At 42.6% G+C, this 72,089-nt stretch overlaps 3 protein-coding genes across 4 annotated transcripts; all 3 read right to left on the bottom strand.

The window, feature by feature from the left end:
* Positions 1-42,344: 42,344 nt before the first annotated feature.
* Positions 42,345-50,673, bottom strand: LOC148120794 (uncharacterized). Of its 2 annotated transcripts, XM_087909526.1 has the most exons (2): positions 50,539-50,645; positions 42,345-43,124 (listed from the first exon to the last, which is right to left on the bottom strand). In XM_087909526.1, the coding sequence occupies exons 1-2, from the start codon at positions 50,643-50,645 to the stop codon at positions 42,599-42,601; spliced, it is 633 nt and encodes a 210-aa protein (XP_087765652.1). In that variant the 3' UTR covers positions 42,345-42,598. The 2 variants fall into 2 exon arrangements, with proteins under 2 accessions (XP_087765652.1, XP_087765651.1); XM_087909525.1 differs by lacking the exon at positions 42,345-43,124 and having other exon boundaries at positions 49,715-50,673.
* Positions 50,674-54,975: 4,302 nt separating this feature from the next.
* Positions 54,976-55,993, bottom strand: LOC148120793 (uncharacterized). The gene has a single exon (XM_087910004.1). It carries the CDS (start codon positions 55,963-55,965, stop codon positions 55,348-55,350), a length of 618 nt encoding a protein of 205 aa, XP_087766130.1. The 5' UTR covers positions 55,966-55,993; the 3' UTR covers positions 54,976-55,347.
* Positions 55,994-66,124: 10,131 nt separating this feature from the next.
* On the bottom strand, positions 66,125-66,888 carry LOC148120792 (uncharacterized). Its single transcript, XM_087910003.1, has one exon. It carries the CDS (start codon positions 66,886-66,888, stop codon positions 66,241-66,243), a length of 648 nt encoding a protein of 215 aa, XP_087766129.1. The 3' UTR covers positions 66,125-66,240.
* Between the last annotated feature and the right edge of the window lie 5,201 nt (positions 66,889-72,089).

The following is a 72,089-nucleotide window of genomic DNA, read 5'->3' as shown; positions in this document are numbered from 1 at the left end:
CAGAGAAGTGAAGCAGAATGTGGGGTAGCACACTTGTTGAAGAAAAGCAGCTTCAGTTGAAAGAGACAGACAGACTTTTTGAGGGTCGACCTGGGTGTCGGTGTGCGGACAGTTGCTCAACAGGAGAAGCACTTGAGGCTGTAAGAGAGAAGAGCAGGGCAGTGTTGGATCCCAGGCTTTTCCTGGCTCCTTGAGGCGCTATGCAGGACTGTGTACCCAAACAGTCTAGCTTCCTGTCATCTCCTCTGCTCTCTCCACCGGCTAGGGGAATTAGCATAAGAGAGCTTTGTCTCGCATGTAGATCTTTCCATTTGGGCTCCACAGACCTGAGGGGACCTGAGGGGACCGTGGATTCTTCCACCCAAGGATCTGAAGTTGAGACGAAATCTGGAAGTCCTGCAGACGCTGTCATGTGTGCCATGGAGATGGTGGATTCCTGAGAAAAGATCCAGCGCCTTATTTTACCCTTTTCCCAGCTTCCTACCCTTGCTCTGCCTTGGTCTGTCTGTCATAGCCGTGCCTGCTAGAAGCGGCTGCTTCCCCTGTTCAGCTGGCAGCCCCTGCTGCGTGCTGCGGGAACCTTGCCGAGGCAGGCAGGAATGCCACGGCCATTCAAATTGAGCTAAATTAACAATTGAGTACTGCAGTTTATCTTTATGGACTGGGTACGGGATTTTGACCTCTGCGGGTCAAAGCATAGGCTTTTTGCTGTCTTCCTGGACCCTGGTATACAAGATTCGCTAATTGGCATTTTATTAATCTAATTTAATTTACCAGGGGCCTTTTTTCCCCGGTACTGGCCTGTGCTTAAGGGGCTCCGTCTCTGAGCAGGTTTTTGAGGATTGTGCTGTACACGTTCTCCTTTTGGAGTGCTTGTGTGTACTGGTGCATCTTCCCTTGGTACAGAGCCAGTGGCTTTTCAGGTCCACCAGGCGGCTAGTCCTACTAGGCATTTGCCTCAGAGTATCTTTCAGCTTAAATCCGGCTGAACATACTGATGCATGACTAAAGCCAAAGATGGGTTTAGTTTGCATGGGCAGGCATTTCCAACCTAAGACAGCAATGCGTCTGGACCTGGGCGTTGATTCTGCAGACGGGTCAGGGATTAGCCTGGCTTCCATAAATGCCTAAGACAGGCTTTTGTCATCATAATTTATATTTTATAGGGGAGACCTGTTGGATCCCAGGCTTTTCCCGGCTCCTTGAGGTGCTATGCAGGACTGTGTACCCAAGCAGTCTAGCTTCCTGTCATCTCCTCTGCTCGCTCCATCGGCTAGGGAAATTAGCATAAGAGAGTTTTGTCCTCTATTGACATGGCAATTCCACCTGCAAGCAAAGGTTCTTGCAGCGGCGCCAGCCACGTCTGACACTGCAGCTGCTAGGCATCCCCTGCCCGGAGCCTTCTGTCACTGGCGCCGGGCGCCCAACATCCCGATATCACTCCCAGGTGGGAGGGGGTTCTCCTCATTTAGACCCTAAGTATTTAAACCTGGAATTTTGCTGAATAAAGTTGGCATTTACCTTTTGGGTAAATGATCCGGATCTCTCTGTATCTGTGTGTTTAACTCCTAGGACATTGTTCCAAGCTCGCCGTTCGATACAGGAGGCGTGCACCCGTATCTGGGAGTAGGGATACGCGGATTCAGGTGGGACAGGGCTGGATGCCCAAGAGCATGAAGCACGAGGGCATCTTCTCCAGGATCAGGAGTCCTTGGGTAGCTGTTCCTCCAGTAGGTGGTCTAGTAGCAGTTGGACCCACAACAGCAGGGTTGGCAGCAGCAGGGTTGGCAGCAGGTGGTCCTGCAGCAGCATGGCTGGCAGCAGCATGGGCCACAACAACACTGCATCATGTCAGAGGCTGGAGGTTCTGTGTGGGTTTGCAAGAAGGTGGGTAGAAATGTGGTTTGGAAGCCAACTTGCCCAGGTCTGCTTTTTTACCCTGCGGAGGGGCCTCGGTCCCATGATTTTCTTCTAAACAAACCATTAAAGAAGGCAAGACAATCTGTGTGAGTCAAAATAAAGTTGGAACGTAATCACACCTTCATACTTGGGATGTGTTAGGCATCACTGGCAATTGATGGCTTTGAAGCACAAAGGGAAGTGCTTTTGGTTTCTCTGGCTTCCAAGGGAACAGTCACCTGGCATTCTCCTGCCCTCCACCCTGGGATTCAGAATTGGTTTTGTGGGGCTTCCTGCCTCCCTTGGAGTGTCACATCTCATTACGCTGATGGCTCACACATAATGGTCAGTTGTCTGCAGAGAGCGTGAGTGTGGAAGGACATTGGCATGAGCACACAGAGGTCTGCAGGGCCTGGCCCTGTCCTAGATGGTTGCGGTGGATAAACATGATGTGCAATGGAGCTCTGCTGGGATAATGCTAATGACAAGACAGTAGAGAAAACGAGTCCATGTGATTCCTCTCAATGAAGGGAACTCATCTCACACAAAGGCAGACGATGGTGACAGGCTAGGTCCTATGACTACCAAGGCTAATTTCTCCAACCACATGAATGACAGTCTGGTCTCAGAACTTGTTTTCAGACAGTTGTGTGAAGTGTGGGAAATGTAAGCAAATAGAGGAGCCCTTCAGGTCCCTGAGCAATGAGTGTTGGAGGCATACATACAGTATATCCCTATTGCAGAGTCACAAAGAGCATGGATACTCTTGGGGCAGTCTCAGATGACCTCCAGCATCTCTAGGTTGCCGCGCCAGCATGGCAACTGTCGTTCTTCTGAGCGAGGGACGTCGGGATTAACACGCAACACAACTTCAGGTTCTGCAGACAAACCTATATTCTACTTTCTCACACAATATATATAGCCCTCAGAGGGGGAGGCCAAGACAGCAAAGCAGGAAGCTCATCACCGTAACTCAATGGCTTAGGGGTAAACATCCTTAGAAACATTGCTGAAAACAACAGATTGTTCCTGTTTTTGCTCCTGTTTTCAACCAACTGCAAGAGTGCAAGACGGTTCAAGTGGGGGTGCGAAGGCCTGTCTTCTAGGGACCCAACATAGGTGAACTGTGGTTCTTCAGGGCTCTAACCTCTAGAGCCTAAGGAGCTTTTCACTAAGGAAATCATCCTTAGCAGAGGTTATGTCCCATTGGTTATGTCAAAATAGAAATTCTAGACACTTCTATGTGATGCATCAATTGAGGATGAGAGTGTATGTAACCCAAGAACAGAATCTAGGCACCGCCCCATCTCTGTTATGTTAAATAATTCATGCTAAGTAACTCAGGGAACTCTCTGCAACTGTAGCATCTGCAAACAGTTACAACACTGGAAGTTAAAGGAATTGTCCTTCCTCAAGAGCACTGGGCAGATTCTTTCTGTTTTAGTATATGACATTGTGTCTGTCTGTGGAAGGATTGCCCACTGAGCTCTGGAGTCTGCTGGTCAGCATCACCAGGACAGGAGCTCTCTAGAGTGATATCACAGCTTCAGAGAGATCTCAGCACAGACAAGATGCAAACCATGGAAAATCTGGAATGCCGCGACATTTGATGTACATCCTCACATTCCAAACAAGGACAATCCAAAGACTTGTGGGGTAATCTTGGTCCCCTACCAATGGGACTGTTGGTCAGGACAACTTTAGGTGTTTTAGAGTCAGTTTATTCAAGTAAAATTGATGCTAGATGTTCATAACATCCAGGTTGTTCACACAGGTACTGAAATGAATCTGCAACTCGCACTCAGGCTTTTTAGACCTTACATTGGACAATGTGTGGATCAAAGCACATGTGTGTATGGATTAGGACACATAGGCACACACATACCACATACACACACATACACAAACATACACATACAGAGGAATATCCCTTTTTAAGGAACAAGATATCTCTACATGAAGGCAGGACTATGTGAAGGGATCAGCAGACAATCTAATGGACTCAGCACTGAACTGACCTCTTCCACAATTTCTTTACAGTAGGAGTGGAAAGGAAGGGAACCAACCATCAGGCAAAACACTGAGCTCCTGCCCCTTAACCATTTGTGTGACTTTTGCTCCTCCATGTAACTCCAGGCTCTGTAGACACAGTGGCCTTGTCATCTATGTGAGGAGTGTCAGCTGGCCTTCTGTATGTTCCAATGAGCTGATGATTTTCATGCAATCCCCTCACTAGGTTTTGGATGACCAAAAGGGACAGTGATTAATGTGGGTGGATATGTTCATCAGGATTCCACTGCTGTATGATTTAGTGATAGCAAAATGACCTGTTCTGTCCTGTCAATATTCAGAGCACTGTTACTTCTAACTGAAAAGTACAAGAAGGTGAACACAAGTTGTAGAAATAACTTTGTGCACATTTGGAAGATACAAGTTGCCAAAGAGTCAGAGCCATGTGTGCTGGCAAACCCGGAAATTTCTGTTTTTTTTTTATTTATTATGTATATAGTGTTCTGGGCACCAGATCTCATTATAGATGGGTGTGAGCCATCATGTGGTTGCTGGGAATTGAACTCAGGACCTCTGGAGCAGCAGTCAGTTCTCTTAACCTCTGAGCCATCTCTCCAGCCTGGAAATTTCTGTTTTTAAAGAATTGTAAGAGTTTATTGCTCCTCTCTTAAGGGAACCTCAGTGCTCCTCCTTGCCACAAGCCCACCTGAAAAACAATTGAAGCTGAATATTTTTCTTCTGAAGCTTGAATTATTTTTACAAGGTCTTGCTGATGATGGAGTGATAGGATGCTTAATAAAAAGGGAATTCCACACTTGCTCAGAACTGAGAAATAAACCAATGTTTATTAAATGTAAAGCTTACAAAGACAGGATTTTCTGCTTTAACAATGGTTAAAGATCAGATCCAAAGCAAACTGAACAGGAAACAGGACCCAGGTGGAATTTTAGAGGAAGGGGTCAGAAGCACTTCTTCACCCAGGTAAATAGTCTATGAGGCTAGGCCACAGTAGGCAGCTAATTGCTAGCTATACACCTTCCTGTTGCACCTTCACCTTTTGTTTAAATAAGAGATTTTTAAACCTACTACAAAATTATCATGCAATAAGATGAAATATCCCATTTTACCTATCTTAAGTCTTGTACAATAAATAACTTGGTCAAGTTTTGAGAGAAAAGTAACTACATTTATCTAGTCTTTAACCCTCTTGAAGATCTGAGAAGGGAAATAATGTTACCTGAATAATTAGGAAGTGCAATCAAACAACTTCCAAAACATGCAACAAATCATAGAGACAACTGACTACCTGGGCAATCACCCAAAGTCACATTTACAATGTTGAAGCAACCAACTTTGGCTAAGGCTAGAACAACTGACAGATTATTTTTGAAAACAAGTAATTTTTTTAAAACCGTCTTATCCTGTCTTGCCAAGATTTGACAGTCCTGCTTATCCATTTCTGGATACTATGTGTTTTGTCAGTGGTTTAGGCATTGGCAGTTCCTTGACCAAAGGTCAATTTAGCCAAGAAGAAAACAACCTCCCAGTGGAGTGTCTTTGGTGCTCAACATTCTCTCAGAAATAGATCAGTATTTCCAGGAGCAATTGTGTCTCCCAACCACAGAACTCTAAGTTAAATTAAATGCCATTTTCTACAGCTCTTTGAAGAGGTTGAAGATTATCTAAACTGAATATAATCTCTATGTATCTAAAGAACCTGATTATTCTTACTATAAATATGACAAACATAGATGATTATGGAACTATAATTATTAATACCTATCTAACTTAAAAGCTAAGACAATAAATACCTATGCAATAAAGAAGGACAATAACCTTCAAATGTAAACAATGTATAAGTATCTTGATCAAATGCTTTTGTAGTATGATAGGGCATCTCTTGGGCATATTCCCAAGAGTGGAAATGCTGGGTCCTGAGGGAGGTTGACTCCCAGTTTCCTGAGAAACTGCCACACTGATTTCCAAAGTGGCTTCACAAGTTTGCATTCCCACCAACAATGGATGAGTGTTCCCCTTACTCCACATCCTCTCCAGCATAGGCTCTCATTGGTGTTTTTGATTTTAGCTATTCTGACAGGTGTAAGATGGTATCTTGATGGAGGAGGGTTATCTGTCTATGTGTTACTTTCATTGGTTAATAAAGAAACTGCCTTGGCCCTTTGATTGGAGAAAATTAGGTAGGCGGAGTAAACAGAACAGAATGCTGGGAGAAAGAAAGCAGAGGCAAGTCAGACATGATGACTCTCCTCTCCAAGACAGCTGCAGGTTAGAATACTCCTGGTAAGCCACCACCTCATGGTGCTACACAGATTATTAGAAATGGGTTAGATCAATATGTAAAAGTTAGCCAATAAGAGGCTACAGATAATGGGCCAAGCAGTGTTTAAATGAATACAGTTTCTGTGTAATTATTTCAGGGGTAAGCTAGCCGGGATCCGGGCTGGAATACAGCCCGTCGTTCCATATTACTACAGTATCTCAAAGTTGTTTTGATTTACATTTCCCTGATCACTAAGAAGGTTGAGCAAGACCTTAAGTGTCTTTTGGCCATTCGAAGTTCATCTGTTGAGAATTCTCTGTTCAGTTCAGTACACCATTTTTTAAATTGGGTTAATTAGAGTTTTAGTGTCTAGTTTCTTGAGTTCTTTGTATATTTTGGAGATCAGACCTTTGTCTGATGAAGGGTTAGTGAAGATCTTCTCCCAGTCAGAAGGTAGCCGTTTTGTCTTAATGCTAGTGTCGTTTGCTTTACAGAAGCTTGTTAGTTTCAGGAGCTCCCATTTATTCATTGTTTCTCTTATTGACTTTGCTACTAGGGTTCTACCTAGGAAGTGGTCTCCTGTGCCCATGTCTTGTAGACTACTTCCCACTTTCTCTTCTATCAGGTTCAATGTGGTCAGATTAATATTGAGGTCTTTAATCCATTTGGACTTGAGTTTTGTGCATGGTGATAGATATGGATCTACTTTCATTTTTCTACAGGTTGACATCCAGTTGTGCCAGCACCATTTGTTAAAGATGTTTTCTTTCATCCATTGTATACTTTTAGCTCCCTTGTCGAAAATCAGGTGTTCATTGGTTTGTGGGTTAATATCCAGGTCTTCTATTCTATTCCATAGGTTGAATTCTCTGTTTTTATGCCAATACCAAGCTGTTTTCAATACTGTAGCTCTGTAATAGAGTTTGAAGTCAGGGATGGTTATGCCTCCAGAAGTTACTTTATTGTATAAGATTGTTTTGGCTACCCTGGGTTTTTTGCTTTTCCATATAAAGTTGATTATTGTTCTCTCAAGGTCCTTGAAGAATTTTAATGGGGATTGCATTGAATCTATAGATTGCTTTTGGTAGAATTGCCATTTTTACTATGTTGATCCTCCCAATACAAGAGCAAGGGTGATCCTTCCATTTTCTGGTATCCTCTTCAATTTCTTTCCTCAAAGACTTAAAGACTTTGAGCCTATAATTCGTGATCCTAGAGAAGCTAAATAAGAAGGTCAACCTAAAGAAAATCATATAGTTATCCTCCTGGATATTGGAAGTAGACAAGATTTCCAGGTAAAACTTGGGTGTATGGGGAGTGGGGGTGGATGTAAGAGGAGATGGGTAGAGAGAGGGGAGAAGGGGAGGATTGGGGAGAGCTTGGGGGAATGGGATGGGTGTGATGGAGGAAGGGTGGATATGGGAGCAGGGAAGTAAATATCTTAATTAAGGGAGCCATTTTAGGGTTTGCAAGAGACTTAATTCTAGAGGGGTTCCGAGGTCCAAGGAGAGGTCCCCAGATTGTTCCTTGGGCAGGAGAGGTGAGGGTACCTGAACTGGCCTTGTCCCATACCCACACTGATGAATATCTTGCATATCACCATAGAGCCTTCATCTGACGATGGATGGAGATAGAGACAGAGACCCACATTGGAGCACTGGACTTAGCTCCCAAGGTCCAAATGAGGAGCAGAAGGAGGGAAAACATGAGTATGGAAGTCAGGACCACGAGGGGTGCGTTCACCCACTGAGACACTGGGACTGATCTAATGGGAGCTCTGGACACTCTGAATGTGGCTGGCAATGAAGGCTGACTGAGAAGACAAGGACAATGGCACTGGGTTTCGATTCTACTGCATGGATTGACTTTGTGGGAACCTGGTTTGTTTAGATGCTTACCTTTATAGACCTGGATGGAGGGTGGAAGACCTTGGACTTCCCACGGGGCATGGAAACGTGACTGCTCTTAGGACTAGAGAGGGAGGGGGAGGTAGGGAGAGGGAGGGAAAAAAGGAGGTGGAGAGGAGATAGAAATTTTTAATAAATGAATAAATAAATTAAAAAAGTATCCTGATCAGACATAGAAATGTACACTGCAATATGGTAAATATATTTTAATATATAAACAATGTATAAATATCTTAATCAGAGGTGGAAGTATACATTGCAATATGGTAAATATATATATATCAATACATAAAAGTGTTTTAAACAGAGGAAGAAGCATACATGCATACAATATTTAATATAATTTAACTTTTATCGATATACAAGAATCTATACCAATGTAATTATCTATAGACAATAACTCACAAATACCAATCTATTATCACATCATCAAACTTTCCCTGTATTTTTTATAAAAGATCCCTGAGCTTATAAAATTCCTCCCACAACCCTCAAGCATATACCAATTATAGTCATCCCCTAAATGATGTCCCTAAGTGCTAGGACAAGCTTCGCTCAGATATGGGATATCCATCTCACAGCTTTTATGTGGATTTACGTGGAATACATTGGCACGCCAATTTATTGTCAGAAGTTGCTTGTTCTTTCCTGGCTGCCCAAATTCAAAACAACAACACAGAAACTATATTAATTGCAATACTGTTTTGCCAATAGCTTATGCATATTTCTGGATACCTCTTATAGTAAAGTAACTTATTTCCATCATTTTATATTTCACCACGAGGCTTGTTCATGATTTACCAGCAAAATCAGTGCATCTGTCTCCCTTCGAGGGTACTCTGCCTTCTTTCCCCCAGCATTCAGTTTAGTACTCCCACCTGACTCTATCCTGCCCTCTCACAGGCAAAAGTAGCTTCTTTATTCATTAACCAATAAAAGAAACACGTTTAAAGAAGGACTTCCTATACCAATGTGGATTATTTCACTGTTGGAAGGAGGGTTGACTTTAAGTTCATTGTAGTGTTGGAAGGGGCAATGACTTTGGATGGGATAAGAGCATGTAAAGAAGGGCTGGAAGGCAATAAGATACCAGCTTAGAGCCAAACACCATAAAGATCACACCAGAGTGGAGTAGCAAGTGGCCAAAGGAATTTGCAACTTGTAGGACAGTACTGGGGAAAGCAATGCATCCAGGTGGAAGGGAAGATGAGTCGGGGATCCTTCTTCAATTCTTACAACTTAAATTCCACGACCTAATGATTTTAACTGCCCTCCCACTATGTCTTCCTTAGTGTTCAAAGAATGGCATTGATGCATGATACTCTCCATGGTCCTCATGAAATGTATTTCTCACATAAGAAAGAAAGACAGACAAAGAGCAGCTGAGGACTCAAGTACTTTGTATTGCTGAATTGAGACCTCACTGCCAAAGACCCAAATAGAAGAATGGGTTCATTGAGAGTAAGGATGGCAAAGGACTGGAAGATATGTACCTCATGGTGCTGAGAATTCTTGGCAGAGAACGGCGACACACAACCCATACACCTGCAGCCACCACAACGATACATCAAGACAAACACGAATATCCTGGGCCTCTGAAATCTAAAGTGATTCCCATAGATACAGTCCTGGAGCAAGACTCCAAATCATAATCCTTAACTAAGAATTCTACCATGGGATATGGAGACTTTCAATATACCTCTCTTTTGGGGGCAGTATTCATTCAAAACAGCAGGTGTTGATGTTGGCCAGACTACTGTGGTCTGTGTATTCACGAAGAGGAAAGATGTATTTCCCCAAACAGGGTAGTCAACATGAATGAGAAATGAAGACCCTTGAGATTTGGATTGTGTTCTTGCATAGCTTCACATTTATTCAAGAAGTTTAAAATCTCCAGTTATTAAGACCATGGCAAATGTCATAAACACTGGAAATTAAAAGACATGCATTTTTCAAGTGGATAGAAGCAGTCGGGGATGTGTTTCTTTCAGAGAAGTGAATCAGGATGCTGGGAAGCATACTTGTTAATCAAAATCTGCTTAGTTGGAAGAGACAGATAGGCTTTTCAAAGGATATATCTGGGTGTGGGAAAAGTTTCTATATTAGGAGCATTTGACGCATTGGAGCAGGGCAGGATGCCCAGAGCATGGAATATGAGGGCATCTCTTCCAGGATCAGGAGCCCTTGGGTAGCCTTTCCTCCAGCAGGTGGTCTAGCAGCAGTTGGACCCACAACAGCAGGGTTGGCAGCAGCAGGGGCGGCAGCAGCAAGAGTGGCAACAGGTGGTCCTGCAGCAGGTGGTCTGGCAGGAGCATGGCTGGCAGCAGCATGGGCCACAGCAACACTGCATTGTGTCAGAAGCTGGAGGGTCTGTGTGGGTTTGCAAGAAGATGGGTTGGACAGTGGTTTGGAAGCCTCCTTGCCCAGGTCTGCTTTTATACCCTGCTGAGGGGCCTCCATCCTGTGATTGACTGGTAAACAAATCATAAAACGAGGCAAGACATTTTGTATGAGTCAAGATAAAGGTGGACCCTAATCACACCTTCATACCTGTAATGTGTTAGGCATCACTGGCAACATATGGCCCCTGAGTCCAATGAAAATTGCATTTGGGTTTCTTTGGCTTCCAAGGGAACAGTCACCTGACATTCTCCGGCCCTACACTCTGTGCTTCAGAGTTGGTTTTGTGGGACATCCTGCCTCCCTTGGAGTGTCACATCTCATTACTCTGATGGCTCACCCATAATGGGTCAGGTGTCTACAGAGAACGTGAGTGTGGAAGGACATTGGCATGAGAACACAGAGGTCTGCAGGGCCTGACTCTGTCCTGAATGGATGCCTTAGATGTAAAAGCTGTAGAATGTCACCCTCCTGGGATAATGCTAATGACAAGACAGTAGAGAAACCAAATCCATGTGATTCCTCTCAATGAATGGAAGGCATCCCAAGCAAAGCCAGAGATGGTGACGGGCTTGATGTCATGACTACTGAGGTTAATTTCTCTACCCATGCCAATGACATACTGAATGGCCTATATCCATGGGTTCAGTCTGTTGTGTACAGTGTGGGAAATGAAAGAAAATAGAGGAGCCTTTCCAGTCCTTGAGCAATGAGTGTTGGAGGCATTCATAGAGTACATCCCTATTGCAAATCTTAAACTGTGTGGGTCCTCTTAGGGCACTCCCAGATGATCTTCAGCTTCTCTAGGTAAACTGTGGTCTTTAGGACTCTAAAATCTAGAGCCTAAGAACCCTTTAACTAAGAAATCACACTTAGCACAGGTCTTGTCGTCCACATGAGGCATTTTTGGTAGTATTCTGCATGTGGCCCGTGACTGGAGGATTTTCTTGTAATCCCTTCACTTGGCATTGGATATCCAAAAAAAGTGATCAAAATGTGTGGGTAGTACACCAGAACTTCCATTGGCATATGATCTCGTGATAGTGAAATGACCTGCTCTCTCCTATCAATATTCACAGAAGCATTACTTCTAATTAAAATGATCACGGAGGTGAACACAGGTTGAACAAATAACACTGTGCACATTTGGAAGATAGAAGCCAGCCAGCGATCTTTCCTCATGTGGGTGAAGAGAAAAACTGAAAAGATGACAGCTCCATATGGGACTCTCCGAATGTTATTTATGTGATTAATGGAAGCACACCTAAGTTAAGGAGCATGGAATCACATATTGTTTCATTGTTGGAAGTTCACACAGAGGTAGGAGGGTTGACCTTAAGTCACTTGTGTTGTTGGGGGGGATGATTTTGCATTGGCTAAGAGCAGATAAAGAAGGACTGGAAGGCAAGAGGGTAGTCCAGCTTAGAGCTGAACACCAAGCAGGTAAAACCCAGGCTGTGAAGAGAGTGGCCAAAGAAATTTGCATCTTGGAGGACAGCAATGCCTTCAAGTGAAAGGGAAGATGGGTTTGTGGTCCTTCTTCAATTCTCACTGTTTTGAGTTCCACGATCTAATGAATTGAACTACCTTCACAGTATATCTTCCTCGGTGTTCAAAAAATGGCACTGAAGCATGATTCTGGTCATGGTCCTCATGAAATCTATGCCTAATATGAGAACAATTAAAAAAAAACAGTATCTAGAGTCAAGTACTTTTGGCTCTTGTTCAGTTGAGACCTTACTGCCAAGGGCTCAAATAGAAGAATGAGTTCATCGTGAATAAGGATGCCAAAGAACTGGAAGATATAAACATCATGGTGGTAAGAATTCTTGCAGGAACTAAGGAAGTCTCTGAAGTAATGCCGTGGCCTGAACAGCAGGAGCCACCACAACGAGGAAGAAAGGCAAGTAAGAAAGCCCTGTGCCTATGAAACCTCCAGCAAATCCCCACTGATCCAGCTCAGGAGTCAGACCCCAATTCCTAATCCTTCCCAGAGAAATCTACCATAGAAGATGGAGGATTTCAATATACCTCTCTTCTGGGAGCAATGTTCATTCAAAACAACTGGGTGGTGATGGTGAATAGACACTACTGTGGTCAGTGTATTCATGGTAGAGGGACAATGTGTATCCCTAAATCATGGTACTTGACATGAATGAGAAATGAAAACCCCTCGTGATCCTGACTTCCTTGCTCATGTTCTCCCTCTTTCTCTTCTTCATCTGAGCCTTGGGAGCTCAGTCCAGTGCTCCAATGTGGGTCTCTGTCTCTATCTCCATCCATCACCAGATAAATGTTCTATGGTGATATGCAAGATATTTATCAGTGTGGCTCTCCTCTGCTGCCCATGGACCTAGCTGGGTAAATCCCTTTGGACACCTGGGAACTCCCCTAGAGCCAAGTTTCTTGCCAACCCTAAAGTGGCTCCCTTAGTTAAGATATCTTCTTCCCTGCTCCCATATCTACCCTTCCTCCATCTCAACCATCCCATTCCCCCAAGCTCTCCCCAATCCTCCCCTTCTCCCTTCTCTCTCCCCATCTTCCTTTCCCCCCAACCCAACCCACCCCCTATTCCCAACTTTTGCTTGGTGATCTTGTCTACTTTCAATGTCCAGGAGGATAAATAAATGTTTTGTAAAAGGAGCTGTGGGTTGCTTTTGGTCCCGCCTGGCTACTGGCCACCTGGCTAGCTTTACCCAAAATAATTACATGGAAACTGTATTCATTTAAACACTGCCTGGCCCATTAGTTCTAGCCTCTTATTGGCTAATTCTCGCATCTTGATAAACTCATTTCTAAAAAACTGTGTAGCACCATGAGGTGGTGGCTTACCAGGAAAGATTCAGCATGTCTGACATGGCCACTGGTTCCATGGCATCTGCCTGACTCTACTTTTTTCTCCAGCATCCTGTTCTGTCTAGTCCACCTATCAACGCTGCTGTCCTATCAAAGGCCTAGGCAATTTCTTTTTTAACCAATGAAAGTAACACATAGACAGATGACCCTCCTAGATCATGTTTTTCTTTGTCTTCACCTTCTTATTTAGCTTCTCTAGTGTCATGAACTATAGGCTGAATGGCCTTTGTTTATGGCTAAAATCCACTTATGCTTGAGTACATGCCATATTCCTCTGTTTGGGTCTGGGTTATCTCACTTAGAAAAGTAAATTTCCATTTTCCATTTGCATGCAAAATTCAAGATGTCCCAGAGACCGTGGGACTGATCTAATTGTAGCTCACAAGGTCAGCTGGACTGGGACTGAATGAGCATGTAATCAAATCAGACTCTCAGAATGTGGCTGAAAATGAGGGCAGACTGAGAAACCAATGATAATGACACAGGATTTTGATTCTACTAACCTTCATCTGGTGATGGATGGAGATAGAGACAGGGACACACACTGGAGACTGGACTGAGTTCCCAAGGTCCAAATGAAGAGCAGAAGGAGGGAGAACGTGAGCAAGGAAGTCAGGACTGTGAAGGGTGCATCCACCCATGGAGATGGTGGGACTAATCTAATGGGAACTCACCAAGGCCAGCTGGACTGGGATTGAACACACAGGTAATCAAACCAGATTCTCTGAATGTGGCTGACAATGAGGGCTGACTGAGAAGCCAAGGACAATGGCACCGGGATTTGATTCTACTTCATGGACTGGTTTTGTGGGAGCCTAGTCTGTTTGGATGCTCACTTTCCTAAACCTCGATGGGCAAAAGGAAGTCCTTGGACTTCCCACAGAGCAGGGCACCCTGACTGCTCTTAGAACTGAAAAGGGAGAGAGAGGAGAAGAGGAGGGAGTTGGAAGGAAATGGGAGGAGGTAGAAATTTTTAATAAATAAATAAATAAATAAGAAAAAAAAAGAAATGAAAACCTTTGAGACTTAGATTTGGGTGTTTGTATAGCATCACGTTTATTCAAGGAAGGGAAGATTGCCAGGTGTCAAAACCATGGCAAATGTCGTACAAGTAGACAGGTAAAATACATGAGTTTCCCGAGTGGAGAGAAGGATTTGGAGATATGTTCCATTAAGAGAGGTGAAGCAGGATGTGAGGTAGCATACTTGTTGAAGAAAAGCAGCTTCAGTTGGAGGGGACAGACTGACTTTTTGAAGGGTCGACCTGGGTGTGGGTGTGTGGACAGTTGCTCTACAGGAGCAGGACTTGAAGATGTAAGAGAGAAGAGCAGGGCAGGATGCCCAACAGCACGAAGCACGAGGGCATCTCTTCCTGGATCAGGAGTCCTTGAGAAGTTGTTCCTCCAGCAGGTGGTCTAGCATCAGTTGGACCCACAACAGCAGGGTTGGCAGCAGCAGGGTCTGCAGCAGGTGGTACTGCAGCAGGTGGTCTGGCAGCAGCATGGCTGGCAGCAGCATGGCTGGCAGCAGCATGGGCCACAACAACAGTGCATTGTGTCAGAGGTTGGAGGGTCTGTAGCGTTTGCTAGAAGGTGGGTAGAACTGTGGTTTGGAAGCTTCCTTGCACAGTTCTGCTTTTATACCCTGCTGAGTGTCCTAGATCCCAGAATTTGCTCATAAACAACACATCAAAGAAGGCAAGACTCTCTGGGTGAGTCAAAATAAAGTTGGAACGTAATCACACCTTCATACTTGGGATGTGATAGGCCTCACCAGCAACTGATGGCCTCTGAGCCAAATAAGAAGGGCTTTTTGGTTTCTCTGGCTTTCAAAGGAACAGTCACCTGACATTCTCCTGCTCTGTGTTTCTGAGTTGGTTTTGTGAGGCTTCCTGCCTCCCTTGGAGTGTCACGTCTCATTAGTCTGATGGCTCACACATAATGGGTCAGATGGCTATAGAGAGTGTGAGTGTGGAAGGAGAACACAGAAGTCTGCAGGTCATGTCTCTATCCTGATGAATGTGGTGTAAAACATGATGTGCAATGGAGCTCTGCTGGGATAATGCTAATGACAAGACAGTAGAGAGACCGAACCCATGGGATTCCTCTCAATGAGCGGAATTTATCTCACACAAAGCAGAGGATGATGACAAGCTAGGTCTTGTGACTACCAAGATTAATTTCTCCAACCACGTGAATGACAGACAGTGTGGTCTCAAAACTTGTAATCAATCAGTTGTTTGTAGTGTGGGAAATGAAAACAAATAGAGGAGCCTTTCAGGTCCTTGAGCCATGAGTTTTGGAGGCATTCATACAGCACAGCCCTATTGCATAGCCAGGCATAGAGCGCATGGGTCCTCTCTGGGTGGTTCCAGGTGACCTCCAGCATGTCTAGTTGAACTGTGGTTCTTCAAGTCTTTAACCTCAACAGCCGAAGGAGCCTTTCACGAAAGAATCATCCTAAGCAAAGCTGTCCATTAGATCTATCAAAAGAGAAGCTCTAGACAGCCCAGTGAGATTCATCAGATGAGGACAAGAGTGTATGTAACCCGAGAAGAGAATCTGGGCACTGCCCCAGCTCTGGTCTGTGAAAGAGTCCATCGTAAGGAAACCAGGGCATTCTCTGCAGACTTCAGCATCTGCAAACAGTTGCAGACACTGGAAGTCGAAGGAATTGCCCTTTCTCAAGAGCACTGGAAAGAATCTTGATGTTTCATCATTTTTTTCCATTTCATTATATTTAATGAGAATTAATGGGATGTTGAAGTTTCTTTTTTTTTATTTGCAAAGCAAAGTATTTTATTTTTATTTATTATTCCATTCAAAATTATCACTTCTCCTCCTCCCATTTCCCTCTCGTTTCCCTACTCACCCTCCTCCCTCCCCTCACATTCTTAAGAGAGGGCAGGGTAGTCTGCCCTGTGGGAATTTCAAGGCCCTCTCCCCTCCATTCATGCCTAGGAAAGTGTGCATCCAAACAGACAGGGGTCCCAAAATGCCAGTACATGCAGTAGAAACAAATCCCAAGGCTATCATCAATGGCTTCTCAGACAGCCCCCATTGTTATCCATATTCAGAAAGTCCAGTTTGATCACATTCTCGTTAGGTCCCAGTCAGGAGGTGACATTGTGTCTGTCCGTGAAAGGATCTGTCCTCTGAGCTCTGGAGTCTGAAGTCAGCATCACCAGGAGAGGATCTCTCCAGAAAGAGATTACAGCTTTGGAGAGACCACAGCAAAAACTAAATACAAGTCATGGGTAATCTGGAAAACCATGGCATTGGATGGACTGCCTCACATCATACATTCCACATGAGGACGATTCCAAATTCATCCCTTGAACTCTTGGAACCCTACCAATGGGACTGTTGGTCAGGATATCTTTATGTGCTGTAGAGCAAGCTGATTCCTGTAGAATTGATGCTCATTGCTCACAGCTCCCATCTCGTCCTCACAGAATGCATGCCTGGTACTGAAATGTCCCTGCAGCTCGCCCTCATCCTTTTTAAGCCTTACATCTGGACTCTATGGGAGTCAAGGCAGAGGAGTGTACATGCATTCACATGCATATATCTGTTTTTAAGGATCAAGTTATGTCTGCATAAGTGGCAGGATGAATTGAAGGGATCATCAGGCAATTTAATACACTAAGCCCCATAGAGAACTGCTCTGCCATAATTTCTTTACACTAAGAGTGGAAAGGGAAGGGACCAACCATGAGGCAAAACACTGAACTGCTGCCCTGCTGATCCCTTTGTGTGATGATGTATGCTCCTCTGGAAATCAAGCTTCTGTAGGCACAGTGGTCTTGAGGCCACATGAGGCATCTCTGGTGGTAAACTGCATGTGTCCCATGAGTGGAAGATTTTCTTGCAATTCCCTCACTTGGCACTGGATATCCAAAAGGACAGTTATCAATACGTGTGGGTAATACACCAAAACTTCCATTGGCATATGATCTCGTGATAGTGAAATTACCTGCTCTGTTCTATAAATATTCATAACAGCATTACTTCTAATTAAATGAACACGAAGGTGAACCCAGGTTGCAGAAATAACACTGTGCACATTTGAAAGATACAAGCCAGCCAGCAATCTTTCATCCTGTGGGTGAAGGGAAAAATTAAAAAGATGGCAGCTCCATATGGGACTCCCAAAATGTTATTTATGTGATTAATGGGAGCACTACTAAGTTAAGGAGCTTGGCATCATATATTGTTTCATTGTTGGAAGTTCACACAGAGGTAGGAGGGCTGACCTTAAGTCACTTGTGCTGTTGGGACGGGAAATGGCTTTGCATTGGCTAAGAGCAGATAAAGAAGGAGTGGAAGGCAAGAGGGTAGTCCAGCTTAGAGCCAAACACCAAGCAGGCTAAAAATATGGGCTGTGCAGAGAGTGGCCAAAGTAATTTACATCTTGGAGGACAGCAATGCCTTCAAGTTGAAGGAAAGATGAGTTGGTGCTTCTCCAATTCTCAATGTTTTGAATTCCACGACCTAATGAACTGAACTGCCTTCACACTATGTCTTCCTTGGTGTTCACAGAATGGCACTGAATCATGATTCTGTTCATGGTCCTCATGAAATCCATTCCTAATATGAGAACAATAAAAAAATCAGTATCCGGAGAGTCAAGTACTTTTGGCTATTGCTCAGTTGAGACCTCACTGCCAAGGACCAAAAGAAGAATGGGTTCATCGTGAATAAGGATGGAAAAGGACTGGGAGATATGTACTTCATGTGGTTAGAATTTTTTCAGGGATTAAGTTAGTCTCTGGAATAATGCCAGGGCCCACACAACTGGAGCCACTACAATGAAGAAGCAAGACAAGTAAGAAAGCTAGGCACCTATGAAACCTTCAGCTAATCCTCACCGATCCACTCCAGGAATCAGACTCCAATTCCTAGTCCTTCCCAGAGAATTCTACCATGGTAGATGGAGGCTTTCAATATAACTCTCTTCTGGGAGCAGTGTTTGTTCAAAACAACTGGGTGGTGAAGGTGTACAGACTACTGTGGTCAGTGTATTCATGGTAGAGTGACGATGTTTTCCCCCAAATGAGGGTACTTGACAGGAATGAAAAATGAAAACCCTGGAGACTTAGAGTTGGGAGTTTGTATAGCATCACACTTATTCAAGGAAGGGAAGACTTTCAGGTGTCAAGACCATGGCAAATGTCGTACAAGTTGATAGGTAAAAGACATGAGTTTCTTGAGTGGAGAGAAGCATTTGGAGACATGTTCCATTCAGAGAAGTGAAGCAGGATATGGGGTAGCACACTTGTTGAAGAAAAGCAGCTTCAGTTGGAAGAGAAAGACTGTCTTGTTGAAGGATCTGCCTGGCTGTGGGTTTGGGGACAGTTGCTCTACATGAGCAGTACTTGAGGCCGTATAAGAGAAGAGCAGGGCAAGATGCCCAAGAGCATGAAGCACAAGGGCAACTTTGCAAGGATCAGGAGTCCCTAGGGTGGCTGTTCCTCCTGCAGGTGGTCTAGCAGCAGCTTGACCCACAACAGAAGGGTTGGCAGCAGCAGGTGGTCCTGCAGCAGGTGGTCTGGCAGCAGCATGGTTGGCAGCAGCATGGGCCACATCAACACTGCATCGTGTCAGAGGCTCGAGGGTCTGTGTGGGTTTGCAAGAAGGTGGGTAGAACTGTGGTTGGAAGCCTCCTTGCACAGGTCTGCTTTTATACTCTGCTGAGGGACCTCCATCCCATCACTTTCCCGTAAACAAATCATCAAAGGAGACGATACCCTGTGTATCAAGATTAAATTGGAACCTAATCACACCTTGATACCTGTGATGTGTTTGACATAACCGGAAAATGATGGAGTCAGAGAACAATGGGAAGTGCTTTTGGGTTTCTGTTGCTTCCCAGGGAACAAACAGCTGACAGTCTTCGGAGTTGGTTTTGTGGGACATCCTGCCTCCCTTGGAGTGTCATGTCTCATTACTCTGATGGCTCACACATAATGGGTCAGGTGGCTACAGACGGCGTTAGGGTGGAAGGACATTGGCATGAGCACATAGGGATCTGCAGGGCCTGGCCCTGTCCTAGATAGATGCAGTGGATAAACATGATGTGCAATGGAGCTCAGCTGGGATAATGCTAATGAGAAGACAGTAGAGAAAACGAGTCCATGTGATTCCTGTCATTGAAGAGAACTCAAGTCACACAAAGGCAGATGATAGTGACAGCCTGGGTCCCATGACTACCGAGGTTAATTTCTCCAACCACGTGAATGACAGACAGTCTGGTCTCAGACCTTGTTTTCAGTCAGTTGTCTGAAGTATGGAAAATGAAAGCAAATAGAGAAGCCTTTCAGGTTCGTGAGCAATGAGTGTTGGAGGCATACATAGAACACATCCCTACTGCAGAGTCATAAAGTGTGTGGATCCTCTTGGAGTGGTCCCTGATGACCTCCAGCTTCTCTAGGTGAACTGCAGTTTTCAGGACTCTGACCTCAACAGCCTAAGGAGCCTTTGACTAAGGAATCACCCTTAGCACAGGTGTCCATTAGTTTCAATCAAAAGAGAAGCTCTAGACACCGCTGTGAGATGCATCAGATGAGGATGAGAGGGTGTTTAACCTGAGAAGAGAATCTGGGCACTGCCTTATCTCTGTTATGTAAAAGAGTCCATCATAAGGAAACCGGGGTGTTCTGCACAGACTGCAACATCTGCAAACAGTTACCAACACTGGAAGTCAAAGGAATTGCACTTTCTCAAGAGCAATGGGCAGACTCTTTCTGTTTCAGGACATGACATTGTGTCTGTCTGTGGAAGGATTGCCCACTGAGCTCTGGAGTCTGCTGGTCACCATCACCGGGACAGGAGCTCTCTAGAGTGAGATCACAGCTTCAGAGAGACCTCAGCATGGACAAGATGCAAGTCATGGAAAATCTGGAAAGCCATGGCATTTGATGTACATCCTCATATTCCAAACAGAGACAATCCAAAGACTTGAGGGGAAGTCCTGCTTCAGTACCAGAGGAACTGTTGGTCAGGACAACTTTAGGTGCTTTAGAGTCAATGGATTTAAGTAGAGTTGATTCTCAATGCTCATAGCACCCAAGTCGTTCTAACAGAATACCTGCCTGGTACTGAAATGAACCTGCAATTCTCCCTCAGGCTCTTTAGACCTTACATTGAACACTGTGTGGGGTCAATGAGCATGTGTGTATGGATTAGGACACGTAGGCATGCACACACACACACACACACACACATTCACAAAAACATATTCAGAGGAATATCTTTTTTTAAGGAGCAAGATATCTCTGCAAGAAGGCAGGACAATGTGAAGGGATCAGCAGGCAATCTAATGGACTCAGCTCTGAACTGACCTCTTCCACAATTTCTTTACACTAAGAGTGGAAAGGAAGGGAACCAACCATTAGGCAAAACACAGAATCCCTGTCCCCCTGACCAATTCATGTGATACTTACTCCTCCATGTAACTCCAGGCTCTGTAGACATAGTGGCCTTGTCATCCATGTGAGGAGTCTCAGCTGGCATTTTCTATGTTCCACTGAGCTGATGATTTTCTTGCAATCCCTTCACCAGGTTTTGGATGACCAAAAGGGGCAGTGATTAACTTGGGTGAATAAGTACACCAGGACTTCCACTGCTGTATGATCTAGTGAGAGCGAAATGACCTGTTCTGTCCTCTCAATATTCAAAGCACCATTACTTCTGAGTGAAAGGTACAAGAAGGTGAGCCCAAGTTGCAGAAATAACATTGTGCATATTCGGAAGATACAAGCTCCCAAAGAGTCAGAGCCATTTGTGCTGGCAAACCCAGAAAACTCTGTTTTGAAAGATTTGCAAGCGTTTTACTGTTCCTCTCTTTAGGGAGCCTTGGTGCCCCTGCCAGCCACATGTCCAGCCAAAAAACAATTTAGGCTGAACATTTTTCTTTTGAATCTAAAATTATTTTTACAAGGTCTCACAGCTTTTATATGGATTTAGCTGGAAGACACTGGCATGCCAATCTGTTGTCGGAAGCTGCTTTTTCTTTCCTGACCTCTCAGACTTGAAACAACCAGACAGAAGCTATATTAATTGCAATACTGTTTGGCCAATAGCTTATGCATATTTCTGTCTTACTCTTATAGCTTAAACTAACTTATTTCCATTATTTTATATTTCACCACGTGGCTCATGGTTTACCGGCAAATTTCCTGCACAGCTGTCTCCCGTGGCAGGTAAATGGCAGGGTTTCATTGACTCTGCCTTCTTTTGACCAGCATTCACTTTAGTACTCCCACCTAACTCTATTCTGCCCTCTCACAGGCAAAAGCAGCTTCTTTATTCATTAACCAATAAAAGAAACACATCTAACGAAGGACTTTCTCTATTGCATTGTGGATTATTTCACTGTTGGATGCAGACACAGGAAGGAGGGTTGACATTAAGTCAGTTGTGGTGTTGGAAGGGCAATGACTTTGGATAGGATAAGAGCAGGTAAAGAAGGACTGGAAGGTAAGAAGATACTCCAGCTTATAGCAGAACACCATAAAGGTCATACTGGAGTGGAAAGCAAGTAGTCAAAGGAATTTGCAAATTGGAGGACAGCGCAGAGAAAGAAATGCATGCACGTGGAAGGGAGGATGAGTTGGGGATCCTTCACCAATTCTCACTTCTTGACTTCCATGACCTAATGATTTGAACGGCCCTCCCACTATATCTTCCTCGGTGGTCATAGAATGGCATTGATGCACGATACTCTCCATGGTCCTCATGAAATGCATTTCTCACATAAGAAAGAAAGATAAACAAAGAGTAGCTGAGGACTCAAGTACTTTTTATTGCTGAATTGAGACCTCACTGCCAAAGACCCAAATAGAAGAATGGGTTCATTGAGAGTAAGGATGGCAAAGGACTGGAAGATATGTACCTCATGGTGCTGAGAATTATTGACAGAGATTTGGCAACCCATGACCCATACACTTTCAGCCACCACAACGAAACATCAAGACAAGCAAGAATGTGCTAGACCTCTGAAACCTAAAGTGATTCCCATAGATACAGTCCTGGAGCAAGCCTCCATATCATAATCTTTAACTGGGAATTCTACCATGGGAGATGGAGGCTTTCAATAAACCTCTCTTTTGGGGCAGTGTTCATTCAAAACAGCTGGTGGTTATGTTGGCAAGGCTACTGTGGTCTGTGCATTCTCAGTAGAGGGAAAAGTTATTTCCTTAATCAGGGTAGTCAACAGAATGAGAAATGAAGACCCTTGAGATTTGGTTTGTATGCTTGTATACCTTCACATTTATTCAAGAAGGTGAAGATCTCCAGTTATTAATACCATGTCAAATGTTGTAAACACTGGAAATTGAAAGATATGCATCTCTCAAGTGGATAAAAGCAGTCGGGGATGTGTTCCTTTCAGAGAAGTGAATCAGGATACAGGAAAGCATACTTGTTGTTCAAAAGCAGGTTAGTGGGAAGAGACGGACAGGCTTTTCAAAAGATATATCTGGATGTGGAGAAAGTCTCTACATGAGGAACATTTGAAGCATTGGAGAGAAGAGCAGGGCAGGATGCCCAAGAGCATGAAGCACGAGGGCATCTTCTCCAGGATCAGGAGTCCTTGGGTAGCTGTTCCTCCAGTAGGTGGTCTAGCAGCAGTTGGACCCACAACAGCAGGGTTGGCAGCAGCAGGGGCGGCAGCAGCAAGAGTGGCAACAGGTGGTCCTGCAGCAGGTGGTCTGGCAGGAGCATGGCTGGCAGCAGCATGGGCCACAGCAACACTGCATTGTGTCAGAGGCTGGAGGGTCTGTGTGGGTTTGCAAGAAGGTGGGTTGGACAGTGGTTTGGAAGTCACCTTGCCCAGGTCTGCTTTTATACCCTGCTGAGGGGCCTCCATCCTGTGATTGACTGGTAAACAAATCATAAAACGAGGCAAGACATTTTGTATGAGTCAAGATAAAGGTGGACCCTAATCACACCTTCATACCTGTAATGTGTTAGGCATCACTGGCAACATATGGCCCCTGAGCCCAATGAAAATTGCATTTGGGTTTCTCTGGCTTCCAAGGGAACAGTCACCTGACATTCTCCTGCCCTACACTCTGTTCTTCAGAGTTGGTTTTGTGGGACATCCTGCCTCCCTTGGAGTGTCACATCTCATTACTCTGATGGCTCACCCATAATGGGTCAGGTGTCTACAGAGAACGTGAGTGTGGAAGGACATTGGCATGAGAACACAGAGGTCTGCAGGGCCTGACTCTGTCCTGAATGGATGCCATAGATGTAAAAGCCGTAGAATGTAACCCTCCTGGGATAATGCTAATGACAAGACAGTAGAGAAACCAAATCCATGTGATTCCTCTCAATGAAGGGAACTCATCTCACACAAAGGCAGAGGATGGTGACAGGCCAGGTTCCCTGACTACTGAGGTTAATTTTTCCAACCATGTGCATGACAGACAGTCTGGTCTCAGACCTTGTTTTCAGTCAGTTGTGTGAAGTTTAGAAAATGAAAGCAAATAGAGGAGCCTTTCAGGTCCTTGAGAAAGGAATGTTGGAGGCGTACATACAGTACATCCCTATTGTAGAGTCATAAAGTGCGTGGGTCCTCTTGGGGCGGTCGCCGAAGACCTCCAGCATCTCTAGGTGAACTTTCGTTCTTTAAGACTCTAACCTCAACAGCCTAAGTAGCGTTAACCTAAGGAATAACCCTTAGCACAGATGTCCTTTACTTCTGTTGAAAGAGAAACTCTAGAAAATTCTGTGAGATGTATCAGATGAGGATGAGAAGGTATGTAACCCGAGAAGAGAATCTGGACACTGCCACAGCTCTGTTATGTGAAAGAGTCCCTTATAAGGAAACCTGGGCGTTCTTCACAGACTGCAGCATCTTCAGATATTAAACACTGGAAGTCAAAGAATTGCCCTTTCTCAAGAGCACTAGACAGACTCTGCCTGTTTCAATAGATGACACTGTGTCTGTCTGTGGAAGGATTTGTCTACTGAGCTCTGGAGTGTGCTGGCCAGCATCACCAGGTCAGGACCTCTCCAGAAAGAGATCACAGTTTCAGTGTGACCAAAGCAAAAACTAAATGTAAGACATGGAAAATTTGGAAAACCATGGCATTGGATGGACGACCTCACATTCTACATTCCAAACAAGTATGATTCCAAAGATCATCCCTTGAACTCTTGGAACCCTACCTATGGGACTATTGGTCAGGACATGTTTATGTGGCACAGAGCCAGCTGATTCCTGTAGAATCGGTGCTTGATGCTCACAGCACCCATCCCGTCCTCACAGAATGCATGCCTGATACTGAAATGTCCCTGCAACTCTCCCTCATGCTCTTTAGGCCTTATGTCTGGACTCTATGTGAGTCAACACGCATGTCTGTACATGCACTCTCACACATACATCCATTTTAAGGAGCAAGGTATGTATGTATAATTGGCAGGATGAGGTAAAGGGATCACCAGACAATTTAAAGGACTAAGCACCGAAGTGACCTCCTCTGCCACAATTTCTTTATACTACAAGTGGGAAGGGAAGGGACCAACAATGAAGCAAAACACTGAAGCTGTGCCTAATGATTCTTTCATGTGATATATGCTCCCCTATGTAAATCAAATTTCTGTAGGCACAGTGGTCTTGTCGTCCACATGAGACATCTCTGGTGGCAGTCTGCACGTGTCCGTTGAGTGGAGGATTTTCTTGCAAACCCATTACTTGGCACTGGATAACCAAAAGGACAGTGGTCAAACGTGTGGGTAAAGCAGAATATACATGGGCATATGATCTCGTGATATTGAAATGACCTGCTCTGTCCTATCAATATTCATAACTGCATTACTTCTAATTAAAATGTTCACAGAGGTGAACACATGTTGCAGAAATAACACTGTGCACATTTGGAAGATAGAATCCAGCCAGCGATCTTTCACCATGTGGGTGAAAGGAAAAACTAAAAGATGTCAGCTCCATATGGAACTCCCCAAATGTTATTAATGTGATTAATGGGAGCACTACTAAGTTAAGGAGCATGGCATCATATATTGTTTTATTGTTAGAAGTTTACGCAGATGTAGGAGGGTTGACCTTAAGTCTTGTGCTGTTGGGAGGAGGAATGACTTTGCATTGGCTAAGAGCAGATAAAGAAGGAGTGGAAGGCAAGAGCATAGTCCAGCATAGAGACTACACCAAGCAGGTAAATTCCTGGCTGTGAGAGAGTGGCCAAAGCAATTCAAATCATGGGGGATGGCAATGCCTTCAAAAGCAAGGGAAGATGAGTTTGTGGTCCTTCTCCAATTCTCACTCTTTTGAGTACTACGACCTAATTAATTGAACTGCCTTCAAACTATATCTTCCTTGGTATTCACAGAATGGCACTGAATCATGATTCTGTTCATGGTCCTCATGAAATCCATTCCTAATATGAGAACAATAAAAAAATCAGTATCTAGAGAGTCAAATACTTTTGCCTCTTGCTCAGTTGAGACCTCATTGCCAAGGACCCAAAAGAAGAACAGATTCATTGTAAGGATGTCAAAGGACTGGAGATATGTACCTCATGGTGGTAAGAATTCTTGCAGGGCCTTAGGGAATCTCTGGAGTAATGCCATGACCCGGACAGCTGGAGCCACCACAATAAAGAAGCAAGGCAAGTAAGAAAGCCCCGTGCCTTTGAAACCTCCTGCATATCCCCACCAATCCACCCCAGGAGTCAGACTCCAATTCCTAATCCTTCCCAAAGAATTCTAGCATGGGAAATGGAGGCTTTCAAAACACCTCTCTTCTGGGAGCTGTGTTCATGCGAAACAACTGGGTGGTGATGGTTAGTAGACCTCTGTGGTCAGTGTACTCTTGGTAGAGGGACGATGTGTTTCCCTAAATCAGGGTACTTGATATGAATGAGAAATGAAAACCCTTGAGACTTTGAGTTGGGTGTTTGTATAGAATCACATTTATTCAAGGATGGGAAGATTTCCGGGTGTCAAGACCATGGCAAATGTCGTACAAGTTGATAGGTAAAAGACATGAGTTTTCTGAGTGGAGAGAAGCATTTAGAGACATTTTCCATTCAGAGAGGTGAATCAGGATGTGGGGTAGCACACTTGTTGAAGAAAAGCAGCTTCAGTTGGAAGAGACAGACAGACTTTTTGAAAGGTCGACCTGGGTGTGGGTGTGGGACAGTTGCTCTACACGAGGAGCATTTGAGGCTGTAAGAGACAAGAGCAGGGCAGGATGCTCAAGAGCATGAAGCACTAGGGCATCTCTTCCAGGATCAGGAGTCCCTAGGGAGGCTGTTCCTCCAGCAGGTGGTCTAACAGCAGTTGGACCCACAACAGCAGGGTTGGCAGCAGCAGGGTCGGCAGCATGTGGTCTGACAGCAGCATGGCTGGCAGCAGCATGGCTGGCAGCAGCATGGCTGGCAGCAGCATGGAACACAACAACACTGCATTGTGTCAGTGGCTGGAGGCTCTGTGTGGGTTTGCAAGAAGGTGGGTTGGACAGATGTTTGGAAGCCACCTTGCACAGGTCTGCTTTTATACCCTGCAGAGAGGCCTCCATTCCATGATTTGCCCATAAACAAATCATCAAAGGAGGCAAGACACTCTGCGTGAGTAAAGATTAATTTGGAACCTAATCACACCTTTATATTTGGGTTGTTATAGGCCTCACCAGCAACTTATGGCCTCTGAGCCCAAGAGGAAGTGCTTTTTGGTTTCTCTGACTTCCAAAGGAATAGTCACCTGACATTCTCCTCTCCTGTGTTTTATAGTTGGTTTTATGGGACATCCTGCCTCCCGTGGAGTGTCACATCTCATTAGTGTAATGGCTCACACATAATGGTCCTTCTCCACTTCTCTCTGTTTCGAGTTCCACGACCTAATAAATTGAACCTGTGGAAATTACAAGGCCCTCCTCCCTCCATCCAGTCCTAGGAAAGTGTGCATCCAAACAGACTACGGTCCCACAAAGCCACTACATGCAGTAGAAACAAATCCCAGTGCCATCATCAATGGCTTCTCAGTCAGTCCCTATAGTCAGTCATATTCATAAAGTACAGCTTGATCACATTCTCGTTCTGTCCCAGTCAGGGGATGACATTGTGTTTGTTTGTGGAAGGATCTGTTCTCTGAGCTCTGGAATCTGCTGGTCAACATCGCCAGGACAAGATCTCCCCAGAAAGAGATTACAGCTTTTGAGAGACCACAGCAAAAACTAGATACAAGTCATGGGAATTCTGAAAATACACAGAATTGTATTCTGGAAATACAAGTCACATTGCATGGACTGCCTCCCATCCTACATTCCAAATGAGGACGGTTCCAAAGATCAGCCCTTGAACTCTTGGAACCCTAACAATGAGACCATTGGTCGGGATATCTGATGTGCTGTAGATTTTTATGACTCCTACAGATTTGATGCTCAGTGCTCACAGCACCCATCTAGTCCTCATAGACTGCATGCCTGGTCCTGAAATATCCTGCATCTCGTCCTCATACTCTTTAGGCCTCATGTCTAGACCTATGGGTGTATACGCACATGTGTGTTGACTCACATGCTTATTTCCATTTTTAAAGGGTAAGGTATGTCTGCATAAGTGGCAGGATGAAGTGAAGGGATCACCAGGAAATTTAATGGACTAAGCACTGAAGAGACCTCCTCTGCCATAATTTCTTTACACTAAGAGTGGAAACAGAAGGGACCAACTATGAGGCAAAACACTGAACCCCTGTACCCTTGATTCATTCATGTGATATATGCTCCTCTGTGTAAATCAAACTTCTGTAGGCACAGTGGTCTCGTCGTTCACGTGAGGCATCTCTGGTGGCATTCTGCTTGTATCCGGTGAGTGGAAGATTTTCTTGCAATCCCCTCACTTGGCATTGGATATCCAAAAAAAAAAAAAAAAAGAAAAAGAAAAAAAAACAAAACGTGATCAAAACGTGTGGGTAGTACACCAGAACTTCCACTGGTGTATGATCTCGTGATAGTGAAATGACATGCTCTGTCCTATCAATATTCATAGCAGCATTACTTCTAATTAAAATGATCAGGGAGGTAAACACAGGTAGCAGAAATAACACAGTGCACATTTGGAAGATAGAAGCCAGCCAGTGATCTTTCACCATGTGGGTGAAGGGAAAAACTGAAAAGATGGCACCTCAGTATGGGACTCCCCAAATGTTAAATATCACATGATTAATGGGAGCACTTCTGAGATGAGGAGCAGAGCTTTGTGGATTGTTTTATTCTTTGAAGTTCACAAAGTGTTACAAGAATTGACCTTAAGTCACTTGTGCTGTTTGGTGGGGGAATGACTTTGGTTGGGCTAAGAGCTGATAAACAAGTATTGGAAGGCAAGAAGAGAGTCCGGCTTAGAGCCAAACACCAAGCAAATCAAACCTGGGCTGAACAGAGAGTGGGCAGAGCAAGTCACATCTTGGAAGACAGAGCTGGGGACAGCAATGCCTTCAAATGGAAGGGAAGATGAGTTGGTGGTCCTTCTCCAGTTTTCACTGTCTTGATTTCCACTACCCGATGAATAGAACTGCGTTCATACTATATCTTCCTCCATGTTCACAGAATGGCACTGAAGCATGATTCTGGTCATGGTCCTCATAAAATCCATTCCTAATATGAGAATGATAGAAAAAGAGCATCTGGGGAATCGAGTACTTTTGGCTATTGCTCAGTTGAGACCTCACTGCCAAAGATTTAAATAGAAGAATGGGTTCATCGTGAATAAGAATGGCTGAGGAATGGAAGATATGTACCTCATGGTGGTAAAAATTCTTGCAGGGACTAAGGGAGTCTCTGAAATAAGGCCACGGCCCGCACAGCTGGAACCACCACAAGGAAGAAGCAAGGCAAGTAAGAAAGTCCTGGGACTCTGAATCCTTCAGCAACCCCCACCAATCCACACCAGGAGCAAGATCCCAAAGTCCTAAACCGTCTTAGAGGATTGTATCATGGGAGATAGAGGCTTTCAATATACCTCTCTTCTGGGGACACTATTCATATCAAACAGCTGAGTGGTAATGGTAAATAGACTACTGTGGTAAGTGTATACATGGTAGAGGGACGATGTATTTCCTGATATCAGGGTACTTGACATGAATGAGAAGTAAAAACCCTGGATACTTAGAGTTCAGTGTTTGTATAGCATCACATTTATTTAAGGAGGGGAAGATCTCCAGGTGTCAAGACAATGGCAAATACTGTATACATTGATAGGTAAAAGACGGGAGTTTCCCAATTGGAGAGAAGTTCTCAGGGATATGTTTCATTCAGAAAGGTGAATTGGGATGTGGGATAGCATACTTGTTGAAGAAAAGCAGCTTTACTTGGAAGAGGCACACAGATTTTTGAAGGGTCGACCTGGGTGTGGGTGTGGGGACAGTTGCTCTACAGGAGGAACATTTGAGACTGTAAGAGCAGGGCAGGATGCCCAAGAGCACAAAGCACAAGGGCATCTCTTCCAGGATCAGGAGTCCTCTGGTAGCTGTTCCTCCAGCAGGTGGTCTAGCAACAGTTGGACCCACAACAGCAGGGTTGGCAGCAGCAGGGTCGGCAGCAGGTGGTCCTGCAGCAGGTGGTCTGACAGCAGCATGGCTGGCAGCAGCATGGACCACAACAACACTGCATTGTGTCAGAGGCTGGAGGCTCCGTGTGGGTTTGCAAGAAGGTGGGTAGAACTGTGGTTTGGAAGCCAACTTAACCCAGGTCGGCTTTTATACCCTGCTGAGGAGTCTCCATCTCATGATTTGCTTGTAAACAAACCATAAAAGGAGGCAAGACAATCTGCGTGAGTCTAAATAAAGTTGGAACCTAATCACACCTTCATACTTGGGATGTGTTAGGGATCACTGGCAACTGATGGCCTTGGAGTACAAAGGGAAGTGCTTTTGGTTTCTCTGGCTTCCAAGGGAACAGTCACCTGACATTCTCCTCCCCTACAGCCTGTGTTTCAGAGTTGATTTTGTGGAACACCCTGTCTCCCTTGGAGTGTCACATCTCATTACTCTGATGGCTCACACATAATGGGTCAGGTGTCTACAGAGAGCGTGAGTGAGGAAGGACATTGGCATGAGCACACAAAGGTCGGCAGGTTCTGGCTCTGTCCTTGACGGCTGCCGTGGATAAACAGGATGTGCAATGGAGCTCTGCTGGGATAATGCTAATGACAAGACAGTAGAGAAATCAAGTCCATGTGATTCCTCTCAATGAAGGGAACTCATCTCACCAAAGACAGAGGATGGTGACAAGCTAAATCCCTTGAGTACTAAGGTTAATTTCTCCAACCATGTGAATGACAGACAATCTGGTCTCAGACCATGTTTTCAGTCAGTTTTGTAAACTGTGGAAAATGAAAGCAAATAGAGGAGCCTTTCCAGTCCGTGAGCAATGAGTGTTGGAGGCATACATAGAAAACATCCCTACTGTAGAGTCATAAAGTGTTTGGGTCCTTTTGGGTAGGTCCCAAATGACCTCCAGTTTCTTTAGGTGAACTGCAGTTCTTCGGGACTCTAACCTCAACAGCCTAGGGAGCCTTTGACTAAGGAATCACCCTTAGCACAGGTGTCCATTAGTTTCAGTCAAAAGAGAAGCTCTAGACACCGCTGTGAGATGCATCAGATGAGGATGAGAGAGTATGTAAACTCTGAAGAGAATCTGGGCACTGCCTTATCTCTGTTATGTAAAAGTGTCCATCATAAGGGAACCGGGGTATTCTGCACAGACTGCAGCATCTGCAAACAGTTACCAACACTGGAAGTCAAAGGAATTGCACTTTCTCAAGAGCAATGGGCAGACTCTTTCTGTTTCAGGACATGACAATGTGTCTGTCTGTGGAAGGATTGCCCACTGAGCTCTGGAGTCTGCTGGTCACCATCACCAAGACAGGATCTCTCCCAAATGAGATCACAGCTTCAGAGAGACCTCAGCATGGACAAGATGCAAGTCATGGAAAATCTGGAAAGCCATGGCATTTGATGTACATCCTCATATTCCAAACAAAGACAATCCAAAGACTTGAGGGGAAGTCCTGCTTCAGTACCAGAGGAACTGTTGGTCAGGACAACTTTAGGCGCTTTAGAGTCAATGGATTCAAGTAGAATTGATTCTCGATGCTCATAGCACCCAAGTCATTCTCACAGAATACCTGCCTGGTACTGAAATGAACCTGCAACTCTCCTTCAGGCTCTTTGGATCTTACATCTGGACTCTGTGTGGGTGAATGCACATGTGTGTACAAACACATACACACACACACACACACACACACACAGAGAGAGAGAGAGAGAGAGAGAGAGAGAGAGAGAGAGAGAGAGAGGGGAATATCCCTTTTTAAGGAACAAGATATCTCTGCCTAAGTGTCTGGAAAATGTGAAGGGATCAGCAGGCAATCTAATGGACTCAGCTCTGAACTGACCTCTTCCACAATTTCTTTACACTAAGAGTGGAAAGGAGTAGAAACAACCAAGAGGGAAAACACAGAATCCCTGTTCCCCTGATCCATTAGTTTGATATTGCTCCTCAATGTAACTCCAGGTCCTGTAGACACAGTGGTCTTGTCATCCATGTAAAAATTCTCAGCTGGCATTCTGTATGTTCCACTGAGCAGATGATTTGCTTGCAATCCCTTCACTAGGTTTTGGATGACCAAAAGGGGCAGTGATTAACTTGGGTGGATAAGTACACCAGGACTTCCATTGCTGTGCGATTAGTGATAGCGAGATGACCTGTTCTGTCCTCTCAATATTCAAAGCACCATTACTTTTAACTGAAAGGTACAAGAAGGTGAACCTATGTTGCAGAAATAACATTGTGCACATTTGGAAGATACAAGCTCCCAGAGAGTCAGAGCCATGTGTGCTGGCAAACCCGGAAACCTCTGTGTTTTAAGAATTCTAAGAGTTTTCCTGTTCCTCTCTTGCTTGCCCCAACTCAGCTGAAAAACAATTGAGGCTGAACATTTTTCTTTTGAATCTATAATTATTTTTACAAGATCTCACAGCTTTTATGTGTATTTAGCTGGAAGACATTGGCACGCTAATCTGTTGTCGGAAGCTGCTTTTTCTTTGCTGGCCGCCCAGACTCCAAACAACCACACAGAAACCATATTACTTGCAATACCGTTTGGACAATTGTTTGTGCATATTTCTGTCTAACTATTATAGCTTAAACTAACTTATTTCCATTATTTTATATTTCACCACAAGACTCATTCGTAGTATACTGGCAAATTTCCAGCACATCTGTCTCCCTTGGCAGATACATTTCAGTGTTCCATTGACTCTGCCTTCTTTCTCCCAGTATTCAGTTTAGTTTTCCCACCTAACTGTATTCTGCCCTCCCACAGGCAAAAGCAGCTTCTTTATTCATTAACCAATAAAAGGAACACATCTAAAGAAGGACTTCTTATGGCATTGTGGATTATTTCACTGTTGGAAGTAGACACAGGAAGGAGGGTTGACTTTAAGTCTATTGTGGTGTTGGAAGGGCAATGACTTTGGATGAGCTAAGAGCAGGTAAAGAAGGACTGGAAGGCAAGAAGATACTCCAGCTTATAGCAGAACACCATAAAGGTCATACTGGAGTTGAAAGCAAGTGGTCAAAGGAATTTGTAACTTGGAGGACAGTGTAGGGGACACCAATGCATCCAAGTGGAAGGGAAAATGAGTTGGGGATACTTCTCCAGTTCTCACTTCTTGAGTTCCATGACCTAATGATTTGAACGGCCCTCCCACTATATCTTCCTTGGTGTTCATAGAATGGCACTGATTCACAATTCTGTTCATGGTCCTCATGAATTGTATTTGTCACATAAGGAAGAAAGATAGACAAAGAGTAGCTAAGGACTCAAGTACTTTGCTATTGCTGAATTGAGACCTCTCTGCCAAAGACCCAAATAGAAGAATGGGTTTGTTGATAATAAGGACGGCAAAGGACTGGAAGATATGTACCTCATGGTGTTTAGAATTCTTGCAGGGAGTCTCTGGAGTAATGACACACAACCCATACTCCTGCAGCCACCACAATAAAATATCAATGCAAGCAAGAGTGTCCTGGGCCTCTGAAACCGAAAGCGATTCCCACAGATACAGTCCTGAAGCAAGACTCCAAATCCTAATTTTTAACCAAGAATTCTACCTTGGGAGATGGAGGCTTTCAATATACCTCTCTTTTGGGGACATTATTCATTTAAAACAGCTCGGTGTTGTTATTGGCCAGACTACTGTGGTCAGTATATTTGTGGTAGAGGTAAGATGTATTTCCCCAATCAGGGTACTTGAGAAGAATGTGAAATGAAGACCCTTAAGATATGGATTGTGTGCTTGCATAGTGTCACATTTATTCAAGGAGGTGAAACTCTTTAGTTATCAAGACCAAGACAAATGTCATAAACATTGGTAATTAAAAGACATGCATTCTCGAGTGGAGAGAAACATTCGGGGACATGTTACATTTAGAGAAGAGGAGCAGGATATGGGGGAGCATACTTATTGAAGAAAAGCAGCTTCAGTTGACAGAGATGGACAGACTTTTTGAACAGTTGACCTGGGCATGTGTGGGGGAACAGTTGCTCTACATGAGGAGCATTTGAGGCTGTAAGAGAGAAGAGCAGGGCGGGATACACAATAGCATGAAGCACAAGGGCATTTTTCATTATCAGGAGTTCCTAGGGTAGCTGTTCCTTCAGCAGGTGATCTAGCAGCAGTTGTATCCACAACAGCAGGGTTGGTGGCAGCAGGGTCGGCAGCAGGTGGTCCTGCAGCAGGTGGTCTGGCAGCAGCATGGCTGGCAGCAGCATGGCTGGCAGCAGCATGGGCCAGAACAACACTGCATCGTGTCAGAAGCTGGAGGGTCTGTGTGGGTTTGACAGAAGTTGGGTTGGACTGTGGTTTGGAAGCCATTTTGCTCAGCTCTGCTTTTATACTCTGTTGAGGTGCTGCTTTTCTCATTTGCAGGGGCATTCCTACCTCCTGATGTTTTGTTTGTAAACAAATTATCAAACAAGGCAAGATTTTTCCCCTATCCCTATTCAAGATGAAGACAATAGAAGTTTTCCTGGTTCCTTATGCTTTATGACTTAATGGGTACCCCTATTGGGCCCATATGAAATTGATTTAAGCTGTCATTTCACTCCAAGAGAGCAATCTCCTGAAGTTCTGTGTACTTACATTCTATGTTTTCAAGAAGGATTTGTGTCCCATCTCCTTCCTTTAGTAGTGTCCGCAGCTTTCAGTTGGTTTCATAATTTTCCATTTTCTGTGTTAGGATTCAGTGGGACCATCGCTGAGCCCAAGAGGAAGAGCTTTAAGGTGTCATTTCCTTTGAAAGAATCTGGCACCTGACATTCTGTGTGCTCACACCCAGTGTTTCAGAGTTGGTTTTCTAGCATGACTTGCCTAACTTCAGTAGTGTTAATTTTCATTCATGTGCTTGAACATGTAATTGGCATGAGAACACAGAGACCTTCAGAACCTCACCCTTTCCTGGATGGTTGTTCTTAATCTACCTGATGTCCAGCATAGCTCCCCTTCATAATGGCAATGGTAAGACTATAGAGTAAAGAATACATACAAGACCTTTTAATTATAGAGCTCTTCCTAATTAGAGCAGAAAGATCATGACACACTACAGTGGATGACCACTGAGTCTGTCTGGGGTTTCTTGTGACAGTCTGGACAGTTACAATTTCTCATTCTGCAGTTTAAGACATGAAAAGGGGATTTTCCAACAACGTCTTTAATCACTTGAAGAAATAGCTGCAGAGGTGTATCTAGAGTATGTGAAACCTACCGCAGTATAGTTGACTTTCCCCGAGGCCTAACTATATAGTTCATAACAAATTTCATTGGGATATCAAACTGCAGATCTCTAAAGGGAAGTCTGTTGAGTCACGATTCTAAGAACATTATTTTAGTCAGATATGATAAATAAGGAGCTCTGGAGTCTAATGTATCATTCATTAGCTGTACAGGATGATAGGTAAATCTGATAAAGAATCTAGGAACTGCTTGACCTCTGCTATGTTGAAGAGTATCATCTAGCCAAACCAAGGACGTTCTCTGTGGACTATAGTATTTGCAAACAAGAGGCAAATACCAAACCCTATATGTCATATTTCTGTGGGACAATAGTCTGCATTCTGTCAATTATACTTTAAATAAACACTGATTGGCCAGACCCAGGCAGGAAGTATAGGCAGAACAACCAGACAGAAAGTAGAGATAAGTCAATGAGAACAGGAGAATTCTGGGAAGAAGGAAGTTCCTTCAGCAGTCCTGTCCCAGCCACAGAAGAAGCAAGATGTGACTGCCCTGCCGAATAAAGTACCGAGCCACATGGCTAACACAGAAAAGGATAATGGGCTAATATAAGTTATAAGAGTTAATAAGAAGCCTGAGCTAATGGGCCAATCAGTTTATAACTAATGTAGACCTTGGTGTGATTTTTTTAGGACTTAACTATTGCAGGAACTGGGCAGGACAGAAAACCTCAGTCAACATCATATCCATTAATGAAAAACATTAACCAGATCCTTGTTTTCCCATGAGTTGATATTAAATCTGGGACGAGATCTGTCTTCTTAGCTTTGAAGACATCTGTTAATCAACATCATTGGACATGGGTTCTAGAGTATTTGATCTGAATTCTTGGAATCTTTAGTTGACACAACTGGTATGGAGAGACTTCATTTACAGACAATATATGCAGCAGATGAATTCTGGCCCTGGGTTCTAATATACTACCTCACAGTCTGAAGTCCAAATCCAGGGGATAATTTCAGTATTGCGGTATCATTTCTTGAAGCCTTTGCTGATGATCATTTGGCAGTGGATATGTTTTGTGAATGGAACGATGACTTATCTTTTTAAACATTATCCCAGTCTTCCAGAGGACCAAAGTTATGCTCACAGAACCCTTGACTGTGTCTCAAAATGCCTGTAATGTTCCATGAAACAGATGCTTCCTCAACTTTTATCCTAACCAAGCATCTGCATCAAAGTGTGTTCATACATACTCATATACCCATCTTTATGAAAAAAAGATAGGAGAGGCAGAGGTATCATATGCTAAACCAATAAGCATTGATGTGTTCTTCTCCCTTACATAGAATACACTGATACTTAAAACTAAGGCATTCAAAGATAAGCAAAGTTTCTGAGATGCCCTTTCCATGATCTGTTAGGAACGATATGTGCTCTTTCATGTAAATCCAGGATCTGTGGATTTGAAGGTCTTGGCATAAGTGTGAGGAGATTCTGTAGATACTGTTAATGTGCTGGTAATAACAGTGTGTTCTTTTCAATGTAGCCTTAGGTTTTTGATGACAAGAGGGACAAGAATTTAAAATTAATACAAAATGGCTTCCATAGCTGCATAATAATGTGATAGAGATAAAGACTATTGTGACTCAAAATCTTCAAAGCTTACACTACAGAGCATTAAACACAGGAAGTTGAAGCAATATTGTGTGCAAGTAGAAGATACAAGTATAGATAGTGATAATTCGCCACGTTGATGGACAGTGAATTCAAAATTGGCCAGGGACCATGGTACCTCAATGTTATGAAAAATGTGTTGGCTGACATGAATACTGAGATGTGGCTCATGGAATCACAGATTCTGAGCTGTCAGGAAGAAACACAGTACTAAGGTTTGACAGGAAAAATAATCATGTGATAAATGATCCTTGAAAGAGTTGAAGGGAACTAAAGAAGTGTTTAATGGCAAGGCAAAGACTCCCATAGACACTGCAGCACAGACGAGGACAAGTGAGGTCAACCATTTTCCAAGCCACTCACTCACAGCTTCTGATACACAGGGAGGATACATTTGCATTCAAAGGGAAAGAACGGAGAGCATGTACTACAGACTGTCTCTCACTGTTTGAGCTCTCCGGTCCAGTAATGTCAGCTTTTCTACATACAGTTTCCTCTACCATCACAAAACGTTCCAAAGGAATGGTTTTACGTGCATGATCCTGAAGTCATGTTTTGCTAGAAAATAGGTGTAGAAGAATTGTCTGATGTTTTATGTGCTTTTCTGCTGCTGCAATAACACACCATAGCTAAGGCAAATTATAGAAGATACAATGAGTATATCAGTAGCTTACGTGCTCAGTGGGCAAGGGTACAAGAATACCATGTTGAGAGTGCATGGCAGAAGGCAGTCAGGCATTGCTCTGGAGCTAGAGCTGAAAGCTTGCCCGGGTCCACAAAGCAGAGAATTCTCACTGGGAATGGCATTTGGATTTTGTAACCTTCAAGACTGCCACCCTCCCTCCACCTCACTGTGACACTCCTAAAAGTCTTCCTAATCCTTCCCAAAAATTCTAATTGGAGACCAAGTTTTCACACATAAGGCTCTATGGAGGCCTTTCTCATTCAAACCCCCAAAGTGGCATTTCAGAAATTAGCTACTGTAATCTAATCATTTCTCAAAGGTGGACTGAACATTTTTAGAGATGTGGGCAATGAAGACAAAATGATGAGTCATGAAACTTTAACTGTGAATTCCTATGACATTCCGTTTTATTTAAAACTTGTGAAAATCTTCACTTTTGAAAATATTTCAAAGTACAATTGTTACATGGGCATAAGATGAGAGTTAACAGATTGCAGAGAAACTCGGAAGGTTGTGTACATTTTAGGTCTGATGTTCAATCACAGAAAGGAGTTATTTCAAACGTGAGTGACATCATCATGAGAAAGTTGAAGCACACTGTGTGTCAAGGATAGTGAATCACATTAGGCATAACATGACACACTATTGCAGTCCTGATGTTTTCAACTAGTTTTGTTGTTGTTGTTGTTGTTGTTGTACATGGGGGAGTAGTGAGGCATATAGTTCAGTATGAACTTATAAACGAAGAGCTCAGGAGTCTCCAGATATGAGCTTGACAGCTGTATTATCTTCTTTTCCTGATGCTATAAGAAAAGAATCAGTCAGACTCTCTTGTTGAGTAGAGGATTTACTCAATTGCAGTGCTTCAATGTGGAGACCTTAGGGCAATGGAAACTCAAAGTGGCTGTTCATATGACGTTCACAGTCCAGATGCACAGAATGGGTGTGAGCTATCAGCTACTTTCTCTACTTTATACCATCTAGGATTCTCATCTGGGGAGTGATCTTTTCTACAGTTAACTTGGGTCTCCCCAAGTCAGTTACCCCCAGGCATGTTCAGAGGCTAAGCCATTCCTTATTAAGGATAAACTCATCTCCTAGGCAACTCAAGAACTCAGAAAGTTGACAATTAACATAAAACACCACAGTGGTTCTTCAAGGCAAGTAGTACAGAGCAGCAGATTTCTAGGCACTGACACACCTTTGCTGCTTTCTCTAGTAAAGTGATGAGGAACCAGAATAAGAGAAGCAGGTGACTGGGATAGATTCTATGATACTGTATGCCAGCACTTCTAACCCTGAAATTTTCTCATTCTTAAGCTCGTGTGAGGTACAGTGCAGGTAGCTCAAACTGTATATGCTGCCATCTAGATCATTACTATCAACTGTAAGATGTCACTTCCTCTAGACATATCATCTGTCTTCTCTATGCCCATTTCCCCTTCCCTGAGTAGCTACCTGTAATGAGACCTGAGATAATGGACAATGATGATAACTGAGATAATGATAATGATAATTGAGAGCTTTGCAAAGATCCAGACCCTCAGGCTCTAGTAGAGAAAGAGCTGTGATTCCATGCATACTACATCATCCTCATGTGTAGGAAGAGGAGCAGTGGGAGGCATTCCCAGAGCCCGGCCACCCAGCCGTCTGGCTAGCTTATACCCCAAAATAACAACACACTAATTGTATTAATTAGATTACTTCCTGACCCATTAGTTCTAGACTCTTATTGGCTAACTCTTACATATTGATTTAACCCATTTCTAATAATCTGTATCGCCACTTCACTGTGGCTTATGGGCATGAGTCTAACCAGCATCTGTCTCGGAGAGAAGAGCCATGGCATCTGCCTGACTCTGCTTTCTTTCTCCCAGCATTCTGATCGGTCTGCTCCACCTATCTAAATTCTGCCCTATCAAAAAGCCAAGGCAGTTTCTTTATTTAACCAATGAAAGTAACACATAGACAGAAGATCCTCCTACATCACTCATGTCAAATGAAATAGGGTTCACTGAGAATGCATCTTAGCTCATGTTTTTCCACTCTATCATCCTTTCTTCAGTAAATTATTACCTACATCCCTATAAGTCATTTGTACAAGAATTCCTTTCTCAGGTTGTTCTTTGGGTAACTGGAACTTACTCTTAATGCAACTTTCATGTAAATAGATGTCAGCATTGCATTCTCTCACTCATAGAACTCTTTTAGCCCATAACATTAATTGGAAAGCCTTCAATCTGTTCCACTGACTACTTCAGGCCTGGCATCCCTAAAAAATGTATCCATATGCCTATAAAGCCTTTGCCACAGCATTTCTCCCATGCTTCAGATATACTGACACCAGAACTTGATGATAAAGCCCTATTGCTGGGGTCCCTACTATACACATTGACCACAAGGTATGGATAATACAAATTCCTTGCTATCAGGAAGCTTCCTCCCTACTAGCTTCTTTTCATAGTATTGCAAAGAGTAATGCAGGCTGCTGTGGAGAAACAGTCATCAGGCACCACCCTACAAATGTTAATAATGACCAGGGTGGCAGGCTTTGTCCACATGCATAATAGTTGTATGATTTTAATGGATATAATCAACTGCTTCCTGATTGGATTTGCACCTGATCTGTACAGAGAAACACATTCCTGATATTACAAATGTGGCCAAGAACCCATGGTTAGGGATCTCACAAGCTCCAGAGCAGAATGTAGCATTATTATTTTGCTAAATATATATAATGTCAAATTGTTCTTTTATTGGTATCACTCTGTCCCCAGATTAGGGCATCTCCCAGCTCTTATCAGAGAAGAGCCTTTGTGCAGTGAGCGCTGTACAACACAGAAACTTAGAACTGGTCAAAGTGCAGAGAATACATGAGTGTGGACTGTTTAGCCACACCCCTCAAGGAGAAGGGACAACCATGAAAGGAGGAGGGTCATGGAAAGTGTAGATAAAACTAGCCAAAATTCTTGCTCAGTGTGGGAAATGGTTCACAAATCTCCAACTCCAAACTGAAGAGCTATGGATAGCCAAAAGCTTCTGAGCGAGAGAGAGTCAATTTTCCTTAAAGATGTGGTTCCTAGGAGATCAACTACACCTCCTGGGTGGCTCCATACCCAGGGGTATATAGACAGCACAATGGAGTCAATAGAAAAAAAAAAGAGCACACGGTTGTGGAGAGGACAGGAAGGGATGTAAGGATTGATCTAGGAGGAGTGGGGGAGGAGTGGCAGGTATATATGATCAAAACACACTATATATATAAAAAATTCTCTATGGTTAAAAAAATATTTTAAATATCAATAAAATAGCAAAATAATAAAATGGCAGTGTTTATTTACATATTTAATGTTAATATAATATATATGTGCATATACATATATATTTAATATATTACATAGTGTAAAAATACTGTTTCATTTTAGCTATTGTTTAACATTGCTTTGGCTATTAAGAGTATTTTACAAAAGTGTTTCCTTATGAATTTTAGGGTTTCTCTTATTTCCTACTTCTGAAGAATGTCAATAATATTTTGTTGTTATTGCAATGATTCTGTAGATGGGTTTCATTGATGTGACCATTTTCACATTAATTCTGCCCATCTATAATCACTGGTAAATCTTTCCAACTTCTAATACTATTGTCATTATGTTTCTCCAGGGATTCACACATTTATTATGGAAGTCTTTCCTAACCTTGGTTATGCTGTAGTTACTTTTGGGAGGGGTACTGTAAATCACATTTTTCTCAAAATATTTATCATTGAGTATTTCCCTGTACCCAACCTCATATTCTACTTTTGAAATGCAACACTATTATTTGAGTGGGAATTATCCCCATAGAATTATGCTTTAAACGCTTGGTCTTCAATTGGTGGTGCTCTTCTAGGTGTGCTATCAGATTATTCTACTAAACTAAGTCTAATTTTTGCTTTAGAAGCAGAATCTGAATTAGTTAGTACACTGGGGCTCCTATATACTCTTTTTGTGCAATGATGCTATCTGTTGCCAGATTTTTTAATGAAATTGTTTTACGTAAATCTGCCAAAAATTAATAGTCACTAGACATTTGTAAATCTGTAGGCAGGAGCTTAATTTTCAAATTACCTGTACTTTTTAAAATGAGTTTTTTAAAGCTTTATATTTATTGTTTGCTAACATTTTCCCTTAATATTAAGGGCAGTCTGAGAATATACTGCAGAACTACAAGCTCTGACAAGAGAAACTACGCAATATTTTTAAGATGTTAAAATGTTGCCTACAGAACAAGCAGAAGAGACTTCAGATAAGCCTGACCTAACACAGGTGTGTTCCTCTGCACACCTCCTGGTGGCTTAAAGGTTTGTTGACACTGATGCCTTGGTATCTGTCACTTATGGCCCTCCCTTTTTGGAACCAACTGGGACAAATCTGATCTTTGGTGACAAGTGACAACAGAAGATTAACCTCCAGATGCCTTTAGAGAACACTGTTTAGAGATTCAGAGATGAGGTAGGGTAACAAAATTAAAGGGAAGGACACAGGTTTGTTCAAGGGAAAGAGGAAAAGAGAATTACTCAGCTCTCCTCCCACTGCTTGAGTGGTCTGTGTAGAATACTTAAATACTCTCCTCTTTGTCAGAGAAAATATCAGGAAGTGGGTTTAATATGCATGGTCTATGAAACCATCTTTCTGTATTGGGAGGAGAATGTAGAGGGAGCAGAGTGGGCAGACTAGAAATTTTCTGTGATGCTTCCTTTGCTACTTATGGGTGAACTAACTAGAAGTTCAGAGGTGGGAACGACCATTTAAGGAAGAGAAACAAGGAAACATGGTGTTTTTGTATTTGTAAAACTGCAACTTTTTAATTATTTAATATGTAAGAAAATCTTTTTTAAAAAATATGATAGACAACAAAAATTTCTATTGGGTTAAGGTAAGAGTTTACAGATTCCAGAGAAAGCATAAACTTGGTACCATGTTGTAAAGAAATACTCTTCAGACAACAGTAGTGAAAGAATAGTTGAAGTTAAAATCATTATCAGCTGGAATAGAAGTTTTACAACGGGCCTCTTAGAATCAGCTCACAGAGGTCTGCGCCAGGAAAGCTGGGTGATAAAGAACAGGAGACTTGTGAGTGAGAGCACTCAGCAGCAAGAACCACTAGAGCATGCTGGGAGGCAGCAGGTTGTCCTGCAGCAGGTAGTTTGGCAACAGACAGGGCGACAGCAGCTGGAGATGCAGCACTGGGGCCTGCAGCAACTAGACACACAGCAGCTGGGGCGGCAACAGGAAGGCCTGCAGCAGCTGGAAATGCAGCAACTGGGGCGACAGCAGGAAGGCCTGCAGCAGCTGGAAATGCAGCAGCTGGGGCGGCAGCAGGAAGGCCTGCAGCAGCTAGAGATGCAGCAGCTGGGGCGGCAGCAGCTGGATCCACAGCAACTGGAACTGCTACAGCAGGGGCGGCAGCAGCTGGAGATGCAGCAAGAGGGCCTGCAACAGCTGGACACACAGCAGCTAGGGCGACAGCAGCTGGGGCGGCAGCAGGAAGGCCTGCAGCAGCTTGAAATGCAGCAGCTGGGGCGGCAGCAGCTGGGGCGGCAACAGGTGGGCTGGCAGCACACAGACTGACAGCAGCTGGGTCTGCAGCAGCTGGACACACAACAGGTGGGCCTGCAGCAGCTGGGCTGGCAGCAGCTGGGCTGGCAGCAGCCTTGGCCACAGCCCTCCTCAGAGCAGACAGAGCCACAACAGGAGCTGACCATGGTGTCAGAGGTGGAGGTTCTTGGTTGGTTTACAAGAAGGTGGGTTGGAAGATTCGGAAGTGGGAGTCTCCCTGCCCACATCCCCTTTTATACTCCACTGAGGGGCTGCTGTCCTCACATGCAGAATTCTTTCCTTGTTATTATTTAGGTTAATAAACAGGTGATTATCATATTAGGCAAGTTTCCTCTCCTGACTAACTTACCAAGGCAGATGGAAAACAGTTTCTTTTCCTGGTATTAAGATTCATCATCAGCTCTGGCTGAACCATTTCCTAAGTATCTTTTCTGCCTTAATTTCTTCCAAACAATTGTCACATGATATTGTGTGTCTAGTCATTGTGTGGTTCAGTCTCATGGTGGATGGCTCCACTGTCTATGCTTAGATAATCATGATTTTTAAAGACTCATCTTTGTTTCTGGTGACCCAGGTAGATAAAGGTTTATTATACGAATGGCTCATTCACAATGGGTCAGGTGTGCACTGACAGTGTGAACATCAAGACCATTGGCATGCACAAAGAAAGGTCTTTCTTATATGATTCTTACATCTTCTAGACCAATTTCAAAGTGGAAAACTGAATGGGGAAATGTTGATGTTTATCCCCCACCTTTTTGTTGCCAGAGACAACCCTTTAATAGTCACGTATAGAGCCTCTCTCTACAATGGATTGCAAACCTCAATGGGCTTTTATTCAAGATTATCATCTCTAGCCTGCAGGATTATTTCCCTACTTTGACCATCTATCTTTCTATGTTAACAGAACATATGCAGCCATATCCTGCCTTTCCCCAAGATTTATTTTGCAATTTCATTTGATATTCAGGTGGTATTGTCACTTATTCTAATTTAAACTCAAATGTCCTACTCTCAGTTTGGGTTTCTGAGTAAAGGACTCTCCTGTTTTATGTTTCAAGTGGTAGATTAGACTCCCCTCTTAATGTTCATTTTACACACACACTTATATATATATATACATACATATATATACACATATATATAGCATACACATATACGCATATATATACACACTTGTGTTTGTGATTATATATCACATATATAATTATACATACATGTGATGCATGTATGTATGTATGTATCACATCTGTGTGTAATTATATATGTGATATATGTATGTATATATCACATGTACAAATATGTGATGTGTATATGCATATATCACACTTGTAAATAGAAGGAGAATAATAGGTACCCATTTTGGTGCACATTAAATACTTGAAGGACACAAAATACCCATCCAATTAACTAGGTGATTAATGTCTCAAATATGAGGAATGCTTCAGTTCCTCTGCAGTTCTCTGTTGGTAGAGGAATTGATAGACAGGGAATAACTGTGTGATAATATCATTAAATTTCTTAATTAGGACCATTTTGTGACCAAGCCTTTTGCGTTATTTTTTTTAAGACATTAATTTGTTTACCAAGCATCTAGTCTACAGGCTTTCTTCTCATAGTTTCATGTTTGTAAATCTTGAAAAGGTGAAGGGTTTAAATAATTACACGTCCTGAGAGAGATACTCCCCTGGATTGCTGCAGTAACAAGGGCACCTCTACTCCCACACAAATGGGCATAGGAGTTGTGGAGCTCAGTCCCAACTGATACATCTACAAACGAACTCCTGTGCCTAAGGCCCAGGGATCATTGCTGAAGAGGGAGAGGATAAATTGTTACAGCCAGAGCACCAGGGAGTTTGTTGTGAGACTTTGTCTCCTAGGAATGTCAGAAGATACACCTGTATAATCTCACCAACACAGTTGCTTAAACATGAATTAAACTAGGATGACACCACTAAACATGCTAACATGGATGGGAAAAGCTCACGAGGCCGCTAAGGAATACTTAGAGTAGGAGCAAGAGTCTTCTCCAGGGAAGAACATATCAATTGGTTATCCATACCAAGTAGTCATCTCTGGAAAACACACATAAAAGTAACAATACAGACTGAGCAGGTTGTGTTTATGCATTTAGGAATATATATATATATATATATATATATATATATATATATATACACACACACACACACACACACACACACACACACACACACACACACTACACAGAAAGGGGGGAATGATGTGATTGTATTATAATCTCAATAAAAATGACTTTTTAATAAAGAAAGTTCTTTTGGTACTAGACTTGCCCAGAACCACACAAGGTACTGGGCTCAACGTCACAGCACAAAATAATAAATGGAGCCCCTTTCCTGTAACATGAGAGGGCTGGCTTGTTGGGGTATCTGTCCCGCCCGGTACCCCATGCCGACATGCCCCAAAGAGAAAATCAATCATATAGAGATCTCTGTAAGGTTATAAACTGATTGGTCCATTAGGTCAGGCTTCTTGTTAACTCTTATAACTTATATTAACCCATTATTCTCATCTATGTTAGCCATAATGGCTCCGTACCTTTCTCAGCTGGGCATATTAAGCAGAGTACATTCTCTAAACCAGTGGTTCTCATGACTGGCTGCAGGGGAGAATAATTCACAGAGTATTCCAAACTGTTGACTCCTGGTTCAAGCTCTGGACAGTTTTCTTCTACCTGGTCTGAGCATCAGCATTTGTTCAAGTCTCCAGATGATCCCAGTGGACCTTTAGACATGGAAGTCCCTTCCTAAGCCTGCATTTGGGTCACTTGTAATATTGAGCAGTAACTTTGAGCACTGTAGAATAAAGTAATGCTGTCTCTTTATTATCATAAGTCAGTCTCATACCATCGCAACACAGACCCACATTGATGAGAAAAGACCAACAGGAAATGGAGTCCAATGATTGGATTCATTTTAAAAGAAGAAACCACCAAATAAAAGAGACATTACTTTATACTTTTGACTGAAGGGTACCTGCTATAAAACAAAATGGATGATTTACATCAGGACTAGACACACAAATTATGTGACTGCTATCTGGTCTATCCCTCTTTGATTATACACAGTCCAGTTTCATAGACCCCAGCTGTGACACATGGGGTCCCATAACTGAATACTGAGTTCGTTGAGTGAAAAAACCACTCCTAAGGGCAGGTCTAGAAGTAGATGGCCAACACAGAACAAATTCAACAGCGTGTTTTGGAGGTTCCTCATCTCATAATGTTCTGTCTGGGCAGTATTTTCTTTCTTCTCTTCCCTTACAGGTCTTTTGCATGTATACTATGGCTTCTGGTTTATAGGATTTTAGTGTATGTGAATGTGTATGTCTCTCCATCTATGTATATTTATTGTGCTTTTTCTGTGGCTGTTTTTCTCTTCTTTGTTTATTTGCTCCATTCTATTTCAGTTTGATTGCTTTTTTTATTTTACCTACATTATTTTTGAATGCCTGTTTGTACTCTAACGAGAGCGAGAAAGAAAGGGTATGGATTTGGATGGGTGAGGAGTTGGAGAAGGGGAAACCATAATCAAAATATATTGTATGAAAAAACATTTATTTTCAGTTAAAGTAAAATTCCTGCTTCAGGTTCTGCATTTAGTGTCTCTTAGCATAACCCCCTTGAAATGTATGAACATATCCTGTTCATATGATTTTATTATAGCTTGTTAGTAAAAGTTGCAAACTCTTACATACAGAATGGTGCAGCCCAAACAATGAGTTACTTGCATGCCCCCTTCCCCACCCCCGGTCATAGATAAGAAAATGCTGACAGCAGAATAGAAAAACAAAACAAAACATTGTCTTTCCATCCAATACTGCTTTATCTATTCCTGATCTCTGTCTCTGTCTCTGTCTCTGTCTCTGTCTCTGTCTCTCTCTCTCTCTCTCTCTCTCTCCCCTTCCTTCCATTTTAAAAAACAAATTTTAGGGTCATTTTACAAATATCCAAGGAATACTTCATTAAATTTTAAGGAAATGTTCAGAATTTTAGATGGGATTTGATATTTTATTTGGAAGAGAAGATAGTGGGATTCGGTAATGGAATTGATTTCCTGATTTTGTTCTCACTGAACTAGTTGTTGGAGGTGTCACCCACAGCCTCCAACTACCCTGTAGAGTTGTGACAACAGTAACAGGACAGTAGTGGCATAAGAATAGATGAGCACACAGATCTGTGGAATATAACAGCAGATCCAGAAATAAACCCATGCACTATGACCTTCCAAGTTTTAATAAAGTTGCTATGAACATATTTTTGGAGAGGGCCTTTTTAGCAACTTACGTTAGAAAAATAAGATGCCTACATAGAGAACTGAAATGCATCCCTTGCTTGTCTCCTGAAGCCGCAGGACGATTGGTAATGAAAAGTCCCCAGACTATCTTAATACAAAATATACAGCTTTAATAAACAGAAGTAAGACTTACACCAGCTTACACCAGAATCCAAACGATGATCCATCCGGGAACGTGCTTGCAGGTTTATAGGCAAGCTTTAGCCTAAGGGCAACACGCCCCACAAACAGAAAGCGATTGGCTGAACTCCCCCATTAGTCTCCCGAGACAAACATTTACTCAAAATAGATAAAACACATTAACTCAAAATTTGAAAATTTGAAGTCACAGGAGAAAAAATATAAGAACATTCCAAATGATGGTAAGAATTTACAAAAAAATGAATCTCATAAAAGTATTATCAGAATGAAGAGAAAAAAATGCAGGGAAAAAGAAAATTTTTTATAGTGATTCGTTGCCCAGAGAATTAATATCCAGAATATATTTAAAAACTCAACAATATTTTAAAAATTTAAAATATTATAATCAATAAAAATACAATATGTTCAGAAGATTCACAGTTCAGGAACCAAAAATCAAGGCTTGATCCTGACAGTATGAAACTCTCTTCATTATATTAGATATTTGTCGAAGGAAGTGGCGCTGGGTTGGGTGTACGGGTATTAGACTGCTTGTCCTCTGCAACCTGCCTTTATACAGAGATTTGAGACAAAGTTGTTTATCAGGTAAGTGACCTGAGGAAGCATTGAGATGAACTTAAGGAATGAAATAAGTCAACACAAATCATGTGATCAGAATATCTCCAGAAGCAGTCGGGCTCTGAGCCACTGAAGACCCAGGGAAAGCTGTGTATTCACTTGACTGAGTGAGCGAGGACTTTGCTCACCCAACCCTTCTCACTGCTTGAACTCTGTGCCTGGGGGCTTTGACTCTTCTACCTACTGCTGCTTCTTAAACGTGAGCAAGTTCTGAGCACAGAGGTTCACGTGCCTTTACAAGAACATCTTTCTTTTCTTTTCTTTTTATTTTTCTATTCAATTATTTACACTTCCTTCCCTCCTCCCAATCCCCTCCCACTCCCCCACACCCCATCCTCCCTCTCCCACCCTGCTTGAGAGAGGGCAGGGAACCCTGCCCTGTGGGAAGTCCAAGGCTCTCCCCGCTACTTCCAGGCCTAGGGGGCCACGCATCCATATAGACTAGGGTCCCCCAAAGCCAGAACATGCCGTAAAAACAAGTCCCCGTGCCTTTATCACTGGCTTCTCAGTCAGCCCCTATTGTCAGCCACAATCAGAGAGTCCGGTTTGATCACATGCTCATTCAGACCTGGTCAAGCTGGATTTGGTGAGCTCCCATTAGAATAGGCACACTGCCTCAGTTGATGGAGCAACCCCGCACGGTCCTGACTTCGTTACTGTCTTCTCCCTTCTTCTGCCTTTCAACTGGACCTTGGGAGCTCAGTCTATTGCTCTGATGAGGGTCTCTTGAAAGAGCACCCAGAGGGTGTCTCACACGCGTGGAGACCCGTGCCCAAGAACCAGGTCCGAGAGCCACTGGATGCAAGAACAAGAGGCAATTTTTATTGTTCACAGGCCTGTGGGTGCTGCAGTCACATGGAGAACTGAGCACCCCGAGCTGCGTTTTCGGGGTAGCTTTATATAGGCAGAAGCAAAATTACAGAAGCAAAAGCACGGTTACAGGGATCCCATTGGCCAGTTTGAATGAGGCGAGGGGTAAATTTGAGTGCAGGCCTTGTGGTCCTTGGTCTGGATCAAAGAAACCAGATAACTGACCTGACCCTATCTTAAGCACATATGGTTGCCTTTGAAGTCTTTACTCCCATCTCCGGCCAGATGTCTGACCATAAATCTCCTGCCTTACAGCCTGATAAGGCTGTCCTGGATATCTTGCCAGATGTCTGACCATAAATCCCCTGTCCTGCAGCCTGATAAGACTGCCCTCGTTCTGACCTCAGGTATCCTGCTTTGCTCAGCATTCCGGGAAACTTTCCCTGAACTGAGCTTGTTTGTGTGAACCTTTGTAAAATGACACAACTGTAGCTAAAGCAAGTTGGGGATCCTTCACTCTGTCTCTATCTCCATCCTTCACCAGACGAAGATTCTATGGTGATATTCAAGATAATCATCAGCGTGATAGTGGGGCAACATCTTTCTAAATAAGAAGAGGAGAGCCATGGGGACAGAACTGACACAGGCTGTCTTTGCACTGAGAAATCTTTGTGCTTCAGAATTTGACAGATGTGGAAAACAATCTGAGAGGATATATAAGTAGAGATGATACACATTGCATGCCTGCAAAATTCTGATTTATTTAAAATGTAAGAGAGTCTCCATTAAGAATATGGTAAAGAACAAACTTTTCTTTTTGTGTGTAAGGACAAACTTTACAGATTTCAGAGAAAATTTAAATTTGTGGTCATTTTAGAGAAAAATAATAGACAGGCAGGAGTAAGGCCAGACATTTGGAGGACAAAATCATTATCAGTTGGAACAGAGGTTTTACAATGTGCCTCTCAGGATCAGCTCACAGGTGATCTACATCAGAAATCCTGTGTGATGAAGAACATTAGTCTGTGAGTGAGAGCACTCAACAGCAAGAGCAGCTAGAGCATGCTGGGCGGCAGCAAGTGGTCTGGCAACAGGTGGGGCGGCAGCAGCTGGAGATGCAGCACTGAGGCCTGCAGCAGCTGGACACACAGCAGCTAGGGCGGCAGCAGGTGGTTTGGCAGCAGGAAGGCCTGCAGCAGCTAGAAATGCAGCAGCTGGGTTGGCAGCAGGAAGGCCTGCAGCAGCTGGAAATGCAGCAGCTGGGGCGACAGCAGGAAGGCCTGCAGCAGCTAGAGATGCAGCAGCTGGGGCGGCAGCAGCTGGATCCACAGCAACTGGAACTGCTACAGCAGGGGCGGCAGCAGCTGGAGATGCAGCAAGAGGGCCTGCAACAGCTGGACACACAGCAGCTAGGGCGACAGCAGCTGGGGCGGCAGCAGGAAGGCCTGCAGCAGCTTGAAATGCAGCAGCTGGGGCGGCAGCAGCTGGGGTGGCAGCAGCTGGGGCGGCAACAGGTGGGCTGGCAGCACACAGACTGACAGCAGCTGGGTCTGCAGCAGCTGGACACACAGCAGGTGGGCCTGCAGCAGGTGGGCTGGCAGCAGCTGGGCTGGCAGCAGCCTTGGCCACAGCCCTCCTCAGAGCAGACAGAGCCACAACAGGAGCTGACCATGGTGTCAGAGGTGGAGGTTCTGGGTGGTTTACAAGAAGGTGGGTTGGAAGATTTGGAAGTGGGAGTCTCCCTGCCCACATCCCCTTTTATACCCCACTGAGGGGCTGCTGTGCTCACATGCAGCATTCTTCCCTTGTTATTATTTGTGTTAATAAATAGGTGATTATCAAATTAAGTGAGTTTCCTCTTCTGGCTAAATTATCAAGGTAGAGGGAAAATACAGCTTCTTTTCCTGGTATTACGATTCATCATCAGCTCTGCCTGAACCATTTCCTAAGTATCTTTCTCGCTTTAGTTTCTTCCAAACAAATGTCACATGACATTGTGTATCTACTACTGTATGGCTCAGTGTCGTGACAGATGGCTCTAGTGCCTACCCTTAGACTCATAATTGTTGCTATTAAAGACTCACAATTGCTTCTGATGACCCATGAGAATAAAACATTTTCATACTAATGACTCATCCATAATGGTTCAGGTTGGCCAAGAAGGTTTGACCACACACACACACACACACACACACACACACACATATATACACACAAAAATCCCAAGTGGAGCATGGTTTATTTCCTGGATTATTTTTCAATGAGAAACACACAAAAAAATCTTAGGTAGAAAGTTGAATGATTTTCCTTTTCAGAAACAAACTCTATCTGAGTTTTAGTACCTCTTATGGAAGATGGGCTTCAGCTTAACTATACCTCAAGGTCTAGATGCCTTCATTCTGCCTTGTAGGTTCCTCTAACTTCGGTCTCTGGCAGCCTGTTCTTTCTTTAGTAGGAACTCCTGACCCAGGCTCTTGCTTTTCTCAAATGTGTGTCTGAACTTCAGTTAAATGATCAACTTCCTGCCTCTTGCTCTCTTTGGCCCTGGACTGTCTGTGTCTGGGAAGGTCCTCACCCCTGTAGATGCTTCACCTGTGTCTCTATTCAGGTAAGTGGGTTCGACCTCACCCTTTGGGTCCTCTTTTGAAAAAATGTAAAAAGATTGAGTACTTTTAAAAGGCAGATACCTACATGAAAGGATATAAGTTTATATTTATTTATAGTGGGGACACATGGTTTAAGGGGTGCAAAAAATTCCCACCTAAGCAGCCAGATGATTAGGGTTTCTAAAAATGAGGAATGCTACTAGTACATTATTCATGGTCTCTGTATAGAAACAGGCAGAGACTTGCTGTAGCTATGTGATGACATCATCAAATGTCTTAATTAGGACCACTTAGTGACCAAGCACCTTACAGGATTTTTATCACATTTACTTGCTTAGTAAACATTTGATTTACTTGCATCTTCATTGACTTATAGCTGTGAATTAGGTTATATGTAGATTAAACAGTGATACACACAGGAGTTTTGTTGCAGTTGTTTGTTGGATTCACTGTTATAAAATGAGCCAAGGAGGAAACAGGAGTATTGGATAAAGACTGTGGTTATCAGTAAAAAAAAAATTATTTCTGTTTAAGAATATTAAGAAAGTTCTTTATCCACAGCTAAAAGAGGGGGGGGGGGAGAGAGAGAGAGAGAGAGAGAGAGAGAGAGAGAGAGAGAGAGAGAATGAACGAAAACTGCAAGTTCACTGCAGATTAATGTACACAGAATCACAAACCTTCAGCTAGCAGAAGACCATAGTGGCTGAAAATGAACCCCTCCCCATGGGGGGAGACACAGTAACAGTGTCTTGCTCCTTTGTTGAAGGCTCTTTATTTAATAACTGTGGGCTTCGACATGGTGTCCATATTTTATGAAGCTCCTCATATTATCCCAATGAACAGTGAAATCTGAGATCACCTCACTAAATTATCTGCATGGCAAATAACAACAACATCATCAACATTTCATTTATTTTTAGGTAATAAAAATTGTCTGTAATTTAGAACTACTAATCTTTGAGCACTGTAGACTGAAAAGCAGTACTCCTTGTTATTATTTTAGGTCACTTTAATAGTCACAGGACATTAATGACATCAGTCCCCAGAATGGAACAATAGAGAATCAAGCTTGGTTTGAAATGACAATGTCTAGAACACTAGCTCCTATCTGTCTTTTCTTGACTGTATTGATGTGGGATTCCCCTCTGTATGCTGTGCATACCATTGGTTAATAAAGAAACTGGCTTGGCCTGATAGGGTAGAACAGAACTAAGCCGGGATAAATAAACTGAATGCTGGGAGAAAGGTGGCAGAGTCAGAGAAAAGCCATGGACCTGCCACTGGAGATAGATGCCCTGAAACTTTGCTGGTAGGCCAGGACCTCATGGTGATGCACAGATTAATAGAGATGGGTTTAATTAAGCTAGTAAATAAGAAGCTAGAGTTAATGGGCCCAGCAGTGATTTAATTAATATAGTGTCTGTGTGATTATTTCAGGTCTGAACTTCCCGGTATGAGAGAAACAAGTGGTTTCCGTACAACAAATTGGCTCCAATGTGGGTAACTATGTCCACATAAAAACCTGAGGAAGCTTAAAAAGCAATCCTAGACACAAAAGAGCAGAGTTAAGCATGGTTTTGCCAGCCACAACTTTTTTTCTAGATGAGTTTGTGATGAACAGGGTTCCACAGCTACTTTAAGAGAGGTGCAGTAAAAACTGTGTGGGTTCTTTTTCCAAAAAGCAGATGCTTCCTGATTCACCAGCATGAATGATTCTAGCTCTTTTGGGAGGTCTGGCCAAGGAATATTTAAATGGGGTTTGCGAACAGAGTGCTACAACTTGCTTTATTGCAACATAGACTGACTTGTGCCTAAAATTGGGGCTCCATTACTCTTTTGTATATGTAATTTTACTACGTTAAAATTAAAACCTTCAATTTTAATTAGAAAAGGGGAGATGATATGGGATGTCCTTCTGTATTGCGTTGCTTTTAATGGTTTATGAGTAAAACTGCTTTGGCCTATGAAGGGATGTAAGAAGAGAGTAGGCAGAGTCAGCGAGACACCATGTAGTTCCTCAAGGAGGCAGATGCCCTGTAGCCTCCCAAGAAACAAGAAGTAACAAACCACAAGCTCATGGTAAAACATAAAATGATAGGAATGGGTTAATTTAAGATGTAAGAGTTACTTAATAAGAAGCCTGAGTAAATAGGCTCAGTGTTGTAATTAATATAGTTTCTGTGTGAATATTTGGGTCTGGGAAGCAGGGAAACGAATGAGCAGTCTCTGTTTACTGATCACTTTTGTGGTCAGCCACACTCAATGCAGAGTTTACTCAAAATCTAAAGTAGAACTCACAAATGATATAGTCATACTACTACTGGATGTGCAGAGAAAGAGATGGAAAGCAATATACAATAGAGATGCCAAAGCACTCATGTTTACGGGGTGGCCATTTATAATAGTCAAGTACTAAAATCAGCTCAGTGTGTATGTGCAGGTGAATCAGTGATGGAAATGTGGCTTATGCACACAATGGAGAATTATTCACCCACCAAGAAGAGTGAAATCCTGTTATTTATAGGGAAGAATATCAGACACCATAATAAAAAAATAAGTGAGCCTCAGGAGGAGCTTCAAATGTTGCCTCACATATGTGAAATCTACCCAATAAAAAAGGACTGGAAAAAGTAAGAGGACTGAGATGGAAAATGATTAAGGTCAGCAAGAGGGCAGAGAGAGAATGAATGTCAGGGAAGGTAACATAGCACACCTAAGATGGGATTACTTTATATACATATGAAAATGTCATAACAAGACACTGTATTGTTATGAAATACTAAATGGAAACCTTCTGGAAATTTTTTAAAATCAGTCAAAAGACTGAAGATGGATGGTATAACACAATTGCACAAATATTGGACTAAAGCTACAAGTTCATGAAATCATAGATCAATACAGTAAGTAGCAATCCTGAAATTAGGCCTTGATACTGCACAGTCACTCATGGTGATTCTGTGTGGGTGCTGGGTGACCAATGAATTGGATATGGGATTCTTGAGTTGCTTTACTGGTGGGGCAGTCTCAGATATGGTGGACTTCAGTGGTAGACATGAAGTAGCTACTTGGGCAATAGTCTCAGGAGGAATTTGAACTTGAAAGATCACAGCAGGCAAAGAGGAAGCTGAGAAGGACCACAATGAGCAGAGCATTACAGGAGACAACTAGCTGTCATGACACCCAGGGACTCAGGAACATCACAGTGACACGCTTCCTCTTGGAAGGAAGTGGTGGAGAGCATGCGCTCTCAATGCATTTCATTACTTGAGCAATGTGCTCAGGGGCTTCTCTATCCTTCCTACAGACCACACTTCAGTAGAGGTGGTCATGGAGATGTGTGTGTGTGCTCCATGCACTCTTGTTCCTATAATGGAAGGCGAACACTGGGGGAATACAGGAGACACACCTGAAATCATCTACTGTGATCATGGCACTGTTAGAGATGAACTGAAATATTGACAAATGAGGATGACAGTTCAAGATGGAGACATGAGACATATGCACACTTGTATTATTGCAAAACTAAACTTTATTTAAACAGGGGAGAAAGGTGTTTTTGAAAATGGAGAAGAGAAAAATATAAGGATAAGTTTACAGATTTCATAAAAATTCAATTTTGTGTGCATTTGACAGAGACACAGGGACAGTGTATTTGGGAGGTAAAAATAATTATGTTAAGACAGAGGCTTTACAATGGGCCTCAAGGGACTCATGGTTCACATCTGGAATAGTGGGAGATGAAGAACAAGAGACTGTGGGTGAGAGTGCTCAGCAGCAAGAGCAGCTAGAGCATGCTGGGCGGCAGCAAGTGGTCTGGCAACAGGTGGGGCGGCAGCAGCTGGAGATGCAGCACTGAGGCCTGCAGCAGCTGGACACACAGCAGCTAGGGCGGCAGCAGGTGGTTTGGCAGCAGGAAGGCCTGCAGCAGCTAGAAATGCAGCAGCTGGGTTGGCAGCAGGAAGGCCTGCAGCAGCTGGAAATGCAGCAGCTGGGGCGACAGCAGGAAGGCCTGCAGCAGCTAGAGATGCAGCAGCTGGGGCGGCAGCAGCTGGATCCACAGCAACTGGAACTGCTACAGCAGGGGCGGCAGCAGCTGGAGATGCAGCAAGAGGGCCTGCAACAGCTGGACACACAGCAGCTAGGGCGACAGCAGCTGGGGCGGCAGCAGGAAGGCCTGCAGCAGCTTGAAATGCAGCAGCTGGGGCGGCAGCAGCTGGGGCGGCAACAGGTGGGCTGGCAGCACACAGACTGACAGCAGCTGGGTCTGCAGCAGCTGGACACACAGCAGGTGGGCCTGCAGCAGGTGGGCTGGCAGCAGCTGGGCTGGCAGCAGCCTTGGCCACAGCCCTCCTCAGAGCAGACAGAGCCACAACAGGAACTGGCCATGGTGTCAGAGGTGGAGGTTCTGGGTGGTTTACAAGAAGGTGGGTTGGAAGATTTGGAAGTGGGAGTCTCCCTGCCCACATCCCCTTTTATACCCCACTGAGGGGCTGCTGTGCTCACATGCAGCATTCTTCCCTTGTTATTATTTGTGTTAATAAATAGGTGATTATCAAATTAAGTGAGTTTCCTCTTCTGGCTAAATTATCAAGGTAGATGGAAAATACAGCTTCTTTCCCTGGTATTACGATTCATCATCAGCTCTGCCTGAACCATTTCCTAAGTATCTTTCTCGCTTTAGTTTCTTCCAAACAAATGTCACATGACATTGTGTATCTACTACTGTATGGCTCAGTGTCATGGCAGATGGCTCTAGTGCCTATCCTTAGTAACCATTGCTATTAAAGACCCATAATTGTTTCTGGTGACCCACGAGGATAAAACATTTTTATACTGATGACTCTTCATCCATAATGGGTCAGTTTGGCCAAGAAGTTTTGATTGCACACACACACAGACACACACACACACACACACACAAATCCCAAGTGGAACATGGTTCATTTCTTAGATTATTTTTCAATGAGAAACACAAAACAATCTTAGGTAGAAAGTTGAATGATTTTCCTTTTCAGAAACAAAACTCTATCTGAGTTTTAGTACCTCTTATGGAAGATAGGCTTTAGGTCAACTATACCTCAAGGTCTAGATGCCTTCATTCTGCCTTGTAGGTTTTTTTACCTTCAGTCTCTGGTAGCCTGTTCTTCTTTCTTTAGTAGGAACTCCTGACCCAGGCTCTTGCTTTTCTCAAATGTGTGTCTGAACTTCAGTAAAATGATCAACTTCCTGCCTCTTGCTCTCTTTGGCTCTGGACTGTCTGTATCTGGGAAGGTCCTCACCCCTGTAGATGCCTCACCTGTGTCTCTACTCAGGTAAGTGGGTTAGACTTCACCCCTCCGGTCTTCTTTTGAAAAAATGTAAAAAGATTGAGTACTTTTAAAAAGCAGATATCTACATGAAAGGATATCAGTTTATATTTATTTATAGTGGGGACACATTAATGGCTTAAGGGGTACAAAAATTCCCACCCAAGCAGCCAGATGATTAGGGTTTCTAAAAATGAGGAATGCTACCAGTCCATTATTCATGGTCTCTGTATAGAAACAGGCAGAGACTTGCTGTAGCTATGTGATGACATCATCAAATGTCTTAATTAGGACCACTTAGTGACCAAGCACACTGCAGGATTTTTATTACACTTACTTGCTTAGCAAACATTTTATTTACTTGCATCTTCATTGACTTATAGCTGTGAATTAGGTTATATGTAGATTAAACAATGATACACACAGGAGGTTTTTGCAGTTGTTTGTTGGATTCACTGTTATAAGATGAGCCAAAGAGGAAACAAAGGTATTGGATAGAGACTGTGGTTATCAGTGTGAAAATTTTTATTTCTGTTTAAGAATATTAAGAAAGTCCTTTACCCACTGCTGAAAAAGAAAGAAAGAGAAAAAGAAAAAAGAAAATGAAAACAGCAAGTTCACTACAGGTCAATGTACACAGAATCTCAAACCTTCAGGTTGCAGGCCATAGTGCCTGAAAAATGAACTGAAAAATGAACCCCTCCCCATGGGGGGAGACACAGTAACAGTGTCTTGCTCCTTTGTTGAAGGCTCTTCATTTAATAGCTGTGGGATTGGACATGGTGTTCATATTTTATCATGCTCCTCATATTATCCCAACGAGTAGTGAAATCAGATATCACCTCACTAAATTGTCTACATGACAAATAACAACAACATCAACAACATTTCATTTATTTTTAGGTAATAAAAATTGTTTGTAATTTAGAATCAATAATCTTTGAGCGCTGTAGACTGAAAAACAGTATTCCTTGTTTTTATTTTAGATCACTTTAATAGTCACAGGACATGAATGGCATCAGTCCCCAGAATGGAACAATAGAGAATCAAGCTTGGTTTAAAATGACTATGTCTAGAACACTAGCTCCTATGTGTCTTTTCTCGACCGTGTTGATGTGGGATTCCCCTCTGTATGCTGTGCACAGCATTGGTTAATAAAGAAACTGGCTTGGCCTGATAGGGTGGAACAGAGCTAAGCAGGGAAAAATAAACTGAATGCTAGGAGAAAGGTGGCAGAGTCAGAGAGAAACCATGGAGCTACTGCCAGAGATAGATGCCCTGAAACTTTGCTGGTAGGCCAGGACCTCATGGTGATGCTCAGGTTAATGAAGATGGGTTAAATTAAGAAATAAGAGCTAGTAAATAAGAAGCTAGAGTTAAAGAACCAAGCAATGATTTAATTAATAGAGTTTCTGTGTGTTTATTTCGGGTCTGAGCTGCCAGGTGTCAGAGAAGCAAGTGGTTTCCCTACACCAAATTGACTCCAATGTTGGTAACTATGTCCACATAAAAATTTGAAGAAAATTTAAAAGGAATTCTAGACACAAATGATCAGAGTTAAGCATGGCTTTTGGCAGCCATAAATTTTTTTCTAGATGGACTTTTGCTGAGCAGGTGTGCCATGGATAATTTAAGAGAGATGCAATAAAAACTGTGTGGCTTTTTTTTTTCTTTAAAAGCGGCTGCTTTCTGGTTCACCAGCATGAATTTTTCTGGCTCTTTTGGGAGGTCAGGAAAAGGAACATTTAAATGGTGTTTGTGATTTAAGCATGACTCTCAGAGACAGCAAACAACTCCACCATGCTGGGCTGGGCAGGGCAAGCTGGCAGTGCCGTATTTCCCCTAGCAATGGTACCACTTAAGTTCATAAAAAGGACTTGGCATTTTAAGAAGCACTTCTGATCAGAAAAGAATTCCATATATGCAATAAAAACAAATTCATATGAAAAGGTTCTCTAAATAAGACACAGTGTTTTAAAAGATGTACATAGGTTTTTGTGAGTGAAGAAAAAACGCATGGACAGCTATAAAAAAGGTAGATGTTTATAAAAAAACAAAGTCTTTAAAGAGACAGAGTACAAATAGTCATAGATTAAAGGAGTAAAGATTATAAAATAAATATTAAAAAGTAATAGAGTTAAAAAAAATAAGCCTCATAAAGACGAAAATACACAGAGAGTCTGATTATGCATATTATTGTGTTTTCTTTGAAGTTTTTTACTATAAAGGAGCTTAGTATCCAACGCAGAATTCTACCAGAACTGCCAAGAAGAGCTGATACCTATACTCCTTAAGGTATTTCACAATATAGAAACAGAAGAGTCATTGCCAAACTCTTTTTATGAAGCTACAGTTACCCTGATACCAAAACCACATAAAGACACAACCAAGAAAGAGAATTACAGGCCAATCTCACTCATGAACATTGACGCAAAAATTCTCAACAAAATCCTGGCAAATCGATTCCAAGAACACATTAGAAAAATTATCCATTATGATCAAGTAGGCTTCATCCCAGAGATGCAGGGCTGGTTCAACATACGCAAATCTATCAATGTAATCCATCATATAAATAAACTGAAAGAAAAAAGACCATATGATCATCTCATTAGATGCTGAAAAAGCATTTGACAAAATCCAACATCCCTTTATGATAAAGGTGTTGAAGAGATTGGGGACACAAGGATACCCATACCTAAATAAAATAAAAGCTATTTACAGCAAGCCGACAGCTAACATCAAACTGAACGGAGAGAAACTCAAAGCCATTCCATTGAAATCAGGAACAAGACAAGGCTGTCCACTCTCCCCATACCTCTTCAATATAGTGCTAGAAGTTCTAGCAATAGCAATAAGACAACATAATGGGATCTAGGGGATTCAAATTGGAAAAGAAGAAGTTAAACTCTCGTTATTTGCAGACGATATGATAGTACACATGAGCGACCCCAAAAACTCTATGAAAGAACTCCTACAGCTGATAAACACCTTTAGTAATGTGGCAGGATACAAGATCAACTCCAAAAAATCAGTTGCCCTCCTATACACAAAGGATAAAGAAGCAGGGAGGGAAATCAGAGAAACTTCACCTTTCACGATAGCCACAAATAGCATAAAATATCTTGGGATAACTCTGACCAAGGAAGTGAAGGACCTATTTGACAAGAACTTTAAGTCATTGAAGAAAGAAATTGAGGAGGGTACCAGAAAATGGAAAGATCTCCCTTGCTCTTGGATTGGGAGGATCAACATAGTAGAAATGGCAATTCTACCAAGAGCAATCTATAGATTCAATGCAATCCCCATCAAAATCCCATCAAACTTCTTCACAGACCTTGAGAGAATAATAATTAATTTTATATGGAAAAGCAAAAAACCCAGGATAGCCAAAAAATCTTATATAATAAAGGAACGTCTGGAGGTATAACCATCCCTGACTTCAAACTCTATTACACAGCTACAGTATTGAAACCAGCTTGGTACTGGCATAAGAACAGAGAAGTCGACCTATGGAATCGAATAGAAGACCCAGATATTAACCCAGAAACCTATGAACACTTGATTTTCGACAAGGGGGTTAAAGGTATGCAATGGAAGAAGGAAAACATCTTTAACAAATGGTGTTGGCATAACTGGATGTCAACCTGTAGAAGAATGAAAGTAGATCCATATCTATCACCATGCACAAAAATCAAGTCCAAATGGATTAAAGACCTCAACATATATACTTTAAAAGTATCTTGACTTTAGAATTTGAGTCTAGATATTTGCTTTGGAAAAGTTGTTGCTCTTTTGTTTGCACAGAGAATGAAAACATGCAGGACCCACAGAAAAATGACTGCAGAACTTTCCAAAAGACAGGATGGTCCTTCAGAGTTCCTTCTTCACAGAAGAAACTTCCAAACATTCTGCAGGACACAGAAGAAAACAACTGATGAACTTTACCATTACAAGGCCGAACAGATCTTCAAATTTCCTGCTTCATGAAAAAATCTGCCAGATACTATGAACCTGTAGGCTGAATATGGATGCACCAACACTATAAAGCAAAAAAAAAAAAAAAAAAAAAAAAACTTTGGGTGACTGTCCAGGCAGAGAGATGTCTCTGTCAATTCTAGAGTTTTGAAAGTTGCTTACAGTGCACTTCCTTTGTGTAGGGAGTCCTTCTGTCTTTGTGCTGCTTTCGTTGGTTAATAAAAAACTGCTTTGGGTCTGTTGATAAGGTAGAATTTAGGTAGGTGGGGAAAATTAAACAGATTTCTGGGAAGAAGAAGGCAGAGTTGGAGAGACACTATGGAGCAGCCACCTGAGTCAGACATGCTGAATCTTTGCCGGTAAGCCACTGCCATGTGGCAAAATACAGATTAATAGAAATGGGTTTAATCAAGATGTGAGAGGTAGCAATAAGAATCTAGAGCTAATGGGCCAAGCAGTGATTTAATTAATACAATTTCTGTGTGGTTATTTTGGGGCTAAGCTAGCTGAGCAACTGGGATGAACAAGCAGGCCCTCCTCCTACACTTCCTGTTTACTTAGGTAATAGTATATCCTTCTGGGGTCTTCAAAGAGTTGAAGATAGATAATTATAGTCATAGTTTTCCTTAGTTATGATAAAAGATAAATTAGATATGAAAATTTAGATTCACAAAAAATATTGTTAACTATAATTCTTGCTTCATTACTGTTTTTCATATGTAATTTTACTATGTTAAAATTAAAATCTTCATTTTTAATTAGAAAAGGGGAGATGATATGGGAGGTCCTTCTGTACTGTGTTGCTTTTATTGGTTAATGAGTAAAACTACTTTGGCCTATGACAGGGCAGAGTGTAGCTTAGCTAGAAGGGATATAGGGAGAGAATAGGCAGAGTCAGAGAGACACCATGTAGTTCCTCAAGGAGGAAGATGCCCTGTAGTCTCCCAAGAAACAAGAGGTAACAAGCCAAAAGCCTCATGGTAAAATATAAAATAATAGGAATGGGTTAATTTAAGATGTAAGACTTACTTAATAAGAAGCCTGAGCTAATAGGAGTTATGTTGTAATTAATATTGTTTCTGTGTGATTGTTTTAGTCTGGGAAGCTGGGAAATGAATGGGCAGTTTTATTTACTAATTACTTTTGTGCTCAGTCAGATGGGTCCCAGATACACCTAATGAGAAACCCAACACATTATTTCCTTAAGCTATGAAATAAAAGCTACTAAATCATAAAAAGGTATATGAAACCCTTGGTAACTGCCCTCTTCCTATTCTTATCACCATTCCTAGTAACCTAGTGTCATAATGGTTAATCTTTGTTGTCTGCTTGACTAGATTTGAAATCACCTATGAGACAAAACTCAGAAAAGCCTGTTGGATGGGGATGAATAAATGAAATTTTAGATGATCTACTGTGGCAGTTCTGGTGTTTATAGTTTGAATTTTAACTGTCGGTGTAGAAATATAACAGCTACACTCCAATAAGGATATAGTAATGAATCCCTCAAAACTCTCCAGTTGGATCTTTGGTAACTCTACAAAGTAAGTTGCATATACAGCAGGTAGTTGTTCATCAATACTCCTAAGATAACTTCATGTAGCAATTTTAACTAATGAGTTGGTGAGCACAGAATAAAAGCAATAGATGTGTGAAGTAGGTGGTAGGGTGGCCTATTCAGGTCACACATCCTTGAGCTAGTGTCAGTACATAATACAGGTGATTCACAATGTTCACCTGTCTTGTTTCTCGGATGGTTGGGCTTAGATATAGATCCCATTCACCTGGCAGTTTCTTCCTCTCAACCATATGTACTGAAAGCTTTGGACCATAACCCCCAACACAACATCATTTAGCATGAAAGTATTTTTTTTTACCATGGATATGTTGGCTTAAAAAATATACAGTGTTGTTTCTTTTGTTTAAGACTATATTGACTATTCCTAATGTTTTGTGATTTCACAAGAAATATAGATTTTTTTTCAGTTCCATAAAGGATGCTATTGGATGTGTGGTAGAAGTTGCACTGAAAATTAGCTAGACTTTGACAATATGGCTATTTTCTCAGAACTCTGCCTATTCCTGAGCATGGTATGCCTTTCAATATGTTCTTTAGTCTTTTTTCTTCAGTATTTCATAAGTTTTACTAAGTAGGTCTATTCCATTTTCTACTAGGTTTATTTTAAATATTTTACTTTGTCTGTCAGGAGCTATTGTGACTAGAATTGTTTTCCTGATCTCATTCTCATTAAATTTGTTTGTGGAATCACAATAGTGGGTATTGTAGAGCCAAGATAAAATTAGCAAGTTAATAGCACAGTACAAGACACATGGAGACACCAACATAATAGAGTAGGGGACCAAGTAGATCCCCTTGATCCCTACCTGTCTTCCTCAAAAAAGCAAGTCCCTAAACACAAGTACATAAGAACAACATTGGATGGGTTTGATGGGCTATCTCTCTATCTCTCTTTGTCTCTGTGTGTATGTCTGTCTGTTTCTCTCTCATTCTCTCTGTCCCTGTGTATGCATATGTATATGTGTGTGTGTGTATGCATACAACAATAATTATAGAGGAGGCCTTGAACATGAGAAAAAGTTGGTGACATAGGAGGAGTTGGGAGAAACTGCATAGGAATGAAGCAAATACAGTATTCATACATGAAATTCCCCCAAAAATGTTTAAATAAAAGTTTATTCAAATGGATCAAAGACCTTAATGCAATGCATGATCTAAAATTTTGAAAATATGAAATGAAAATATGGGAAGAATGATTCAAGCAATAACATAACCAGTAGTTCATCTCTGAGTAGAGTGGTGATGGCTCAGGAAACAACAGCAAGAATTAACAAGTGGAAATTGTATCAGGAGACACTTCCTTAGGTGTTTCTGTACGCCTACTAAAACAATTGGTAGAATAAAGAGGCTCTCTGCTGAGTCGGGGGGAAAATCTATGTCAGCTTTACACTACCCAGAGGAATACATAATGACCTAAGTATTTATTTACCTTTTAAATTATAATAACCTCAATAACATTTCTTTCTTTTAGAAAATTTTTTAATGATTCTTTTACTTTTATTTCATATGTATCTTAGGATTTCTGTTGCTGTGAAGAGAAACCATGACCACAGCAACTCTTATAAAAGAAACATTTAATTGGGGTGACTCTCTTACAGTTTCATAGGTTCATTTCATTATCATCATGGCAGGGAGTATGGCGGCATGTAGGTAGATGTGCTGCTGGCTACATCTTGACTTGCAGTTAACAGAAAGTCGACTGAGACTCTAGGCGATATCTTGAGCATAGTTAACCTCAAAGCCAATACCCATATTGACACATTTCCTTCAACAAAACCATACCCAATATCCACTCCAACAAAATCACACCTCCTAATAGTGACATTACCTATGAGATTATGGAGGCCAAACATCCAAACTACCACATTATGCATTGGTGTTTTGCGTGCATGTATGTCTATATGAGGATATCAGATCCCCTCGAGTTATAAACAGTTGTGAGTCGCAAGGTAGGTGTTGAGAATTAAACCCAGCTCCTCTGGAAGAACAGTCAGTACTCTTAATCACTAAGCCATCTCTCCAGATCCAAGACCTAAGAATTTAAACACCAAAAGATCCAATCAATAAGCAGATAAAATACAAACAGACACTTTCAAAGAGAAACTTTATAAGGGATCACTAAACACGTGGACAATGGTTGTATATTTTTAACCACAAGGGGATTTAAATCATACCACATTGAAATTCCGCCAACCCTTGTCAGAATATCTACCATTATGGAAACAAAAAGAAATGGTATGGTGGATGCAAAGGAGTTGGACCCTTATACACTGCAAGTGTGAGTGAAAGAAGGCACTCTTGGAAATCAGTGCAGAGTTTTCTCAAAATCTAAAGTAGAACTCCTGAATGACATAGCCATACTACTGCTGGATGTGCACAGAAAGGCACGGAAAGCAATATACAATAGGGATGCCAATGCACCAAGGTTTATGAGGTGGCTATTTATATTAGTCAAGTACTAAAATCATCTCAGTGTGTATCTGCAGATGAATCAGTGATGGAAATGTGGCTTATGCACACAATGGGGAATTATTCACACACCAAGAAGAATGAAATCCTGCTATTTGCAGGGAAGAATGTGAGACACCATACTAAATAAAACATGTGTGCCTCTGGAAAAGGAGCTTCAAATGTGGCATTACATATGTGAAATCTACCCAAAAAAAGGACTGGAAAAAGTAAGAGGATTGAGATGGAAAATGATTAAAGTCAGCAAGAGGGCAGAGAGAGAATGAGTGTCAGGGAAGGCAAGACAGCAGACCTATTATGGGATTACTTTCTGTACATATGAAAATGTCATAATAAAACACTGCATTGTTAAGTTATTAAATATTAAATGGAAACCTTCTGGCATTTTTTAAATTAGCAAAAAGACTGAAGATGGATCGTATAACACAATTGCACAAATATTGGACTAAAGCTACAGGTTCATGAAATCATAGATCAATACAGTAAGTAGCAATCCTGAAATTAGGCCTTGATACTGCACAGTCACTCATGGTGACTCTGTGTGGGTGCTGGGTGACCCATGAATTGTATATGGGATTCTTGAGTTGTTTCACTGGTGGGGCAGTCTCAGATATGGTGGACTTCAGTGGTAGACATGAAGTAGCTACTTGGGCAATAGTCTCAGGAGGAATTTGAACTTGAAAGATCATAGCAGGCAAAGAGGAAGCTGAGAAGGACCACAATGAGCAGAGCATTACAGGAGACAACTAGCTGTCATGACACCCAGGGACTCAGGAACGTCACAGTGACACGCTTCCTCTTGGAAGGAAGTGGTGGAGAGCATGCGCTCTCAATGCATTTTATTACTTGAGCACTCTGCTTGGGGGCTTCTTTACCCTTCCTACAGACCACTCTTCAGTAGAGGTGGTCATGGAGATGTGTGTGTTTGCTCTATGTAATCTTGTTCCTATAATGGAAGGCGAACACTGGGGGAATACAGGAGATACACCTGAAATCATCTACTGTGATCATGGCACTGTTAGAGATGAACTGAAATATTGACAAAATGGAGAGATGAGACATATGCATACTTGTATTCTTGCAAAACTAAACTTTATTTAAACAGGGGAGAAAGCTGTTTTTGAAAATGGAGAAGAGAAAAATATAAGGATAAGTTTACAGATTTCATAAAAATTCAATTTTGTGTGCATTTGACAGAGACACAGGGACAGTGTATTTGGGAGGTAAAAATAAATATGTTAAGACAGAGGCTTTACAATGGGCCTCAAGGGACTCATGGTTCACATCTGGAATAGTGGGTGATGAAGAACAGGAGACTGTGGGTGAGAGTGCTCAGCAGCAAGAGCAGCTAGAGCATGCTGGGCGGCAGCAAGTGGTCTGGCAACAGGTGGGGCGACAGCAGCTGGAGATGCAGCACTGGGGTCTGCAGCAGCTGGGTACACAGCAGGTGGGGCGGCAACAGGTGGTTTGGCAGCAGGAAGGCCTGCAGCAGCTAGAAATGCAGCAGCTGGGTTGGCAGCAAGAAGGCCTGCAGCAGCTGGAAATGCAGCAGCTGGGGTGGCAGCAGCTGGATCCACAGCAACTAGAACTACTACAGCAGGGGCGGCAGCAGCTAGAGATGCAGCAGCTGGGGCGGCAGCAGCTGGATCCACAGCAGGTAGGGCGACAGCAGCTGGGTTGGCAGCAGGAAGGCCTGCAGCAGCTGGAAATGCAGCAGCTGGGTCTGCAGCAGGTGGACCCATAACAGCTGGAACTGCTACAGCAGGGGCGACAGCAACTGGAGATGCAACAGTTGGGGCGGCAACAGGTGGGCTGGCAGCACACAGACTGACAGCAGCTGGGTCTGCAGCAGCTGGACACACAGCAGGTAGGCCTGCAGCAGGTGGGCCTGCAGCAGGTGGGCTGGCAGCAACTGGGCTGGCAGCAGCCTTGGCCACAGCCCTCCTCAGAGCAGACAGAGCCACAACAGGAGCTGACCATGGTGTCAGAGGTGGAGGTTCTGGGTGGGTTTACCAGAAGGTGGGTTGGAAGATTTGGAAGTGGGAGTCTCCCTGCCCACATCCCCTTTTATACTCCACTGAGGGGCTGCTGTGTTCACATGCAACATTCTTCCCTTGTTATTGTTTAGGTTCATAAACAGGTGATTATCAAATTAGACAAGTTCCTTTTCCTGGCTAAATTTTCAAGGCTAATGGAAAAGAGTTTCCTTTTCCTGGTGTGTTAGGGCTCATTGGCCGTTTTCAATGACCCATCTACAAAGTTTCCTATGGAATTTAGTTCCTTCTGGAAGGGTTTTCACAAGACAATGTGTGTCTTATTCCTCTGCCCTTCAGTCTCATGCTATACAGTGCTAGACTGCGTACTCAGGTCATTATTATTTCCACAGATCTTTTCATGACTGAGGAGGGTAAAAGGACAAGGTTGGACCCCAGACAACTCTCCGTGTAGACTGTGATTCAGTTTCTAAATCTTTTAAAACTGGAAATGGAATAATGTCCAAGTGGTAAGGTAGATGGTAAAAAGTTAGATTATATTCTTTTTTTCTATGAAAAACAAATCTCTAACACAAATTTTAATGTCACTATGAAGAGTTTTGGCTGCAGAGCTGAGCTATATCATAAAATGCATGTCCCTAAGTTGTTTCTCTTGGCCTTACTACTTTGCCATCCTGTCTTTTGACTTTACCTGATCCTGCCAGCCATATTGCTTCTGTTTCAAGATGTCAGAACTCCTACTGCACAGTCTCTTGCTCTAAATTCAGCGGTTCTCAACCTGTGGAGGTCACCTTTCACAGGGTGCCTAAGATGATCAGAAAACACAGAAATTTACACTACAGTTCTTAACAGTATCAAAATTACAGTTATGAAGTAGCAGTAAAGATAATGTTAATATTGGGATCACTTGAGAACCTGTATTAAAGGGCCACAGCAATAGAAAGGTTGTGAAGTACTTAGTCTAGCTTGTACCCAACATTACTGTGTCTGTTGAGGCCCTGGACCCTATAGACACTCCTGCTCCCTGAGTTAGATGGTTGACTGATCTGATTCCTTTAGTTATGTTAATAATGACATAACAAGACAATGAAAGGAAGCGGGTGTTTCGATAGTAGGATTTCTGTTTGCATTTGTATACTGTGTGGTCAGAGGAAAGACTGCAAGCTGTACAGTCCCCATCCTACTGGCTAGTTGAATAAAGTTTCTGAGAAGGAGATAAGTTGCTTTCTCTTCTTCTCTTAGACTGAATAATGAGAGGCTAACTGGTGATAATTTAAAGACCAATCCCATGCAAACTTTACTCTCCTTGGCTTATTAAGCCACTTTTCTTTGTGTGTGTGTGTGTGTGTGTGTGTGTGTGTGTGTGTGTGTGTGCTTTTACTTTAGGATTCTTTTCTGTAGCACTGATGAAGGTGAAGGATGGAAACGTATGTGTAAAATGCTTGCTAGATTTGAAACATCATAGAAAGAGTAAAAGAATAAAGACCCAGCTGATTGTTAGAGGAGAGGTTTCCCTGTTGATTTAGGGAAGTTAATGAAGCTCTCTGGGGCTCAGACTAAAATCCATTTTTAGAACACTGTTTATCATGTGCAAGAAGAGTCTATGGTCAAACCCAACACTGAAAATTGCACATGAGAATTAAGCCAAGGCCTAGCTCCCACAACTAAAACAGTAGAGTGAATTGCCTCTGTCAAACAATTTGTAAACAATCATAGCCACTAAGCTAGATGGAGACATGGCTGATTCATTTGGCAAAGGTTACAAATTGTCTTTGCCTACCCTTCCCAAAATAATAGTTCACATAATAGGTCTGTAGTAGATTATATGTGTCACAAGGTTGTAACATTCCATGGTTTATCCCAGTGCCCAACAATTGAGATCTCTCTCCTTAAAACTTCCACACTAGAGAGCTGCATTCATTCAGAAGAGAGCATGCAAAACCAGTTACATTTCACTCGGTGGCATCTAAATCACAGAGAAAATTTTCCTGAATTGGAAATATTGAGCTCTAAGCACTGTAGACTAAGAGACCCACAGCACTGAGAATGGGCCTGAAGCCCAGTGGGAAGCCACTATAGATGGCAATCGGGTAATTAACGAGGAACCTCCGTGCTGAGAGAATCACTCTGTATACACTTCACCAAATTTTCTGGTAGTCTGGAATGGATAATTGATGCCAGCATGATAGACGCAACCAGAACTGACAACTGACGGCAGTGCAAGGCCATAGAACCACGTGATGTCTACCCTAGGCTGTATTTGCGCTATGTAGGTGGGGTTAGAATGGAGGGGAGGCAACTGTATTTGCAAAAGGCATCCAGGAACTGTGTCATGTCGTTCAGAAACCCAGCCCAGGATGAGATGATATCTTGTCAAGCATCATGTTAGTTTATACAATTCCTGGTATGTGTTATGTCTATAGCTAAATTGGATAATTAGGTGAGTAACAGTGTCTAACTTATAACCTCATGATCTGTACAGAGAACACAATAGGTACATGCAGTGGAAAGCCTCATACTTCCTGTACAATTGATTTCCTTATAATTAAAAATGAAGCTCCATTAAGTACTAATGAATATATATTGAATGAATGAATGTATAATGAATGAATGAACAAATATTAAAGGAATGAATATGTTAAATACACAAATGAATATATATTAAGCAGTATTATCAGTCTTAAGAGTGATCTATGCATTAAAATCATTAAAATGCCCTCCCAATCATTGATTGATTCCTGTTTTCTTCTAAAATATTTTCATTGCTCAGCTAGGTAAAGGTGGTGCATGCCTTTAATCTCAGCACTCAGGAAGCACAGGTAGGCTGAACTCTATGAGTTTGAGGTGAGCCTGGGCTACAAGAGCTAGTTCCAGGACAATCTCCAAAGCTACAGAGAAGCCATCTCAAAATACTTAATATATATATATATATATATATATATATATATATATATATATATTAAGAAATATATATATATTTCTTAATCTAATCTTGGTGTTTAAACCTAGTTAATCATTTCAGTTCATCTGTTTGAAAATAAGTTTTTTTCCTTAGGAAAACATGCATATACTAATAATGTGTGATTCCCCTCTGTATATTGTGAATATGTTTTATTACCATTGGTTAGTGAATGGAGCTGTTTTGGTCAATGGTGTAGCAGAGTAAAGTTAACAGAGATATATAGAGAGAGTTGGCAGAGTTACGGAGAAGCCATGAAGCTACCAAATGAGAAAGACCCCACCAGAACCTTACCAGTAGAACACCGCCTTGTGGTAGTATACAGATTGATAGAAATGGGTTAATTTAAGAGAAAAGAGCTAGCTAGGAATGTAATAGGGTCATTGGTCAAACAGTGTTGTAATTAGTATAGCTTTTGTGTGATTTTTTGGGTCTGAATGGCTGGGAAACCAGCACATAGCCTCTGCCTACTAGAAAAGTTTAAGTGTATATTTACATCACAATAGCTCTTAAGGAAGTGTAGGCAAATTAAAGAGACATTTCATCTCCAGGAATTGCTATATCTGTCTAGACCACATCTCCCACACAACCCCAAAGAATCACTACCTCAGGATTCTAGATGATCTTCATTTTGTCTTTCTGGGTACCATTAGCTAGCCAATAATATCTGCAAGCAGTGTAGTTTAGTTTTACAGAAATTTTGTGAATATTGCATTGACTATCAACATCAGTAATTTTTTTCCTTTTGCTTGGTATTATATTCTACCTGGAATCAGGGTTCCCTTACTGTGTCCTCAGTTCTCTCTCCCACTCCTTCACAGCACATATGTGAATCCTTTCTTGGGAGCGATTTTCTTCTAACCAACAGCATAGGGCAACAGTCAAGGGTACAGCAACTGTGACTTTCCTCTTGGTGTCCAACTCTCCTACACAGTTGTGCCTCTGTCACTGCCTTCGATGAAGCCAGGTGTTGTGTGGGAATCCTGAGGCTCTCATTCCAATGCTACCAGGGAAGCAAAGGTTCTCAGCAATCTCAGAAGTAGAGGTGGAAGTAGACCCTTCCAGGCTGTCCCTAAGTGAGTGCCTGGTGCCAGCTGATACCTTCCCTGATGTTGTGTGACACACAAGGGCACAGGCAATAAAGCCTGTCTATGCCTGATTCCTGATCCACAGAAACAGATAATAAGTGTGTGGTGTTCTAGCTTCTTTGTGTTCGGGAGCAGTATAACTATTGATTATTATTCTAGACTCATGTGGTCTCTTAACACCTATGAAGGAAGAAAAATCAAAAGGTGCAAAGAAGTAGATATGCTAGGATATTCTTAGTCATGAGGTTTGAAAACCAGTGGATGACTATTCCCTATGTGATCCAGTAATCTATCAGTTTACCCAGGCATTAGGGGAAATTTGGGTCAATTTTAGCAAGAAAAATAAGGAGACACAATGTCATTTTCTTTATGTACTTTCAACATTTCACTTTATTAAAGATGTAGAAAACTTGATTTTTAAAAAATATAGTAAAGAACAAATTATTGCAAGAGTTTACAGAGTTCAAAGAACGCTGAAATGTGAGTTCATTTTAGACAGAAACAGAAAGGAGTGTGGCAAAGCATTTGTTGTCCCAATCAATTTTAGTTGTAGCAGACTTTACAAGATGCCTCTCAGGACTCAGCACACAGAAGGTCTACATCAGGAATCCTGTGTGGTGAAGAACAGGAGACTTTGAGGGAGATAACTCAGCAGCAAGAACAGCTAGAGCATGCTGGGCGGCAGCAGGTGGTCTGGCAGCAGCTGGGGCGGCAGCAGCTGGAGATGCAGCACTGGGGTCTGCAGCAGCTGGACACACAGCAGCTAGGGCGGCAGCAGCAAGGGTGGCAGCAGGAAGGCCTGCAGCAGCTGGACACACAGCAGCTAGGGCGGCAGCAGGAAGGCCTGCAGCAGCTGGAAATGCATCAGATGGGGCGGCAACAGTTGGATCCACAACAGCTGGAACTGCTACAGCATGGGCGGCAGCAGCTGGAGATGCAGCAAGAGGGCCTGCAGCAGCTGGACACACAGCAGCTAGGGCGGCAGCAGGAAGGCCTGCAGCAGCTTGAAATGCAGCAGCTGGGGCGGCAGCAGGAAGGCCTGCAGCAACTAGAAATGCAGCAGCTGGGGCGGCAACAGGTGGGCTGGCAGCACACAGACTGACAGCACTGGGGTCTGCAGAAGCTGGACACACAGCAGGT

This window comes from Myodes glareolus, chromosome 9 (assembly GCF_982192425.1).
Source record: "Myodes glareolus chromosome 9, mMyoGla1.1, whole genome shotgun sequence".
Classification (NCBI taxonomy): domain Eukaryota; kingdom Metazoa; phylum Chordata; class Mammalia; order Rodentia; family Cricetidae; genus Myodes; species Myodes glareolus.
Note: the sequence above shows the minus strand (reverse complement) of the source record. Positions and strands in the feature narration are given on the sequence as shown.

Coding starts and splice junctions, on each gene's coding strand:
- LOC148120793 (XM_087910004.1), bottom strand. CDS start 55,965: ATGGCCAGTTCCTGTTGTGGCTCTGTCTGCTCTGAGGAGGGCTGTGGC.
- LOC148120792 (XM_087910003.1), bottom strand. CDS start 66,888: ATGGTCAGCTCCTGTTGTGGCTCTGTCTGCTCTGAGGAGGGCTGTGGC.
- LOC148120794 (XM_087909525.1), bottom strand. CDS start 50,645: ATGGTCAGCTCCTGTTGTGGCTCTGTCTGCTCTGAGGAGGGCTGTGGC.